Consider the following 72089-nt stretch of genomic DNA (forward strand, 5'->3'; position numbering starts at 1 on the left):
AAGGAAGGTTTCACACCTCCGAAGGATGAAGAAGGTAAGGAACTAGAGTCGTCGAGGTGGTCCGCCGAGCAAACTCGCAAAGGACAAGCCGATGCCAAGGCGGTGGTCACACTACAATGTGGAATAGCCAAAGATCAGCTTGTCAAGGTAGGTCCATTCGTGAGTGCAAAGGATTTATGGAACAAGCTCATCGAGCTCCAAGAAGGAACTCGAGACTCTCGGATCGCCAAGAGAGACTTGTTCCTAAACCAACTACAAAATCTCACCATGAAGGAGAACGAAACGGTAAGTGAACTACACAGAAGGTTCAAGGAGATCATCAATGGTCTTCATTCCGTGGATGAACGCGTAGAAAATCGCGATCTCGTAAGGTACGCTCTCAAAGCTTTTCCAAGGAATGCCTTGTGGTCATCTATGGTAGATGCCTACAAGGTCTCCAAGGACCTCTCAATTGTTAAGTTAGATGAATTCTTTTGTGAAATGGAACTTCATGAGCTTGCTAACAAGGGTCAAAAAGAGAAAGGTATTACTTTAGTTGCAGGAGAAAAGAGCAATGATGGAAGGAGGAAGAAAGAAAAGAAGAAGGAGAAAGAAATTCCTACATCCTCATCCTCCTCCGAGTCCGATGATGAAGGAGGATCATCATCAAGCGAGATGGCCAACTTCGTGAGAAGAATCATGAGAAGGAGCCGAAGATACAAAGGGAAAGGTAAGTCTATTGATCAAAATATTGATAAGACTAACGTTACTTGTTATGAGTGTAGCAAGAAAGGACACTATCGGAGCGAGTGTCCGAAACTCAAGAAGAAGGAAGAAAGGGCCAAGAAGAAGAAAGCTCTCAAAGCTTCTTGGGATGAATCCTCCTAAAGCTCATCGGAGGAAGAGAAGGAGAAAAGCACTCGTCAATTAGCACTCATGGCAAGGGAGGAATCGGACTCCGGAAGTGATACATCAGCAGCGGCTTCATCATCTTCGGATGATGAAGAGGTAACCTCTCCACATTTAGAAAAATGCTATAAGACTATTGCTCATTTATCTACACTGCTTAAGAAATCAAAAACTGAAATCAAATTATTAAAAGAAGAAGTAGAACACTTGAAGACTCTTAGGGAAGATGAGGTTGATGACCTTCATCAAGAGCTTCTTGAGGATGAAAATAATGCCCTAAAGAGTGAAGTTGAGAAACTCAAGAAAATGCTTGAGAAATTCTCAACTAGCTCTAAGACCTTAGATATGATTCTAAATGCCCAAAGGGCGGTCTACAAAAAGGCTGGATTAGGATACCAACCTAAGGAGTCTAGTTTCATTTCCTTAGTGTCTAGAACCCAATTTCATAGATCACATGCTTTTATGGTTCATGAGACTAGGAAGGGTGTGACCAAGGCATGGGTTCCTAGGTCTTTCATTGTAGATGCATTAGGTCCCAAGATTTGGGTACCTAAAACATCTATCTTTCGTGTCTTGTAGGCATTTGTCAAGGGCGAGCATCTATCAACTTGGTTTGTTGATAGTGGATGCTCCAAGCACATGACCGGGGACAAGTCACTCTTTACTACCCTTCAAAACAAAAATAGAGGTAATGTGTCCTTTGGTAATAATGGTAGCCTTAAGGTTATAGGAGTTGGAGATATTCAAATATCCGAATGTCTCCAAATAAAAAATGTCCTTCTAGTCAAGGGGATGACCTTTAATCTCCTAAGTGTCAGCCAATTGTGTGATACGGGTTACACAATTGAGTTTCATTCAAGTCAATGTCTGGTCAAACACATTGACACACTTGACACGGTACTAGTAGGCACAAGGGTAGATAACATTTACCAAGTATCCTTTAAAAGTGCTACTAATGCCTCTGCTAAGTGTTTCATGTCAAAAGAAGAAGAATCATGGCTGTGGCATAGAAGGTTGGCCCACGTAAACATGAAGAATATTCGAAAGCTGGCCAACAAAGGATTAGTGCGAGACTTACCAAGCATCAAGTATCAAAAGACAAAACTATGTGATGCATGTCAAAAGGGTAAGCAAACAAAAGCAGCTCATAAAGGTAAAAGCGTTGTAAGTACATCTACTGCTTTAGATTTATTGCATATGGATTTGTTTGATTGCAGTAATGTTATTTCATTGAATGGGAGTAGATACTGTTTAGTGATCATTGATGATTTTACTAGATATACATGGACTTTCTTTTTGAAAAATAAGGATCAAACCATAGATGTTTTTGTTTCTTTTTGTAGAAGAACTGAAAATGAAAAATCGACAACAATTAAAATAATTAGAAGTGATCATGGTGGAGAATTTCAAAACCATAGATTTTTATAATTTTGTCAAGAAAAAGGATATAGGCATGAGTTCTCTACTCCAAGGACCCCACAACAAAATGGGGTTGTGGAGAGAAAGAACCGAGTCTTACAAGAGGCTGCACGAAGCATGCTCAATGAGTACTCATTACCGAGCTACTTATAGGCTGAAACGGTAAATACCGCTTGCTATGTGCAAAACCGAGTCTTGATACATAGGTTTTTAGGAAAGACTCCCCATGAACTTTGGTTTGGGAAACCCCCTACAATTAAACATCTTAGGGTGTTTGGTTGTAAGGTGTTTATCTTGAACACCAAGGATCATCTTGGAAAGTTCACGGCTAAGGCTGACGAAGGGATACTAGTCGGGTACTCTCTAACCAGCAAAGTCTATCGAGTCTACAACATTAGGACTAAGTTGATTGAAGAGTCCTCGGATGTAGCATTTGAAGAAATCCCTAAATCGAATGATCAATCAAAGGATGTAGGAGAAATTCAATTTGAACTTAGAAATCTAAGTTTAAATGATCAAAACATAGAAAGAGTCGAAGTTGACTCCGATGACGATAAGCAAAGGCAAGAGAGGACTCAGTCTGATCCTTTACCTGATACTGAGCCCTTGCCTGTGTCTAGTGAGACCATTCATGAGACACCGCCAACACCAAGGCAATCTAGAATAGCCTCTAGTCATCCCCAAGACCAGATTGTGGGAGACATTCAACAAGGGGTTAGGACTAGGTCATTCTTTAGAAATGAGTCTAATGAGGTCGCCTTGATCTCATAAATCGAACCAAAATTAGTTGATGAGGCATTGCACGGTCCTGATTGGATCATAGCTATGCAAGATGAGTTAGGTCAATTTGAAAGGAGCCAAGTGTGGGACTTAGTTCCTAGACCTAAGAAGACCACCATTATTGGAACCAAATGGGTCTTCAAAAATAAGTTAAACCAAAAGGGAGAAGTAGTAAGAAACAAGGCAAGACTTGTAGCCAAGGGCTATAGTCAAGTCGAAGGCCTCGATTATGATGAGACTTATGCTCCCGTGGCTCGATTAGAATCCATCCGCTTAATGCTAGCTTTTGCTGCACATAGAGGCTTCAAGCTCTATTAAATGGACGTCAAATCAGCCTTCTTAAATGGTTTCATTAAAGAAGAGGTCTATGTTGAATAACCACCGGGGTTTGTGAATACCGAAGCTCCAAACCACGTGTACAATCTCAAGAAAGCTCTTTATGGGCTTAAACAAGCACCTCGAGCTTGGTACGAAAAGTTGTCAACTTACCTATTAGAAAAGTGTTTTGTGAGAGGTCAAATAGACCCAACACTATTTCTGCGTAGAGATGGTGAAAACATATTTGTAGCCCAGGTGTATGTCGATGACATAATTTGTGGCTCAAATAACAAGGGTTATTTGAATGAATTTATCACTCACATGGAAAGTGAGTTTGAAATGAGTCTGGTGGGAGAATTGACATTCTTCCTTGGACTTGAAATCAAACAAACTCGAGATGACATTTATGTCCATCAAACAAAATATACTCAAGAGATGCTCAAGAAATTCAAAATGAGTGACTCTAAGGAAGTATCCACTCCAATGGCGACAAACACTCGCCTTGACAATGATGAGAGTGGAAAACCAGTTGATCTAACGCAATATAGAAGCATGATTGGCAGTCTTCTATATCTCACAGCTAGTAGGCCGGACATACTTTTTGCTGTGGGCATGTGCATTAGATATCAAGTCTGTGCCAAGGAATCTCATTTAATTGCAGTTAAGAGAATTCTGAGATACCTTAAGGGCACAATTCGAGTAGGTCTATGGTACCCTCGCACGGAGTCTTTTGACTTGATAGGTTATACCGACTCCGATTACGCTGGGTGCAAATTGGATCAGAAAAGCACTAGTGAGGGTTGCCAATTTTTAGGTTCATCATTAGTTAGTTGGTCAAGTCGGAAGCAACATTGTGTTGCTCTCTCCACGACCGAGGCTGAATACATTGCCATGGGAGAGAGTGTATCACAATTGTTGTGGATGATCCACACTCTAGAAGATTATGGACTTTCGTATAAGGGAGTGCAAGTGTTGTGTGACAACATCAGCACAATAAACCTAACAAAAAACCCAGTCCATCATTCAAGGACCAAACATATTGAAGTGCGTCACCACTTCATTAGAGATCACGTAGCTAGGGGAGACATTGCACTCACCTATGTTGAGTCAAAGTCAAACCTAGCCGATATTTTCACCAAACTTCTTCCGGAAAATGAATTTAGTCATTTGAGGAGAGAATTGGGAATATGTTTGGCTCAATAGGCCATTAGGACTTCATCATGATCAATAAGGACAATTAAAACAACAAGAGAAATAGGGAAATTAATTTGGGCAACTTGGGAACATCTCACACAAACTATAAGGTTTAACAAATGATTTTTGTTTGCTAGAAATGGGGTGAGATGCTAGGATCAGCCGAATTATTCAAAATGTATCATACATCCCTTGAATAATTAGGTTGAAGAGACATAAATTGAGTATGGGGAAGACCATTACATAATTCATGTGTATTTGGTTCCTAGATCTTACTCATATATTCCAACCAAGGAAACTTGGTTGGACCTTTACCTAGAAATTATGAAACTTTGGTTGATGGACTGTTTGATACACTTGAACGATGTTTTTCATGACTTTGATTGATACTAGGACGAATGATAGCAAGTTGGTTATATTTTGACAAACTTGAAACTGAACATAACAAAGGTCAAAAATTTCAATTTTCAGCCTTAAGTTGTTTGTTTTCTAAATGTCTGCAACTTTAGGGCTATAAACAAGTTCAGACCATAATTTTTAGGTAATCGTTATGCTTGTAGATCCTCCAGGTTCTAGGTTCTGAACTTGGAAGTTTTCCTAGAGAAACTTCCACGAACTATCGAACATCTCTATGAATTTCAGTTACTGAAATTACTAATTTCAGTTACTGAAATTACTGGAGAGATCTAAGTATCAGACACTGATCGGTCTACGGACCGATCAGGTCAGCCTGGCACGCTACTGATCACTTTCTGATCGGTCAACAGACCGATCAGAGAGTTCCCTGATCGGTCCGGAGACCGATCAGATCAATCCGGTCGCAAGGCCACTGATCACTTTCTGATCGGTCAATAGACCGATCAGGAAGTTCCCTGATCGGTCCGGAGACCGATCAGATCGATCCGGTACGCAAGGCCACTGATCATGTTCTGATCGGTCTACCGACCGATCAGTACTCGCTGATCGGTCCGGACAGCTGTCCGATCATTTCATCAACTGTACACCCATCAGAAAACCCTTAAAACTTCCCGATCCTTTCTTTTCCCTCTTCACGCGGAAGCCCTAGCCGACTCTTCCCTACACCTCACCTCTTCTCTTCTCTTTGCACGCCGGAACCCTAGCCAAAGCTCTAGCCAAAACTTCAATGGCACCAAGGTAACTCCTTACTTCTCTAGAACTTGGCATCTCGGTCTCATTTCTCACCATATCTGTGTTTTTTTGTTTCGGGTGGCTCCGGTGCTCACTTACTTGCCCCATTATATCACTTTGTTAACTCTTAGAAAGAAACCAGTGGGTGAGGGGACCTCTAAGTCACCTGAGAAGTCGAAGTCTAAGGCTCCTTCCCGACCTCAACCATCTGTTTCCGGGAGATTCCCAAACCACAATTTTGAGGAAGCCTTTAGACAAAGAACCTTTAAATTACTCCCTTGTAGGTCTGTAGATCGTAAATTCATGGACGAATTTTGTCCAACTGTGTCTGAAATCATTGCCTACTACAAACTTGACTCACTTGTCTACTTAGAACGGGATATCAACTATGACTTGGTCTCTGAGTTTTATAACAACCTTCATCAGACTAATGATGCAAGTTATAAAACAAGAGTTGCCAAGCGGACTCTTGATTTCAGTTTCTCATCCTTCTTTGACTATCTCGGTTGTCGGAGGTGTTCCGGTAATGTCTTTTCGATATTTCCTGATTTACCAGACCCTTTACCTCCACCCTTTGATATCTCATCTGACGATATTTATGAGTACTTCTTCAGACATCCTAGACCGGGTGGCCTTGATGAGCTAGATGTTGACTTTCCTACTTTTGCAGCCTTGAGATTATCTCCTCAAGACTACATTCTTTTTAAAATTGTCACAAACTGCCTTCTGCCTATCACATCTAAGTCATTGTCTGAGATCCGACCATATCATTGTCTGATGCTTTATGGATTGCGTCGGCGTCTCGACTTTGACATCATATCTAGCATCTACTCTTCGATCATCTCCTATAATGAGCCGAGCGGCTACACTGTTTATATGCCTTATGGGCATATAATTACAGATTGGCTCGAGACCCTTCAGATTGATGTCTCTAAGGGTAGAATAGTCAAGATGGTCAGACAGGATTGCAGACTTGGGAAGCGGGCATTTTCCAAGTCTGGAATCATAGGACAAAATGGGGATGTTTGGTGGAAGGATGGGAGAGCTCTAGGTGAGTTACCACGGGGACCTCCACGATAGGTTGCAGCTGCTCCTGTTGCTGCTCCTCCTGCTGCTGATGATGGAGAGGCCGATCCTGATCTGCGCTGGCAGATCACCGAGCTGGAGAGTCGCTTTGATCGACACGATGAGCTGCTGGTTGCTGAGCTTCACGGGCTGCGCGTCCGGATTGACCAGCGCTACGATGATTTACGCAGTCAGCAGCTGGCGACACATCAGGTGATTATGGATTGGATGGCCAGATACCCACCTTCGCAGGATTTCCCGGGCTATCCATCCTCGAGTAGCGGCATGCCACCTCAGGGATCCATTCCTCCCGTTGATGATGCTGATGCTCCTCATGATGAGGAGGTTGATTGATATACATTGTTCTATGATGTCATTTTGACTGTCTATGTTTTGGATGTTGGTTGTTGGATATGTATGTCTGTCCTGGATACTTACTGATTTCTTCTATTTATGCTGTTTATTTTCTTTCTTTATGTTTCACTCCTTATTGGTTTTTAATATGCTGTTCATATGTCATGTCTTGTATGTCTCTTATTTCTTTATCACTGTCTTATAATACATTTAGAGGGTGTTCTAGGTGAATTAAGAAAAAGACAGTATGGGTTAAGGGGGAGTTTTTTTAAAATTTTCTTACCTAATTCGCACGTTTTCGGTGTTTGACAAAGGGGGAGAGAATAACTAAGTTTAGAGATAAATGAAAGTTTGGCTTTAGGGGGACGACCTTGATTCCCCTATCCTTACATGGTGTTGTATCTGTCTTAGGGGGAGGATCTTGATTCCCCTAAAATTAGGGAAATATGGAAATATGAACATTTCTGATCTAAACTTAAATCGTGTTGTCAAACAACAAAAAGGGGGAGATTGTTGATACAGTCTGACCTGGCTGTTGTTTTGATGTTGACACTGATTTAAGTTTGTATCAGATATTAATTAAACTCAGACTGATTGATGATCAAGGATGATCATGAGGAGAGGAAAAGTCCAAGTACGGATACTTGGCACGTAAAGTCAGAGAGGGCTCGGTAACTCGTTCTCCGGACTAGGTCAAAGAGAGCTCGGTAGCTCGTTCTCTGGACCGGACGAAGTCGGAGAGGGCTGGACAGCTCGTTCTCCGGACTAGGTCAGAGAGGGCTCGGTAGCTCGTTCTATGGACGGGACAAAGTTGGAGAGGGCTCGGCAGCTCGTTCTCCGGACTAGGTCAGAGAGGGCTCGGTAGCTCGTTCTCTGAACCGGACAAAGTCGGAGAGGGCTCGGCAGCTCGTTCTCCGAACTAGGTCAGAGAGGGCTTGGTAGCTCGTTCTCTGGACCAGGAAGACGTTAGGGTTTAGGGCTGGGAGGCTCTAAAACTAACACAAGGACATTGGATCGGTCTGTTGACCGATCCAGTGATACTCTGGTTGTCTGCATCGGTCGACAGACCGATCCAGTGATACATGAGTCACCTGATCGGTCTCGTGACCGATCAGTGACCACACAGAAGCATTCTGTGGGTTATCTGATCGGTCTACAGACCGATCAGAAAGAAGCGATCAGAAAGACGCTGGGACTCAAAGCGATAGGGGGATCGGTCTGTGGACCGATCCACCCATAGGCTGATCGGTCCACAGACCGATCAGACTCTTCCCAGACCGATCAGGATGAGTCCTGATCGGTCCAGAGAGCTATGGATCGGTCTGTTGACCGATCCACAACATGTCGTTTGTTTCTGCTGCTTCTCTGATATTTCTGATTCACTTCTGATTCACCTGATCAAATCATCTGCTGTGAGATTTTTAAGTTACAGGTTGCAGGTATCGTGCCATTGGTTAATTTCAAATGAAGCTCCATCAGAAGAATAAGAACAAGTGCCCTTTATGCTGTATTTCACTGCAAGTGATGCAATTCGGGCTTCAACGTTCACTGGCCGCGATCAGTTGGACTCTTGCTCATTGGTTCGAGCTCAGAGACACCAGTGAAAACCATGGATGGTATTGGTGTGAGTTCAGAGAACCAGATGAGAAGGAAGAGTGATTGGCGACGCCTGAGTTGGTTGCAGCGATTCGACACAGGTGACAGTGATTCGGGACAGTGAGAAAGCAGAATAAGAAGAAGGAAGAAGAGAGGTTTGCTAAGGTTCTGGAAAAACTCTCTGTCGATCAAGAGGCTGTGTTGTTGAGCTCTTGACTGAAGACTTCCTTCTGTCTTTGCATGCGTTTTGCTTCGTGGCTGTAAGTTTCATTTGTTCATTCCATTAGCCATAAAACTCTGTAAGTCATTGTGCTTTGTTTTCAAATCTATTCTGTGACTTTTGTGGAGAGGTTACTCCACCGAGAAGGAGAAACACTTAGCCGGATTTTGTCCGGGGTGTGATCTACCGAAAGATCAAGGGATCGTCCACCTTACGAACACGCCGAGGAGTAGGGGCAAGTTATCCCTGAACCTCGTACATCGTTTTGTTAGTGGTGGTTTGTTCTTTTCCTTGCATCAGTTTTCATTTTACTTATTTCCGCTGTGCTAACAAACTCTTGTGAGGAAATTGATTGGATTTTTAAAGAAGGCTATTCACACCCCCCCCCTTCTCTAGCCATCCGAAAGTCCTAACACTAACAATCTTGGTGTTAGAGTGTATACTAAAAGCCTAGCTTTTGGTATAAACATTTATCTAGAAATAAGAATCACATTGGTCAAATGTCTACATTTATGATAAATGTAGTTGTTCAATTAATTTATATTGTAGATAACATGGTGTGTGGTGTCACACACAGAGGATCATGTTATCAGTACCTTATAAATTATAAACAGTAGCTCACGACCATAATGGAAAGGAACAAACCATTGGAAGGTCGTAGTGTAATTAGGTATCAGTTTATCTTAACTGTATAATTACACTAGTATACTCAGAGTGTATTGAGTAGGACCATTTGAGGTCGTTTCTTTTATACTGACTTTATAAAGAAACAAAGACCTCTGTTATTATGGAAGTGTGTGCTCTTAATCCTAATATAATAACAAGCACATATATTTGATATTTATTTCTTTAATTTATCAATGGGTGAAATTTAGTTCGATGAATCAATAAGCCCGATAAGTTGGGAAATGTTATCACTTATAGTGTGTGTTGTTGATTATAGAAGGAAACTGTGTCCTAGAGATACTAGGTTGATAATGTCCCCAAGAGGAGCTCATAAAGATTGTCATGTTAAACCCTGCAGGTGGACTTAGTCCGACATGACGATAAGGTTGAGTGGTACTACTCTTGGACTAAGATATTAATTAAATGAGTTGTCAGTAAGTCACTTAATTAGTGGACATTCGATATCTTAAACACAGGGAGACTAACACACTCATAATAAGAAGGAGCCCAAAAATGTAATTTGGGATTGGTGCGGTAGTTCAATAATAGTTCTCTAGTGGAATGAATTATTATTGATAAAATTAAGTTGTGTGTTCGGGGCGAACACGGGATGCTTAATTTTATCGGGAGACCAAAACCAATTCCTCCTCTCGGTCTCTATCGTAGCCTCTTATTTATAGAGTACTATACCCACCTATACCCACCTTCTATACCCACCAATAGGGGGCCGGCCAAGCTAGCTTGGGAACCAAGCTAGGGCCGACCTAGGTATAAGATTGGGTGGCCGGCCCTAGCTTGAACCCAAGCTAGTGGGGGCCGGCCAAATTAAATTAAAAAGGGATTTTAATTTTAATTTTTATTATGTGGAAGAAATAATTTATTAAAGAGAATTAAAATTAAAATATCTCTCTTGTAAAAGATCTACAAAAGATTAAAGAAAGAGATTAAATCTCTTTCCTTATTTGTAGATTGATGAGATATTTTATTTTCTCTTTAAAATTATCCACATGTTGATAAAATTAAAATTATAGAAATTTCCTTTTATCAACCATGAAGAGATTTTTAAAGAAAAATTTTATTTTTAAAATTTCTGGAAACAAATTAGGAAGTTTTAATTTGTTGATTAAAACTTGTCTAATTTATTTCCTCTTGATGTGGCCGGCCATTAGAGATTAATTGGGGAAATATTATTTTATTTTTCTCAATTAAATCATGTCAAGGGAATTAAGGAAATTTTATTGTAATTAAATTTCCTAATTTGCCTAGGCCAAGGAATATAAAAGAAGGGGTGAGGGTGCCTTCACAAGGAACAACCTCTATTGTTTTCTCTTCCTCTTTTGTTCCTTGGTGTGGCCAGTCATCCTCCCTTTCTCTTCCTCTTGTGGTGGCCGAATCTCCTTCTTCCATTGGAGCTCTTGTGGTGGCCGGATACTACTCGGAGAAGAAGAAGAAGAAGGAGAGAAAGCTAGCATCTCTTAGAGCTTGGTTAGTATTTTGGTTTTTCTCCTTGGTGAAGTTTTCCTTTGTGGCCGAACCTTGCTTGGAGGAGAAGAAGGTGGTTGGTGGTTTCTCATCTCGGTAGATCGTTGTCCACACAACGTCCGAGGTTAGAAGAGGAATACGGTAGAAGATCAAGAGGTTTTTCTACAAGGTATAACTAGTAATTTTTCCTTTCCGCATCATGCTAGTTATTTATGGAAATAATACCAAATACAAGAGGCTTACGTTCTAGAATTTCGAATATGTTTTTCGATGTTGTGTTCTTTTGATTTTTCTTTTCCTTGTGATTTGATTGTTCTTTTCGGTTAACCTAAAGTTATTTTAGGAAATTAAATATTATATTTCTATAAAAGGTTTTGTCTAGTCGGTGGTGGTTGCTCCCATATCCAAGAAGGCTGTGTGCCTCGCCACGTCAGTACTGAGAACCAATTATGGAAATTAATATTTAATGGAATTAATAACTTAAGGTGATTTGGGTCGAACGTGTTAAGTTTCACAGGAGATCCAAGTCTAAACCTAAAAGAACATATAGATTAAGTTTTGGATCAAAAGTGTTAAGTTCCGCAGGCGATCCAAAATTTAATTTAAAAGAACACATGGTAGCTAGGAAAATGTTCAGACCTTTGTACAAAATTTTTGTACAGTGGAACCTCTAGGTTTTCCGAGTAGCAACCAACACTTGGTTACGTTAAAATACATATCAATGCATCAGGGCCCTCCGGTACTCTGGGTCCTTCTTATATCAACCAATTGTGGTGATGGATCTAGTAAGTCTACTTGCGAGCCAGTTGGGAAAGTAAAGGGATTTGGTGGTTTTAGATAGAAAAACTGATTCTTCTACCCCTTGTGAGACTAAGAAAACCCATTTAGGAAGTGGCAACCCATCCGAGCCATAAAGTGAAATGCACCCAGCTTTGTTCGCTTGGGATGATAAAAATAATGGAAGAAAACTGGGGCCAGGGGTATTTGATACAGCTTGAAGATTACCGTCACTCCACTCAAAATCCTAAAAGTATTAGGGGCTAATTGATGAAGAGATATGGGAAATATTTGGACACCTCCCGAAAAAACTCGGGGACTAGAAATTGGAGCCCACTCTTAAGTTGGTTACAGAAAAACATAAGGTAACCTGGAGGAGGCATGTATGACACTTGATCTACCCTAGGCATACGAATCTAATAATCGGGTGAGATGCCAAAATTTAGCCACATCTCGACGTGGCGTTCTCTGGTTAGTGAAGAACGACTCCACTCATACCAGGGAGAGAGAAAAAGGCTACCGACCATAGAGGAAAGACAGGACAATAATCGAGGCCTCTCAAAAGACTTACAGGCAAACCGCTGAACCCTAATGCAGTTGACAGTTGGATACAATAGCGGCAGCTGAAGTGCAGACGAAGGTTGAAGATGAAGGCATAGGGAAAATGGCGCTTGCTCCTCATCACCTTAATTTATAACCTCACTCGTCTACCACAATCTCTGGATCGAGGATCCTTGAGGGGCAGGGTCGTCTCTCAACCATCGAATTAGGTGTAAAAACTAGGGTAAATCCTCAGTCATCATTACCGTAGTCAAAGATGATCGTCCCATCTCATCACATAGTTTGACACAACCTCAAGCCCCAAACCCAACCCTACACCTATGACATCATGCTGCATTAATTTCGCACCATGCCTCATTAATACACATTCTCTCTAAATCTCTTGAGACATACCCCTCATTAATGCATGAGATTCGACTCGACCGCGTGGTGAGCCACCTTTCACTTATCTAGTCAATCAGGTTTATATCTCTTTCGGCTGGACTTGATTGGAAGACTTATGATATATTAGAATGGTGGGGCTCCATGTGTCCGGAATGGTGGGGATCCATGTGTTCCCTAAAAGGTCAAGATATATGTTTATGTGGATAGAAGTCAGGGTAAAGATAACTTATGATTAGTAGGGGTTATTGTCCCATTTGGATTGGCCAAGAGACGTAGGTTATGACCCCCTGGGTGTGACCGCTCCGGCATTATTTGAGCCGAGCATCACTCCTAGTTGTGGGCAATACTATGCCCGATCGACTATCTTTGGTAAGGACATGTGCCTTGGCCTACCCGACCGACCATACCAAAGTTGTATGCTTTGGTTCTCCCAATCGATTATGCAACATTTATGGGACTTTTTTTTTTATCTTAATCCCAACTAAAAAGCCTCCCAAATTCATATTTATAATTAATATCTCTTAACACCAACCATCTGTACATTGAAGATGAAGAGTCGATGTGGGAAAACCATCAATATGCTAGAAATCAGGCCCGGACCTGAGGTAAAGCCCAGGAGGCGATCACCTCAGGCCCATTTCTTAAAGAGGCCCAAAAATTAAAAATTTATTAAGCCATTTAATATTAGAATTTTAATTTGAACAAAAAATGCTCTTCTCCTAATTTCGCCATGATTCCTCATCGCTCTAATTGCACTGATCCTCATCTCTTTCTTGCGACTTCGCTCCTCTTCCAGCCAATCGCCACTGGGGGCCGACTGTCGTTGCCCACTCTCTCTCACCTCGTTGTCCTCGTAACGTCGTCAAGGTGATCCCTTCGCCTCCCATGACAGGAGCCAATGCTCCGTCACCGTTTGGTGATCAACAACTTACAGCAGTTCATCCCCTTTTCCTTGCCTAAAGCGTCTCTCCTTTTTGTGATTTATCTTGGCATCCTCATCTTTCTTGGAATCGATTAGGTTTCTTTGTTTCTTCATTGATTTTACTACTATCTGATTCTGAATTTGTGTCACTCATTTATCCTTGAACAGTGAACACTCGTGCCTTCGTCAACGCCACTAGCTCCTCATCTGGTCTTGGGATTCTTTTTGGTATGTTCTTGTTTCCGCAGGAAATGCTTGCGTTTGGTTCCATTTTACCATAAAGTTGTTTGTTTTCCTTGATGTGTAGTACTACAGTCATGATTTGTAGAATCTTTTATGTATCATAATGGCATAATGCATTTCTGTAATATGCACAATGATAATCTATCATCAATCTACTCCGCAAGAATTGTAGTTAGTAAAAGAAGTGGGCATGTTCAGCCTTTAACCATTGGAAGTAAGCATGAAAGTTTTTGGGTAGAAAATGTTGGGAGGAGATTTTCTTCAAGGAAGACCTGTTGTTGTCTTGATTTTTGCACAGTAAAAACCTCTAGGAAATTTTCTTGAATATAACGTTTTTGGTAGTCTCTGATTACAATAATCTGCTTTGATTGTCTCCTGAAAACACAATGACTGATTTTTCGAAAAAAACAAAAATCTTTTTCTTAAATTGTTTCTTGTTACAGTAGAGTCTCACATCATCTGGAAGCCTTCAACCTTCGCTAGCTCTCCCTTTCATTTCCTGATATTAATAAATCATATTAAATACCAGGAAAAAAGTGTGGAGAATGATAACGGGAGCTTGAAAATGCTTAGTTGTAGTCAATAAAATAGAACAATCATGCTTAGCAGCTCAGTATTCTGGATATGATTTTATTGTTTTTTCATTTCTCTTAGAAGACTAGTATTTGCATTTTACTTTAGGTGCGAGATTTGGAGAGTCACTGGAAGATCATGGCCATGATTTTAACTGCTTTTGTTCCTCAAGTTATTCATCAATTGTTGGTTGCTACTCGGAAAATCCAATGATTCCACTGTATAAAAATTTTGTACGTGATCTGAACCTTTCCTAGCTACCATGTGTTCTTTTAAGTTAAACTTGTATCTCCTGCGGAACTTAACACGTTTGATTCCAAGTTTAACTTATATGTTCTTTTAAGTTTAGATTTGGATCTCCTGCGGAACTTAACACGTTTGATCCAAATCATCTAGGTTATAACTTCAATTAAATATTAGTTTCCAAAATTGGCTTCCAGTGCTGCATGGCGAGGCACTTGGCCTTCTTGGATATGAGAGCAACCACCACCGACTAGACAAAGCCTTTTAAGGAAAGTTAATATTTAATTTCCTTATATAACTCTAGCTTAATCAAAAGGAACAATCAAATCACAAGGAAAAAAGAAAAAGAACACAATATCGAAATTAAATTCGAAAAATAAGAATCGAATGTCTCTTGTATTTGGTATTTATACAAAGAAAAATTAACTAGTATGATGCGGAAATTAAATACTAGTTATACCTCTTCCTTGTATGCTAAAAACCTCGAGATCTTCTGTCGTATCCCTCACCTCCTCTTAGACGTCGTGTGGGTGACGATCCTCCAAGACGAACACCACCCGGAAAGCTTCTCCTCCTTCTCTAGAATTCGGCCACCACCACCACAAAGGAGCAAAAGAGAGCAAAGGGAAGAGAGGGAGAGGGGACGGCCACTTGATGATCTCCAACAACACAATATCAATTATTATGTTTTCAAGGCCTCCCCTTCCCCCCTTTTTATATTAGTTTCCCAACGGAAAATTATGGAAAGAGTTTTATAAAAATTAGACTCATTCCTATTTCCTTTTAATTTTTTCTTTTTCTTTCCTTTTAATTAATCAATCCTAGATTGATTTATTAATTAAACAACTATTTGTTTTAATTATTTGATTGACCCCTTGCTTGGGCACCAAGCAAGGTGGCCGGCCACTTATTAAAAGGGAAAGAAAGAAAAAATTTTTTATAAAATTTTAAAAGAAGAAAACTTCTAATAAAATTTTACAAACTCTTTTTTTTTTCTAATGTGGATATTAAAAGGAAAGTTTTAAAATTTAAAACCAAGTTTTAAAATTTAAAACATCTCTAATAATATTTCTTTTTAAAAAAAATTTTTATAAATTTTACAACTTTCTTTTAAAACCTTGTAGCCTAATTTAAATTAGGAAGGTTGTTTTTGAATTTTTGAATTTCCTCAGATATTTACAATTTAAATTATACAATTTCCCCAAACTTAGCAGCTAAACAGCAACTACAATTACGATATAATTGTAAGCATCGGCAATTCGCCTCTTTGAACTGCTGCAAATAGGAAGAATATGATGGCATTCATTTTTATTTTGTCACTCTTTTAGTAACTTTTTTCTTGCAGATTTATCAACATGATTGATGATTGATGAATTTACTATGAAATCATTCTCACGGTAACTTAGATTTGGATGTCTTTATTTTGCAAATGCTTATAGTCCTTATATTGTCTAGGACCTGTAGAGGAAGTGAAGTGGACCAATCCGGCATAGCCAAAGACACATAGTTCTTCCCAAATTGCACATGATGACCCTCAAGTAAAATTCCTTTATTTTCTACCCTGAACATGTTTTTTCTTAATTTCTTGTCTTTCTTTAGCTCTCTTTTCTTTTGCTTTTTATCCTTTAAACTTTGTCTCTTTTCTATTATTATTATTAATTTATTTCTTAGTTCTTACACATTGTTTTTTTAATATTTTTTAGGTATATTATATAATCATGTCTCCAAAATATTTATTTGGATCTAAAAAAGAAAAAGAAGACAAAGAGAAGAGACATTTATTCAAAGTCAAACAAGAGATATTAATACTTTAATATCAATAACAAAATGGTTATGGAAAAGAAGATTGAAAATATTATGGGAGTTGGACAAGAAATTGTGAATGACTTGGATGAAGAAGATAATGATAATATTTTTGATGTTCAGCCTGAAACTATAGACCAAGAGATTCTTTCACATATGAATATTGATGATCGTAGAAATAGGAAATAATTGATCAAAATTTAAGAGATTTTTAGTTGAGAAGGGTCCAACTAGAATTGATGGTATCTTGTTTTCTAAAGATAAAGCTGGTAGACATTTTGATGCATTGCATTATGAACGGATACTGCAAAATAGAGAAAAAATGATAGAAAATGGCTAGTTTATTCATCTTTCTTGGATAGAATATTTTGTTTTTGTTATAAGTTGTTCATAAATCACAACAACATGAATACAATTAATTAGTTAATTGGCTACTGAAGGCTATAAGGATTGGCATAATTTGACTCGATGTATTACAAAGCATGAAGGAAATAAGGAACATATCAGTTATATGACAATATGGAATGAATTGGAAAAAAAAAGGCTGAAAAAAATAAAGCAATTGATGAAAGCATTCAGATAAAATTAATAAAGTAAAAGAGCATTGGAGATTAGTGTTAAAGAGGTTAATTGTTGCTGCCTATAGACTTGCAAAAAATAATCTAGCGTATCGAGGAAATTGTGAAAAGCTTTATGTTGAGAATAGTGATTTTTTTTGCAAATGATTGAAATAATTGCTGAGTACGATCCAATAATGCAACAGCATATACGACGTATTCAAGCACATGAGACACATTACACATATCTTGGTCCAAAAATTCAAAATGAATTGATTCAAATGTTGGCAAATGAAGTAAAAACTGCAATTCTTAGAAAAATCAAAGAAACAAAATATTATTCAGTTATACTAGATTGCACTCCAGACATAAGTCATGAGGAACAAATGTCTCTTGTAATTCGTTGTGTGGATAATTCAACAAACTCTATTATGGTTGAAGAATACTGGGTAGCTTTTTTGAAAGTGGATGGCACTTCTGGATTTGGACTGTTTACTGAACTAAAAAATGTGTTGCATGATCTCGAGTTGAACATTAATGATATAAGAGGACAGGGATATGACAATGGATCCAATATAAAAGGAAAGCATAATGGGGTGCAAAAAAGATTACTTGAAATAAATCATAGAGCATTTTATACACCTTGTGGATGTCATAGTCTGAATTTGACATTATGTGATATGGCTAATTGTTGTTCTAAAGCTATGTCTATGTTTGGAGTGATACAACATATTTATACATTATTTTCCTCTTCTACCAAGCATTGGAAAGTTTTTAAAGATCATGTAGAATGCCTGACAATTAAGCCATTGTCACAAACTCGTTGGGAAATTAATGTTGAAAGCGTGAGAGCTATAAAAGATAAAACATAAAAAATTAGAGATGCTTTACTTGATTTGGCACAAACGAGTAAAGATCCAAAAACAAAGAGTGAAGCTAAATCATTGGCAACATATGACCTTGAAAATTTTGAATTCTTGCTTGGCATAGTAATTTGGTACAAGTTGTTACATATTAATACCGTGAGTAAATTTCTTCAAGGTAAAACTATGGATATTGATATTGCAATTAAACAATTAAAAGGACTTATTCTTATTTTTGAGGAGTATCAAGAGTTTGGATTTGATAAGGCTATGATAGAAGCAAAGCAAATGATAGAAGAAATGGAGATTAAAGCTACGTTTAAAGAAAAATGCATTATCCGGAGAAAGAAATAATTTGATGAAAGTAATAGTAAAGATTTGATATAAACTTTTAGAGTTAATTATTTTATCTTTTTAATGGATCAAGCTATTTCTTCACTAAAAACTTGATTCGAACAATTTCAGAAGTATGAAAAAACATTTGGATTTTTGTTCAATCCAAAGAGATTAAAGTTTGCTAATGATGATAGCCTAATGAAATCTTGTAAAAATCTCGAAGAAACATTGAGATATAATGACAAGTTAGATATTGATGGAGATGATTTATATATAGAGTTATCAATCTTGAAAGAGTCTTTACCGGTGGAAGCAAAAAGAGCAATAGATGTTTTGAATTATCTGAAAAATATGGATGATTGTTATCCAAATACTCATGTTGCGTACAGAATTTTATTGACCATACCAGTTACAGTGGGATCTGCAGAAAGGAGTTTTTCCAAGTTGAAGTTGATTAAAACATATCTCCGATCAACCATGTCACAAGAAAGATTAAATGGATTAGCGATGTTATGTATTGAAAAGAAAATAGTTGAACATCTTGATTATACAGGCTTAATTGATATTTTTGCAGCTAAAATAACAAGACATGTTGTATTCAAATGATTATTAGTAATATTTATCTTTTTATCTGATTATATTTTGTAATGTTAAGTTTTACTTAACTTCATATTTTACTTTACATATTGTAGCCTCACTAAAATGCGACAGCAATATATATTGTACTTTTATAGCTAGAACGAAAGCAAAACATATTGTATTAAATCATTATCAGTAATATTTATTTTTTATTATATTTTGAAATATATTGTATATTTTGTAACCTCACTAAAAAAATTTTGATCGCATGTTGAAAGGAGGATTATATTTTAAAGTGTAAATGATTTTTTAAATTAATATAGTAATAAGACGATATAAGAGGGTCTTTTTATTAAAATTTAATTTAGACCATCAAAATCTCAGATATGGCACTGACCAGAAAGATATAAACTCCAATGAAAGTAATGAATGATTATTAATACATGAAAAGGGAAAGAGCTACTGAAAATAGCGTAAAGATCATTAATACATAGAAGGTGAATTCAGTTGCCAAGAGACACAGACTCACAACGAGCTCAATAGAAGATAAGATTCATACTGCCGGTCCCAATAGATTGTGCAACCTTTGGAGCTATGGAATATGTTGTATTCAGTTGTCGCTATTACTTCAGTTTAACCTCACAAGTCACAATCACTGTAACTTAACATGGTAATCTCGGCAATTGGCAGCGAGGACTGCGACAAGGTCCACTACATCGTTGCAATGGAAGTCACAGAGGTGCTACAGCAATGGCCGGAAATGAATAACCGAGAGCGCAAATGGGTGAGTGAGTCAGTCAAGTGGAAATCCTGCAACTCCAAACGTACATATGCATCAAACAGATCAAGAAAAGTAAATCAAACCTGCAAATTTCTGAATTTCGTTTTTTTTTTTTTTTTTGCTACATTGATTTGATGATGAACCAGGTGAGCCTGGCAGAAGCAAAACAAGTGTGTAAGCATTCATGGATGGCAGTGGATAAATTCGAAGAGCTTCTATCAGCATCAAACACAATAAACTCACATTGGCGGGACTGACAGAAAAATAATCCTTTCTTGTAAACACAGAAACTTCGTTTATTTAATTTTTTTATTTTATATCCTTTGTAATTCACACAGACAATGCTGGACAAATAATGTTTACTTTGGTCGGAATATCAATGAAATTATTATTCTTATTTAATTGCTTTTTTCAATATAGAACATATATAATAATAAATATAAAGGGTGTTGCTTTATGGGTGTGTTTAGAAGAATTAAAGTTTGAATTTTAAAAGAGATAAATATCTTAAAATTAGTTTTTTTTATAAAAGTTACGTTTTGAATTTATTTAATGTGTGAAAACGGGCATTTTTTTCCTTCAATTATTTAGGAGTTCACATGATACAAGAATAACAAAAATTAATAAATGGAGACCATTAATTTTAATATTTTAAAAAATAATTTTATCAATATCAAAATGTATTTTAAAAGTTTTTATTTTATTGTAAAAATCTTATAAGTATTTTTGGAATTTAGTAAAAAAAAACTCAAAAAAAAAAAAATCTTTGTTATAAAAATCTTACATGTATTTCTAAAATTTAGTATATATTAAGGAGTATTTTAAAAATTATCAAATATCTTGGGATTTAGAGCAGGAGGACTGGCGATTGACAACAAACCTCGAGCTCCTCTTCTTTTTCTCTGAATCGAGCTCTCCGCCGGCGACGGATGCCACAATCTTCTTTGAATCACGCCCGGCCGCCATCTGAAGCATGCGATGGATGTCCGAACCCTAACCCTGTGGCCGCCTCCCCGGCCGTCGATGTATCCGGCGCGCTGCTCCTGGTCCTTGGCTATCTCCGCCTGCCGGAGTTGTTGGCCTTCCAGGGCGTATCGCGCCTCTTCAGGGACTCGGTCTCGCTGGACATCTTTCTTTGGCGGCGCGTCGCGATCGAGCGCCTTTGAGCTCGCGGCTTACTGACGAAGCCCTCTCCGTATCACGTCGAGGGCCGATGGGAAATTGGAGGCTTTAGCTCTCCTGGATTGCTGGAAGGTCACCGACGATGGGCTCATGCAGGTTGTGAATCGAAATCGAGGCATCACCAAGGTGTTTATTTGATCTAATGCTCTCTCGATTTAAGAACTATTAATTTCGTTTTGATTCGAAAAATTGAAGTTTTTTCCTCGTTGTTGTGATGAGATAAACTTAATTTCTGTAGCATATGCAAGGATTTATTTTGCTGGCAATATGGATTTATATAGTTCTTCCTTAATTCAAAATATCGCTTTCTATATTTATCAAAGACAATCAAAGTTACAATCTTTTACTTGTATAGTTCAATATACCTAGCTAAGACTCACCAAAATGAATGCTTATATTGTTTTCTTTGGCCATTTTGTTTTCATGAATTGGTGTGTATATATATAAGAACTGGAACAACTTTTGACTTTGTGTGATTAGATTCCATTATTTGTCAATGAGAGGAACTCGAGATTTTCTTGTTAAAGAAAAATCCCATCAGAGAATTTTTCTTCTTAATTATGTAATATACGTTTTTGGTAAAAACCCAACGAAATGAGCAGGAAAGACATGTAGGAGATTTCTAAATACAATCATGGCTGAAAATGAATTAATCAAGGCTACGAAATCAGATAAATAAATACTAATCTAGAATGTAAAGGTTAGAGAACCGAAACAATGTAGATACATGATTTTGAATAATTGTTTATATGACAAGTATTATTATTTTAAGATTAAAAGATTCTGAAGTGTTGGATACTTCAATTGCATAGAAATTGATACTTTGCAAATGTGTCTAGGCAGAATTGTGTTTCAATTTTTAGCCAATAGGCTGAATTCTGTATCATTAGCTTAGCTAAAAGATCCAACCAAACTTGTTGAATAATATATCAGTTTTGGAAAACATTCTAATGGCAGGGATACAGGTGCTTGGATCAGACCATTAGTTCATCAGATGATGAAAAAATTTAATTTTTCGGTTCATGCACTGTATTCATATCAGAAATTAATGCACCTACCACATAATCATGGCTGATAAAGCACATTGTTTCATTTGTGTGATATCTTTCCAAGTATTTGGACTGAAAGTTTGTATTCTGCTTTGGGAATATTTGCTGGTTTGGAAATAGTTGTCATTTGCAATGTCTCCTCGTAAACACTTTCTTGTTTGGAATCACATTCCACCAAGTTCTGAGCTAAGCCCATGGTTTCTCATGTCTGTTACACCTAATCCTCCAGTTACCTTGTAATAAGTCCCTTTATTCCAAGGAACAAGATTTAAAAATCTGTTTCTTTGGTCTATTCTGACTTTTTTTAATTTTTTTTGTCTATTACTTTAATGACCCAGGGTGAAACCTTCAGGATTGATGATTGGTATGCATGAAATGAAGTTTAAACTGTATTAACCAGAAAAATATGTCCACTCAGTATTTGACAATATTATTCCACATATTTAAGATAAACTCCCTGGCCAAATTTTCATGGCACTTTTAACTTTAGCTTCAGAGAAAGGTTTCACTCTTCTAAATTGTGTCAGACTTCAAATATCTGAGTATCAATTGATATTAGTGTTCAACATATACATCATACTAACTTGCTAAATGTTTGCAGCTTCATGTACCTGGATGCATGCAACTAAGTGCTGATGGTGTAGTGAGAATACTAAAGTGGCATTATGAGCTAAAAGGCCGGTTGAAGATACTAAAATAGGATCGCTTTTTAGGAATTTGAAATGAAAATCTGAGCTAGTGCTTGGAGTCTTATTTCCCTCTAGAAAGATTATAAACTTAAGCTTAAGAGCTGAGACAGACTAGAAATAAACAACTTGATGTTGCTCAAGTGTGTCTAAACCTCGAACTCGCTCTTGCTTATATAGGCAGAGGAAAGTTGTAGATAAGATCAAAACGAGTGTTCATTGGGCCCCATCGTCCTTTGATTCTCTACCTTTTGTCTGTCATTTATAAACTTTACAACTATTAGAAAGGACGGCTTATAAATTTTACAGCTAATAATATTTGAAAAGGAAGGCTCCCCGAGGCTCAATCCTTTCTTCTTTATTAAAGCACTTTTACACATGTCTTCTTTGGATGCTTTTGGGCTCACCACTTGCTTTCTGATTAGGGTGGAGTTTCTTGTATTATTCGAAACTCCGCCCTAATCAGAAAGCAAGTGGTGAGCCCAAAAGCATCCAAAGAAGACATATGTAAAAGTGTTTTTAATAAAGAAGAAAAGATTGAGTCTCGGGGAGCCTTCCTTTTCGAATATTATTAACTGTAAAGTTTGTAAGCCGTCCTTTCGAATAGCTGTAAAGTTTGTAAATGGCAGACAAAAGGTAGAGAATCAAAGGACGATGGGGCCCAATGAGCACCCGCTTTGATCTTATTTACAATTTTTCTCTGCCTATATAAGAAAAAAACGAGTAAGAGGTTTAGACACACTTGAGCAACACTAAGTTGTTTATTCCTAGTCTATCTCAGCTCTTAAGTTTGTAATCTTTCTAGAGGGAATTAAGACTCCGAACACTAGCTCATGTTTTCATTTCAAATTCCTAAAAAGCGATCCTATTTTGCTCTCCATATTCATGGAATCCCTAACCTAACAATCTATCATCTTGACGCTCTGAAGTTATTGTTTAAAAATGATGTTCTGCAAGTTTCATATCCCATCAACTATAACAACCGGCCGTCTAACATCTTCAACGGTGACCGACTGATAGATGTTGATATTTGCCCAAAGTGCAGTAATGTTCGAATAGTTTTTGATTGTACGAGGGAGAACTGCAGGTTGCTGGATGTTTCAATACTGCACATTTTTAGCATCATAATGTGAAAATTCATTAAAATTGAGTAAATTCTAATCTACTTCCAAAAGTTTTCCTACTTGCGTTTCAACACTCCATAAGTTGACAAATTACAGTGTACCCTCAACCTTTGCAAAACTAACCATTTTTTCTCCCCTCAACTTGAGAAGTTATGTCAAGATGACAGGTAACGTCAAGACCATATGATTTTTACCTCGTTGTGGCAGCAACCCTTCAATAACAATTTGTTGTTGGCTATTATATTGGCCTAACAGTGTTGAGATGTGGTGGGAAAGGGTATGATGATTTTGCAAAGGTTAGAAGTTATAAGCTATAATTCATCAAATTGTATGGGGGTGAAATAAAAATTTTAATGATCTTTGTAGTTGAAAGTGTTTTTTTTCTTCTATTTCTATGGGACATCTTTTTATAATGTCAACTGTCCCACTTTTCATATTTGTAAATGAAACTTTTGTTGGGATATATACTATAAGTTTAGCTTTTGTATGAACATCTGTTTTGAAATATTTTGAAATGAGAATTACTTTGGTCAGGACCGTTTGAGGTTGTTTGATTTGTATTGATTACATAAAAGAATAAAACCTTTGTTATTATGGATGTGCGCCCTCTTAATCCTATATAATAATAAGCACGTATACTTAGTATTTATTTCTTTAACTTATCAATGGGTGAGATTTATTCGTTAAATCAATAGGGTCGATTAGTTGAAATATAGTACTGTTTATATGGTGTGTTGTTAATTATAGAAGGAATCTGTGTCCTAATTATTTAGGTTGATGATGTCCCCTTGAGAAGCTCATAAAGATTATCATGTAAACCCTACAGGTGGACTTAGTCCGACATGATAATAAAGTTGAGTGGTACTACTCTTGAATCAAATGTTAATTAATTGAGTTGTCAGTAACTCATTTAATTAACGGACATATGATATCTTAAATACAGGGAGATTAACACACTCATGATAAGAAGGAACCCATATTGTAATATGAGATTGGTGCGGTAGTTCAATAATAACCCTTTAGTGGTATGGATTATTATTGATGGACTTGAGTTGAGTGTTCAGGTCGAACACAAGAAGCCCAAGCCCATCAGGACGCCTAAAACAATTCCTCCTCTAGGTCTCTGTTGTAGCCTCTATATAAAGCGTCGCATCCACCCATCCACAATTTGGTTAATCTCACCTTCCTAGGGCCGACGACAAGGGTTATAAAAGGGAGTAGGTGGCTCCCCCTAAAACCTATTTTTTTTCCCACAATTCTCTTCTCCTCCTTGCTAGGGTCGGCGCCTCCTCTTGCTTAGAATCCTTTGTGGGTGGCGGCTTGGAAAAGAAGAAGAAGAGGAGAATGCGCCACATCCTAGATCTTCTCTTGGCGGTCGGCGGTTTGGAAACAAAGAGGGGAAGGGTGTTTGTTATTTTGGTAGATCGTCGTCCACACGACGTCCAAGAAGAGGAGAGGAATACAACAAAAGATCAAGAGGTCTTTGGCTACAAAGAAAAGGTACAACTAGTTTTTTGATTCCGCTGTGTAATTATTTAGTTCTCTTTGTATCAATCCTAAATACCAACACAAGAGACCAGCGATCTTGTACTTCGATCAAGGCATGCTTTGATCCGTCAAGAACTCACTTGATTGATCAAACACATGTCTGATCGAACATGCGGGTTGCTAGGAAAAGTTCTGTACTTGTACAATTTTTGTACAGGGGAAATTGAAACAAAACGGAATTCCAACGCCTTCAAGTGGTATCAAAGCAAAGTTTCTGGCTCTGTGTGATTGGTTTTCGATTAAATTATGCACTGCTCATATATAAGTTTAGGCAGGATAATAGTAGGATCTGCAAGAAAGATTAACTCTGTGGTTGCAGACGTCCTAAGTCCAACTAATATGGTTTTTGTGTTTATGTATGATTTGAACCCTCGGGCATGTCGAGGTTGTTTTGTGTTGTGCATGATTATAATAATTAAGTACTGGTTGCTGTATTATTTTTTACATTTTGTTCGATCTGGATTACATGTAAATTCCTTTGTGGAATATAGGATCGATAAATGTAAATTTTTATTTCTTTTAATTGCAGCTTGTATCCTTGCTATGCGTTGTGCTATTTTGAGGACCGGAGGCGCTGCGAAGAAGGAAGCAAGATAGACGCAACGGCTTGATCCATTGGCGGCATATTGGAGGACAACGATGGATGAGGCCATAATAGTTAAAAAATTTATTTTCATATTTATTGCCTTTATATGATGTTTTTATGTGATGTGATGTGTGTGCATGTTAAAATTCCTTAATTTAAATAACTAAGTAGGAGAGGGATTATTTAAATAAATTCAACGGTCTCCATTACTGGTTTGTAAGTGATGCATTAAAACTTGCGTGTTGACTTTAAATGTCTTTCTCCATATCGGATGAGTTTGTTTGCGGATCACTAGATCAAACTTCCTTTATGGATGATTATAGGAAATTATTTAGGTATGTGTGATCTTCTCCATCTAAAGGGGCGTAATCCTAATTACTGGACTAAGTATCAAGTAATGCTATATACTTAGACGCATTTAATAGTATCCTCTCCATCGGAGTCACTACTATTATTTGTGTGGCCGAAGATGAACCAACTATTAATTTTATTTGTCATAAAGTTAGGTTGACAAGATAATAAAATTAATGGGTAAAACCTCTTATAAGTGTTTGAATTAGTATACGTCCACACTATCGCGGCATATGAAATTCATGGTGTTTTGAGATGTTGGTGAATTTAAATTATATTGTTTGAAGAATCAATATTATTTTTAAATTCTAAAGTTCTGACCAAATATTTTATTTTGTGATTCTCAGGATTTCAAAATGGATTTCAATTCTCTTGCTGTTATTTTAAAAGAAAACAAACTTACTGGTCCAAATTATATTGATTGGAAATGGAACTTAGACATTGTCTTAACTGCTGAAAAATACAAGTTCGTACTTTTTGAGGTCTGTCCTAGCGTGCCTGATAAGGATTCTAGTGAAGAGGAGATAGAGAGACACAGGAAATGGGTCAAGGCGGATGAGATGACACGGTGTTATATTTTGGCTTCTATATCAAATGTGCGGCAACATCAGCATCAGGTCATACCCACTGCCTATGACATGATGCTCAATCTCAAGGAACTCTTCGGACACCAGAATCGGGCTGTCAGATAGGAGACTATGAGAAACTTAATGACGCCCACCATTACTGAGGGGACACCCGTAAGAGATCATATCCTCAAGATGATGGCTCATTTGAATGAGATGGAAGCCCTTGGAGCTGAAATCGATGGGGAACCCCAGGTCGATATCATTCTGCAATGCTGCCCAAGAGTTTTGAGCAGTTCCGCCTGGACTACAACATGAACAAAAGGGTTTATTAGTTGATGGAATTTCTGACAGAACTCCAAACGACAGAAGGGTTATTTCGTCAAAGTTCTCAAGTTCACATTGCTGAAAACGTTTCTACCTCTAAGCCGAAAGGCGGAAAGAAGAAGAAGAAATAAGTTGGTTCAGCAAAGAAAGTGATTTGACCTCAAGGGACTGGGTCGCAAGCAGGTGTGAAGATGTCGAAGGGCAAGTGCTTCACATGCAAGCAGGACATTGGAAGGTGGACTGCCCTCGCAGAAAGAAGAACAATAAAGGTATATCTTATTCATTAGTTGTTGAAACATGTTTAGTGATGTTATCTACCGGTACCTGGTGTATAGATACGGGAGCCACTGATCATGTCTGCAATTCATTGCAGGGTTCCAGGAAACCAGACGACTACATGAAGGGGAGATCATCGTTTACATGGGTAATGCTACGAGAGTGACGGCGGTTGTAGTGGGAGATGTTTATTTATCTTTTGATAAGAATAAAACTTTGATTTTGAAAATTATCTTTACATACCATGTTTTATAAAGAACTTGATTTTAGTTTCTAAACTATTTATGGATTGATATTCTGTTTCTTTTGATGACAAAGTGGTTGTCAAGAAAAATAGGGTGGTTATCTGTTCTGGTGTGTTGGTTGGCAATTTGTATACTCTTAATCCAATAACTCCTACGATGTAACAAATGGAAATTAATAACACATCTTCTAATTCTAATAAGAGAAAGCAACCTTCGGAAATGAACCAAACATCTTTGGCATCTAAGGTTGGGTCATATTAACTTGAATAGGATTCAAAGGTTAATAGCTGATGAACCTTTGGGTTCATTGGTAGTGGAAAACTTTCCGACCTACGAGTCTTGCTTGGAAGAAAAAATGACCAAGAGGTCTTTTAAGGCAAAGGGGCATAGAGCCAAAGAAGTGTTGGAATTGGTTCATTCTGATTTGTTTGAGTCTATGACTATCCAGGCAAGAGGTGGTTTCGAATAGTTTGTCTCTTTTATAGATGACTATTCGAGATATGGGTACATTTACTTGATGCGCCGCAAGTCTGAGTACTTTCATAAGTTCAAATAGTATAAGGCTGATATGAAGAAACGTCATAGTAAAAGTATCAAGACACTATGGTCTGATCGTGGTGGAGAGTACCTCTTAGGAGAGTTTAGGAGTTACTTATCAGAGGTCGGGATTCAATCCCAATTGTCGACACCTGGTACATCCCAACAGAATGGTGTGGCGGAACGAAGGAATAGGACTCTTATGGAAATGGTTAGATCAATGATAAGTTATTCAGAATTACCAAATTCGTTTTGGGAATATGCTCTGGAAACGCGGCGTACATTTTGAACTTGGTACCTTCTAAGTCAGTACCCTCTATTTCCATAGAATTATGGAATGAGCGTAAGCCTAGTTTGACACATTCGAATTTGGGGTAGTCCAGCACATGTGCTGAAGGGAGACACTGATAAGTTGGAATCATGTACAGAAGTTCACTTGTTCGTGGGATATCCTAGAGGAACGAAAGGTGGTTTGTTTTATAGTCCTAAAGATCATAAGGTCATTGTTAGCACCGATGCTCGATTTTTAGAAGAGGACTATGTAATGCACCACAAGTCCATGAATAAAATAGTTCTTGAGGAAATAAGAGAGGACACTTCTACTTTAGTACCAACGATACAAGATGAGATACCACAAGTAACTGCAACACGTGTCACAAATGATGCACAATTACATGTAGTGCCTCGTCGTAGTGGGAGGGTTGTTAGACAACCTGAAAGATTCATGTTTTTGGAAGAATCTTCGGACTTGACCCCTGGTGAACATGAAGCTGATCCCTGGACATATGATGAAGCACTCCAAGATAAAAATACAGCATCTTGGCAAAGTGCAATGAACTCTGAAATAGAATCTATGCATTCTAATCAGGTCTGGGAGCTTGTAGAACCACCAAATGGTGTAAAAGTCATTAGATGTAAATGGGTCTATAAAAGGAAAAGAGGAACAGACGGGAAGGTGGAAATATTTAAAGCGAGGCTTCTTGCGAAGGGGTATACTCAGAAAGAGGGAATCGATTATGAGGAAACTTTTTCGCCGGTAGTCATGCTTAAGTCTATCCAGATTCTTTTATCTATTGCTACTCATATGGATTATGAGATTTGACAAATGGATGTCAAGGTAGCTTTCCTTAACGGAAATCTTGAAGAAAACATCTATATTCATTGTGAAGGACAAAGAGCATCTTGTATGTAAGCTCAATCGGTCCATTTATGGATTGAAGCAAGCTTCGAGATCTTGGAACATTCAGTTTGATGAAGTGATCCGGTCTCATGGATTCATTCAGTGTCCGGATGAGTCTTGTGTATACAAGAAAAGTGACGAAAACGTGATGGTATTTCTTGTACTATACGTAGATGACATTTTGCTCATTGGCAACAATGTCAAAGTGTTGTTAGACGTAAATGTATGAATGTCCAAGCAGTTTGATATGAAGAACTTGGGAGAATGTAGACATATTCTTGGGATCAAAGTAATAAGGAATCGTAAGAAAAGGATGTTGTGCTTATCTCAAGCTTCATACATCGATATTATCCTAGCTCGTTTTAGCATGCAAAACTTCAAGAAAGATTTTTTACCTTTTCAGCATGGAGTATCTTTATCTAAAGAGATGTGTCCTAAGGCACCAAAGGAGATAGAGGAGATGAAGACAGTTCTTTATGCTTTGACTGTAGGAAGCCTAATGTATGCAATGCTATGTACGAGACCGGATATCTGTTTTACCATGGACATGGTTAGCAGATATTAAAGTAAGCTAGGACAGGGACATTGGATTGTCGTAAAACATATATTAAAGTACCTAAAAATGACTAGAGATTATATGTTGGTTTACCAGGAAGATTATTTGCTCCCTAGGGTTACACGGATTTGGACTTCCAATCAGATATGGACAATAGTAAATCAACCTCGGGGTATGTGTTTACTTTGGGAGGTGGAGCTATAGCATGGAGGAGTGTTAAGCAGAAATGTGTTTCAGACTCCACCATGGAAGCTGAGTATGTGGCAGCCTCTGAGGCAGCCAAAGAAGTTGTATGACTCAGAAACTTCTTGATGGACTTAAATGTGATTCCTGGTTTGCCCAAAATTATCACAATTTATTGTGATAACAGTGGTGCAGTAGTAAACTCAAAGGAACCACGAGCCTATAAGGCAAGTAAATACATTGAACGCAAGTACCACCTGATACGAGGCATCGTAAAACGAGGAGAGGTTGTTGTCGTCAAGATTACATCAGCAGATAACCTAGCAGATCCTTTCACTAAGGCCCTTTCGGCGAGAGCTTTTGATAGGTATGTTGAGGGGATGATAATCAGATGTATGGCAGCTTTTACGGCAGCATAGTCTTTTAGTATAAGTGGAAAATTGTTAGAATGTATACTATAAGCCTAGCTTTTGTATGAACATCTGTTTTGAAATATTTTGAAATGAGAATCACTTTGGTCAAATGTTTGCATTTTATATTTATATATATGTCAATGCAGTTGTCCATTTAATTTATATTGTAGATAACATGATGTGTGGTGCCATACAGAAAATCATGTTATCAGTTCCTTATAAATTATAAATAGTAGCTAACAACCAAGAAGGATTGGGACAAACCGTTAGAACGGTTGTAGTATAATTTGGTATTAGTTTATCTTGACTATAAAATTACACTAGTACACTATGTGTGTATTGAGCATGACCGTTTGAGGTTGTTTGATTTGTACTGACTACATAAAAGAACAAAACCTCTGTTATTATGGATATGCGTCCTCTTAATCCCTATATAATAACAAGCACGTATACTTAGTATTTATTTCTTTAACTTATCAATGGGTGAGATTTATTCGTTAAATCAATCGGCCCGATTAGTTGGGAAATAGTACTGTTTATATGGTGTGTTGTTGATTATAGAAGGAATCTGTGTCCTAATTATTTAGGCTGATGATGTCCCCCTGAGAAGCTCATAAAAATTATCATGTAAACCCTGTAGGTGGACTTAGTCCGACATGATAATAAAGTTGAGTAGTACTACTCTTGAATCAAATGTTAATTAATTGAGTTGTCAGTAACTCATTTAATTAACGAACATACGATATCTTAAACACAGGGAGATTAACGCACTCATGATAAGAAGGAACTCATATTGTAATTTGGAATTGGTGCGGTAGTTCAATAATAACCCTTTAGTGGTATGGATTATTATTGATGGACTTGAGTTGAGTGTTCGAGTCGAACACAGGAAGCTCAAGCCCATCAGGACGCCTAAAACAATTCCTTCTCTAGGTCTTTGTTGTAGCCTCTATATAAAGCGTCGCATCCACCCATCCACAATTTGGTTAATCTCACCTTCCTAGGGTCGGCGACAAGGGTTATAAAAGAGAGTAGATGACGTCCCCTAAAACCTAATTTTTTTTTCCCACAATTCTCTTCTCCTCCTTGCTAGGGCCGGCGCCTCCTCTTGCTTAGAATCCTTTGTGGGCGGCGACTTGGAAAAGAAGAAGAAGAGGAGAAGGTGCCCCATCCTAGAGCTTCTCTTGGTGGTCGGCGGTTTGGAAACAAAGAGGGGAAGGGTGTTTGTTGTCTTGATAGATCGTCACTCACACGACGTCCAAGAAGAGGGGAGGAATATAACAGAAGATCAAGATGTCTTTGGCTACAAAGAAAAGGTACAACTAATTCTTTGATTCTGCTGTGTAATTAGTTTAGTTCTCTTTGTATCGATCCTGAATACCAACACAAGAGGCCGGCAATCTTGTACTTCGATCAAGGCATGTTTTGATCCGTCAAGAACTCACTTGATTGATCAAACACATGTCTGATCGAACATGTGGGCTACTAGGAAAAGTTCTGTACTTGTACAATTTTTATACAGGGGAAATTGAAATAGAACAGAATTCCAGCGCCTTCAACTTTGATCTATTAGTATACTTGAATTAGATTATATTTTCATTCCTGTTCTATTGAAGGTAATTCCTATATGGAATGGTGATTGTTTTTCTGTTACGGTCATCAGAGTTCATCTCTTTTTATGACCTCAATGAAATGATTACAGGTCTGGGAAGTCACAATGGAGAGAATGCAGAGGTTGTTTCTTTTGCATTGCAAGGTGCGAAGACTGTGGAGGTTGTTTTGATTTTTCAGAACTCAGTGAAGAAGCTATCTGCTCTCACCTTCTCTGCCAGACGTGTTGTTGGCTTCATCTGCCAAAATGCAACGTCTGCAATCGTCCATATTGCAATAGGGATTCGAATATCCTTGAAGGTTCTTCCAAGTTTCTTGGTTTCCTGTGTTTGCAATGTATGGAGTCCACTAGCTCATCGTATCAATCTTAGTGGTAAGCTGTTGATCCCCATTGCTTTTCTCTATTTACAGTTGATTGAATAGCTATAGGAATTGGTCTATGTTGAAATGTTCTTTAATTTACTTTGCCTTTTTGTTTCAGGATAAATTCCTTAAACTTCTGTTATATTGACCTGCTTCAAGTAAGACTCGATGAATAACTTGGCAGAATTTGGGGTTAGAAGAAATGTGTACTGTCCCAAATAATGTAATTTCATCCTTGATCACAAATTGAAACCTAAGGCAAGTTTTGGTACTTGACCTTTCCTTTGTGGTTTGCTACTACACAATCCAAATTATTTCATCAGTAAAGCTTTAATTACTGATTATTTACTGTATTATTATATTATTCTTTCCGCTTTCCATTTTCTTAAATTAGTGTTAATAACAATTTATAGGGACCAATTTGCTTTTGTTGTCCTACAAATCAAACTATGAGCAAATTTGTTTCTTCACTTAGCTTCTGGAAGAGAGAAGGCAGCTTTAATGGTGATAAGGTCACACCTCTGACTCAGTAAAGTGATGAGCAAACTCGAATCAGGTAGAAAGGTTTTGCTCATCTATTTGTAGATCCTGCTGAGAAGACCTAACCATCTTGATTGAGAAATATCTTTCGACAAAGTCTTGACCAACTTGGTATTACCACGCAGTGATAAGACACACATAATGATACCATTATTTGTAACTAATCAGACAATGCATCAAATTTTGGAGATGATCAAGCACTCCTATCGTATCACAGAGTGCATACTTAATAGCAAATGGAATGCACTTTGACTTCTGAACTCTCAAAGCTCAATCATCGACCCCACTGACTCAATTCTCAGCACATTGTGTTTGGTTCTCTTCTGAATCTTTGCTGCATGAATATCATCAATGTGTGGTTTAATCCAGCATTCTCCCGATAACTCTTATCTTAATGTCATAAAATTGTCAAGACCTATCTGTAATTTACCTCGGAATCACTTATTCTGATTAAATATTGTGGTCCTGGAGAGCTGGTGGTCTCAAAGTGTCAGTACCAATAACAATCAAGCCTTTATCCTACTAAATGGGATTGACTATATGGATCCTCCAACGTCATTGGGCTCAATCCCCTACCCTCTACTACTAGCTTAGGCTTCTGAAATGTCTTCTAATTTTTCTACATGGTCCATATGCCAAATGACTTTCTTCTAGAAAAATGCATTATATCACTAGTCTACTTCACGTTTTAGCAACTGAAGATTTGTATTTTGTTCTCCCTCTACTATATAGTAATGCAAATACCAAATATTATTATTCCAAAGTATATTATATATAATGAGAGCTTTTCGGGAGTACCTTATCGAGGAGGTTCAGCATGTACCAGTGAGTTATCAATCCATTCTGTAAGTCCACAAGACTGGTTCTTGTGTTTATAGAAGTTGTTCCTCTCGGTTAGAATTTTAGAATGAAAAAGAAACATCAATCAGATATGAGTGCTTGTGTGTAAGTCATCTCTGGCGATGAATCAATAATTCGCTCTTATGGCTAGGAAAGTTTAAGGGTTTTTTTTCCTGGATTGTGTCTCCTCGTGGGCTCGGGAAGGTACTTTCACTTTTTAATGTAGGTTCCTCATTGGAGGTGGTAGCTTGTGTTTGAGTGAGGTTTCCGAAAGAGTCCATCTTGTATCTCCCAAGGGGATGAGGTTCTAACATAAGTAAGCCAAAGGGGTCAACACAACACTCTCCTTCCTAGGGCTTAGGCAAACCACAACCACTTTTGAGCGAGTGACGTATGATTGAACGAATGAAGAAAAACGTTGAGATAACATGAACATGTTCAAAGACAAACAACAACTTACATAGCTAGATTAGTTTGAATCAATTAGTGGAAGGGGCAACGGAAGAAAGTGACCAAAGAACTCTTAATTTAAAGATGATTGATTTGAATAGTAGTCATATAACCTTGAATGTAGAGAGTTCATGAAAGAATAGAATTCATGTAGTCGATCCAAATTTGACAATGATAATGGTATATAGTAAAGGAAAATTGAAGTATTTAAAAGTACGAAAGTCTAATTAATGATTGCAAAACTACATAGCATATTACCAAGTTGATAAATAAAGTTATTGGTAATGTCCTAAATCAGTTATGCATTTGTAATCTATGACCTTGAAATCAGCACAATAAATAGCTCATCCAGGGTTGTTTCCAACATATATTGTTAACTTGGTACTAACAGACCCCATCTTTTGGTGTGCTCCGAACGGTAGTCCTTTCAATAGTTTGGCAGTGTGCTTGACAAATTACAACCGAATCCACTGCCATGCTCTTTTGATATCTTGGAGGAAGAAGAAATAAGGCATGCCATTGTTCATCCTGAAAAATCAGACATCTGAAAGTTTAGGATGATAAGTTTCACTACCCTTGTAAGCGAAAGATTACAACAAACATGAAGGCCTACCTCCTCTGCGGAGAGGCCACGGTGGCTGCGGAGACATTGCCACTGGTTTGCCATTTGTTGGATGGCTATATTTTTTTCACTCGTGGATTTTTTTTCTTCCTTTTCCGCAAATATTTCACAATAAGATTCATTCCACTTATGGTCCCCTTCGACCAAAAGAAAAAACAAAGATAGAAAAAACTGATCTATACTAAAGTTGAGTTTGGCCTTATGATAGATGATATTCGGCATGTGAGCATGCCTTTAGTAGCAAATATTTCTTAATAAGATTCATTCCACTTATGGTCCCCTTTGACCAAAAGAAAAAACAAAAATGGAATAAACAGATCTATACTTGAGTTGACTATGGCCTTATGACAGATGCTATTCGGCATGTGAGCATGCCTTTAATAGCAAATATTTCTTAATAAGATTAATTCCACTTTTGGTCCACCAAAAGAAAAAAATAAAAATGGAAAAAACACAGATCTATACTTTTACTTTGGCCTTATGATTCGGCAAGGGAACATATGCCTTTAATGGCAAATCTTTTATTGCACTCTCCAGCGTCAAAATGGCAATAAAATATTATATTTTTGGAAAATAAAACCGCATGATATTAATCATTTTCTACTGTGAAAAAATTATTATAGCATCATTTGTTATTTATATATTTTAAAAAAAAATCAAGACATTTAATTTAATTTAACATATTTACCATCTAAAACTATTATTACAACTCATTTGTTGCTTTAAAGTACTTCTTAATAGTGAACGACCAGTAGAAGTACTTTAGTCTGGAGCTTCTGTAACAAATATAGCTACAACATAATACCTTAGATTAGTTTAGTTAACATTATTTAAAGTTTATTAAAATATTCATGTTAAAATTAAATTAGTTAAAATAATTTTGATAAATTTAAATAATTTTATCAAAGTTAATAAAAAAAATTTGACATAAGAATTATCCGGTCCAAAAATCAAATGGGCATCCATAATTTACACATTTTTGTCAGATGAGCATTTCATTTTTTTTATTAGTCAAATGAGTTCGTCTCTGTGCCTCTTTTAAAGTGATATATCCAAAATATCCTTATATTATATGTAAAAACTAATTACTAGCTTATATAATATATTATCTGATCATATAGAAGCTAGGTTGCTAGCTTCTATAATACATTATTTAATCATTCATGTAGAAGTTAAGTTACTAGCTCTTACAATTGTAGAAGCTAGTGCTAGCTTCTACACGTTGTAGAAGCTAGATGCTAATTTTTATAATTGTAGAAGGTAGTTAATACTTTCTACCAGGATGATTTAATATCATTTTGATTTTATATCATAAGTAGGAGGGTTTGAAGGCTGTCGATTCCACTTCGTTTATTTGCTAATTGAGATGTTCAGCATGATGGCTTTTGTATCAAAAAAGAAGCATGAGTTAGTTTTCACAAATAAAGGGGGTAGTGTGAGAATTACCGAGTAACATTTCCAGGTCGACGGCATTTGGACTCAGTCAAGCTCGATATGTAAGTCTTCATTCTTGACAATCTTGGTTACGTTAAAACACATCGGTCAGCAGCTCGAGGGCCCTTAGGTACTCTGGGTCCTTATATCGAGTATCGACCGAGCGATGACAGATCTAGTAAGTCTATTTGCCAGTCAGTCGAGAAAATAAAAGGGTTTGGTGGTTTTAGATAGAAGAATTGATTCTTCCACCCCTTGTGAGATGAAGGAAATCCATCTAGGAAGTGGCAGCCCATTCAGGCCATAAAGTGAAATGCACCGATCTCTGTTCGCTTGGGATGATAAAAAAATGAGGGAAGAAAATTGGGATCAAGGATATTTGATACAGTCTGAAGATTACCATCACTCCGCTTAGAATCCTAAAAGCATTAGGGGCTAATTGATGAAGAGGTATGGGAAATATTCGGACAGCTTCCAAAAAAACTCGGGGATTGGAAATTGGAGCCCATTCTCAAGTTGGTGATAGAAAAATGTAAAGTAACCTAGAGGAGGCATGTACGACACCTAATATATCCTAGGCATACGGATCCGATAATCAGGTAAGATGTCAAAATTTAGCCGCATCTCGATGTGGTGTTCTCTGGGTAGCAAAGAACAACTCCACTCATACCATAGGGAGAGAAAAAGGCTACCGGCATTAGAGGAAGGAAAGGACAATAATCGAGGCACCTCAAAAGACTTACAAGCGAACGGCTAAATTCTAACTCAAGTGACAGGTGGACACTATAATGGTGGCTGAAGCGTAGATGAAAGTTGAAGATGAAGGCGTAGGGAAAATGACTCTTGCTCCTCATCTCCTTAATTTATAGCCTCACTCGTCTACCACAGCCACTGGATCGAGGATCCTTGAGGTGCAGGGTCATCTCTCAACCATCAGATCAGGTGCAAAAACTAGGATAAATCCTCAGTCATCATTATGCTTGTGAAAGATGATCATCCCATCTCATCGCATCGTTTGACGCAACCTCAAGGCTCGTACCCAACCCTACGCCTATGACATCAAGTTGCATGAAGTTTGCGCGGGTGTAACCAATCAATAGGGTGTATACCTCCTTCGACTGGACTTGATGGAAAGACTTGTGATGTATTGGAATGATGGGGCTCCACGTGTCCCCCCAAAAGGTTAAGATATATGCTTATGTGGGCAAAAGTAAGGGTAAAGATATCTTATGACTAGTAGGGGTTATTGCCCCCATTCGGACTGGCCAAGAGATGTAGGTTATGACCGCCTGGACGTGACCGCTTGGGCATTATTTCAACCAAGCATCACTCCTAGTCGTGGGAAATACCATGCTTGATCAACCGACTTTGGTAAGGACATGTGCCTTAGCCCACCCGATCGACCATAGTAAAACCGTATGCCATGGTTCTCCCGATCGGTTATGCGACATTTATGAGATCTGTTTTCGGGATCTTAATCCCATCTAGTCAAGGCAACCAAAAAGCCTCCCAAATTCATATTTATAATTAATATGCCTTAACACCGGTCATTTGTACATTGAAGATGAAGAATCAATGTGGGAAAATCATCAATGCGCCAAGAAGATATGAACTCCAGTGAAAGTAATGAATAATTATTAATAAGGGGAAGGGAAAGAGCCACTAAAGGTAGCGTAAAGATCATTAATACATAGAAGGTGAGGAAGAAGGAATATTAGTTCATATTTTCCTCCATCTTCTCTGCTGGTTCTGACTTAAGCATCGGTGGCAACACTGGGACATCTCGGCACCATTCCCTTTTCCTTGATCTTTAATCTTCTCCATATTTTCCTCCATCTTCCCGCTGGTTCTGACTTAACATCTCAGCACCATTCTAACCCTTTTCTTTGATCTTTAATCTTCTCCTGACTTTTCAGGCGACAGCAATCCCACCTCCTAAAACTCCTCTATACAGTTCCTGTGATAGCAATTGACACGTCCACAACCTTCTTGTTGGATCTCCTTCTAAAAGTCTTGGCGCAAGATCAATGAATATAATTTATAAACTTTATTCGCAAATATAATTCATAGACCGTTAATCTTTTCTCAAAGGAGAACAAAAATAAGAATTAAAAACATCTGTTGGAAAAAGTTATCTGGAAATAGGAGATTATGATCAAACCTCAAAAGTTTTAGAAGGGCTCAATGTTCCAAACAACAGAAGATCCCACTCTACGAAACACACATGTATGGAACTGTTTGATGACTCCCCCCACCAAAGCCATTGCTGCAAGACTGGGAAACTGCTTCATGGTTTCATGGCTTTTAGTGAGGTGTGAATTTGCTGCCTCACATGAAGCTGGAGTACCATCAACGACAGCTTCATTCCTTAGAGTGTTTTTGCAGCACCATCTCTGCATCCAAGTGCAGAAATTCTCCATCGATATGCCGGAAGAGAACCTTGAATTTGTCATTCGTTTCTTCAAGTTCACTGCCTCTTTCTCCTTAGGACTGATGGGTATCTCGTAGCATGTTTGTCCACTTGGTGGACCATCTCCAGTTTTGAACTTGTTGCTGCCAATGGCTGGAGAAGCTACGGGTTTGGATTGGAGGCGCTTAAGCCATCTGCTGCAGGCTTCTGAATCTAATAATACTCCAGGATCACAGCTTTCAGCATGTATTTCCTTGTAGACTGGATGTGATAACTTTGTGTCAGTTTCCATATAAATGCTAGTTGATGGCTCTTTTGGTGAAGTCGATCGTGATTGATCTTTCGTCAATTCAAAAACCTGAAGATCCTGCACAATCTGGAATTAGTATGATGATTTGGCAATGAATTCAAGCTTGCATACTGCTGCTTCAGCATATAAGCATTCTATCTGAAACAATAAACTCATGCATGTGTACCTTTTGTAGCCCCTCAGAACTGCAGCCTGCAAAGTAAAAGCAAAACAAAGTTCAGAAAAATGTGTGGAAACATCTTAATTGTATAACTCTTATTAGAAACAAAATGGTTGGATTGTGTTCCTATTATTGTTGTCGATACAAACGGTTAAGAACATATCCTCCTGTGAGAACTGTGTAAAAATAATGATCTTGCAATATTCTAAATATTTATTTTGCTTACCATCTGGTCTTTTAGGTACAGTTAGCATCTCATAAACAGCAATTCTTTGGCCTTTGGTGGAGTTTGAAGAATCCATATTTATTTGTTTCCCAGGAGACAATCTCACACTCGTATTCTTGGCCATTAAAAATGCTTTTCCTGCATCAGATAACCTTGGTTGTCCTTCCCTTGTGTTTTTCATAGTGCTGGAGGAAGAAGGAATTTTCAGCATTTGGAGATCACATGACGAATTATGCCCAAGATCATCAAATCTCTTTAAACTAACAGAATCTTTCCAAGTCAGCAATAGACTACTACTAGAAAAGTTTACACGATTTACTTCACTTCCTTCAAGTCGAGATGAGGATGGACAACGTCCTCCTTCTAGATTAAGTGTACTGAAAAAAGGTCTTGTGCTTGATCTTTGTTTTTCACATTGGCCAATTTGCCATTGAGCAGTTGATCCTTCAATATCGTCCACACAACTCAAAGAACCTTTAACAGCAATGTGAGGCTGCATATCTTGATTCAGACACTTCATGTTTGTCTGTGGTTCAAATTGATGTTCTTCTGATGCAAATTGAACAACATGAGATATTTGACTAGTTCTATAGCTAGATTCAGCTGATTGTTGAACTTCAACAGGTAGGGCTACTTTACTGAAACCAAATCTGTATATTTTTTTGTATTCGGAGACACTTCCCTGATTCATAACACTTTTCAGCGTTTTGAATTTTCCAGATTCCAGAGTATCGACTTGCAAGCGCTTGACTTTTTCATGAACTTCTGCTTTGCTTGAACTAGAAACAGCGAAACACTGATGGTTACGAGGAACTGATTTAGTTGCTTCTCTTGTCCAGCGTTTGATCCACTGTGAATGATATTGAACATTGGGTGCTCTAACGGTTTCATCACCCATATTATTCTCCTTATGTTGATAGGTACACTCAGCCATCATATTTATTCAAATATCGGTTGCTGCACGATCTTCCACCACCGACACCTGAGGTAATTCATTAGTTGAGGAATCATGACCACGTTCAAAAGTCAGAACAATAAATCCATGCACCAAAAGTAGGCTGAAGTGTTTTTTTCTTGATAAGTTAAGAAACAAGAAAGAACTCTCATGTTTAACATTCTGTAAAAGTGTTTGCTCAGCACTTTGTATGACTAAAAATCCGATAAAAACTGAAAGAAGTAAACAAAGAAAAACATTAACCTCAAGTATGCTAGTGATAATGAGATTATAGTTAATCTAAGTCTGATAGAGAGTTCATACACAATTGAAGGCATAGATATTCGGAATTGTTTCTAGCTGATACTGTAGAATCGTTGCGCTAGAGGGGGGTGAATAGTGCTCGTGACTTTCACGTTCATTTTTAAAAACAATCGAAAAGAGTAAAGGCAGTGGAATGAAGACACAACAAAACAATCACAAACACCAAGAGTTACTTGTTTCGGAGCCTATAGCGATTCCTACTCCAAGGACTGCACGTGAAAGTGCTTTCGATGGACAATCACTAATCAATCGAACGAAGTACAAGTACAATGATTACAAGTAATTATAAAAATTAAAGAATACCAACTGTTAGAATCCGGGGTAGTTTTGATGTGGTCAACCAAATTTTGTTAGGTCCTGTTGTATTTGATCCTTGTGTCTAAGTGTGTAAGAGCTTAAGAACACAAGAAGTCGAGCGAAAGACGCACCTAACGAGAAGGACGGCACAGGAGAGAGTCAACGGACTCGGTGCGTCCGAGGGACGAGGTACTACGGAAGAGTACACCGGTGGACGAGGACGTGCGCGACGTTCGAGGGATGAGAAATCGGGGAAGAAGCCTGCTCGAGGAAAAGGTCGGAAAATGAGTTCGGGTGAGCCCTATTCCGGATGTCTGAAATCATCCAAGTGATCGAAGCGACGGAAGAGGCAAAAGAGAAGTTTGGAGCTCGGTGCTGAAGGCGCCTTTCAATGGTATTGAAGGCGTCCTCGCGCCTTTCGGGAGGAAGGCGTCTTCAACCCTTGAAGGCGCCTTCGAGCCTCTATGGAAGACACCTTCAACCCCTTGAAGATGCCTTCAAACAATGACAGTTGCGAAAATAAACTTTATCTTCGAACAAATAGGATTTGCCACGCTGAAGGCGCCTTTCAGCATCGGATAAGTTTTTCCAAGGACTATAAAAAGACCCCTAGACCTAGGAAAAATATAACAACTTCTGTATTAACTTCCTAGCAACTTTCTGAACTTGTCAAAGAGTGTAAGAGTCTTCTCCGCCTTCATCAAAGGAGACATTTTTAGTAGAGCTTTGCAACCGCCTTGGATTAACAACCACCTATATTGTAACCAAGTAAAAAATCGTAGTCTCTTAATTATTTTCATTTTAAGTTGTTATTTCGTCTAATGTTGTTGCTTAATTAGAATTGTGCTACTAATACAAGTCAAAGAAAAGGAAGGGGTTTTGTTTTCTTTTTACAAGCAATTCACCCCCATCTTGTCGGCCCCGCTGCACCAACAAGTGGTATCAGAGGCAAAACGGCTCGGAAGGACTAACCGCCGACTAAAGCACTAAAACGATGGTCAGACCGAGCATCTACCCGCCGAAGTTCGAGGGAGAATTCACAATATAGAAAAGAAAAATGGAGGTATTTTTTAAAACCGATTTTGATTTATTGTTAATATAAAAATATGGACTTGTAGCACCTAAAGATAAAGAGGAGTATCAATGGACCAAGAAGGAGCAAACAGATTTTGTGGCAAATGGACGAGCCAAATTCCATCTACTGATAGTGTTACCTCCGCAAGAAGTCAACAGAATCGGCACCTACGAGACGGAGTATTGGGAGAAGTTCCTGGAACAACACGAAGGTACGTCCGAAGCCAAACTCACGAGATGGAGTATGCTCCGGAACCAAATCAGCAACCTCTGAATGGAAGAAGGTGAATCGGTTGCTCATCTACATGGAAGAATCAAAAAGCTAAAAGCTAATCATCATATTAATAAACCTCAGAGTAACGATGACTAACCGGGACACGTAAAGGTATGCTTTAAATGCGTTCTCGAAAACACCGGAATGGACATCCATAGTAGACTCCTACTATATCTGTAAAGACCTCAAGGTAAGTACATTAGAAAGCTTCTTTTCCACTTTCGAATTACACGAGTCTTGATGTGCAGGACAAAGAAAGGGACTAAGTCAGAACCTAGCACTACAAGCCCAGAAAAGCGGACCAGACTCAGACTCCGAAGCATCCATTGACGCAGATGAAGCAACATTATTAGTAAGGAAATTTAATAGATTTATTAGATCTAACAAATTCAAGTCGTAGATGAAAAAGGACTTAAGAAGCAAAAGGAAGATTCGATGCTACAATTGCCAAGAAGAAGGGCACATCAATGACAACTGCCCTAAACTGAAGAAAGACAAGGGCAAAAGACCAACAAGAGCGAAACTCAAGAATTTAAAGACAACATGGAATGAATCTTCATCCTCCAAATCCGAGATCGAGGCCTACGCCGGACTAGTCCTACTGTCGATCATCAACGAGAAGATGAAAGCGCTCATCGATGAAGGGAGAGGAGGATCATCAGAAGAAAGTTACAAGGAAGAAGAAATATCATAAGACGAGGTACATAAGGTACACGCCTTAACTTCTAAAAAGTCATTTCAATTTATTAAAGTACTTTCCAAAGATTTAGTAAAACTAGATGATAAGTTAAAGGAAGAAAATAAAAAATTGAAGGATCAAATTGAAAAATCTAAAAATTCTGCATGCCTTAATCAAAATGTCTGAAAAAACTATAGAAGTCTAAATTGATATTTTAGATACCATAAGGGTCAAATTAGAAAGTTATCACCAAAATATATTCTTAAAAGACACTTAATCAATCCAGTAGAAAGAAACCTATATTGGGTTTCCAAATCCTGCTTAGAATAAATTAAATTTTTTAAAGTTACAATTTGCAGAAAATTAAATGTTTAATTCCTTTAAAAGGTTTTATCTAGAAGTAGTTGTTGTTCCAATATCCAAGAAGGTCTAATGTCTCGCCACAGCTTGGAAGCCAATTATTAAAATGAATGTTTAATAGACTGATTGTTAAATAGTTAACTGTTATAAATTTATCAAAATAAAAAAAAAATTAAAGTTTTTTTTAAATTAAAGTTTTTTATTTTTTGCTTAAGTTAACTCCTTTGTGCAAAATTTTATCTATCTTATATATATTCAACTCCTATTAAAATTTTCAGAGTTTTTCAATACTCAAAAATATATTTTTATAATTTTTTGATAAACAATGAATTTTCTACGGATTATTTGCCGAATACTTCATCTGAAAAATCTTGAAACTTTATTTTTGAAAAATTTAAATTATGTTGAACCTTAAGAAAAATTTTCTTTAACCCTTAGAAAAGTTTTAAATCTTTATCTAACTTTGTCTTTCTCACTTTATTTTTGATGCGATTAAAGGGAGAGAAATTAGTACAAGTTCAGGGGGAGTTTGGATATTTGCATAAATAAATTTTTTTACAAAATTATTTAATTCATTGTATTGCAATTGTTATTTGCAATTTACTTATGTTATTGTATTTTTTTTAACCCTGACTTGAACTTGGGTTGATGCACATAAAAAGGGGAGATTGTTAGGATCCCGAGGTAGTTTTGATATGGTCAACCAAATTCAGTTAGGTCCTGTTATATTTGATCCTTGTGTCTAAGTGTGCATGAGCTTAGTAACACAAGAAGTCAAGCGAAAGACGCAGTTAGCGAGAAGGACAACAAGGGAGAGAGCCAACAGGCTTGGTGTGTCCAAGGGATGAGGTGCTGCGGAAGATTACACCCATGGACGAGAAAGACGTGTGCGACGTTCGAGGGACAAGAAGCTGGGGAGGAAGCACGCTCGAGGAGAAGATCAGAAAATGGATTCGGGTGAGTCCTATTCTGCATGGCCGAAATCAACCAAGCGAGCGGAGCAGCGGAAAAACCAAAGGAAAAGTTTGGAGCTCGGTAGCAACTGCTAAAGGCACCTTCAACGGTATTGAAGGTGCCCTCGTGCCTTTCGAGAGGAAGGCGTCTTCAACCCTTGAAGGCACCTTCGAGCCTCTATGGAAGGCGCCTTCAACCCCTTGAAGGTGCCTTCAAACAATGACCGTTGCGAAAATAAACTTTATCTTCGTACGGATAGGATTTGTCACGCTGGAGGCGCCTTCCACCCTATTGAAGGCGCCTTCTAATCTCGGATAAGTTTTTCCAAGAACTATAAAAAGTCCCCTGGACCTAGGAAAAACATAACAGCTTCTGCATTAGCTTCCTAGCAACTTTTTGAGCTTGTCAAAGAGTGTAAGAGACTTCTCCGCCTTCATCAAAGGAAACATTTTTAGTAGAGCTATGCAATCGCCTTGGATTAACAACCATCTAGGTTGTAACCAAGTAAAAATCATAGTCTCTTACTTATTTTCCTTTTAAGTTGTTATTTCGTTTATTGTTGTTGCTTAATTAGAATTGTGCTACTAATACAAGTCAAAAGAACAAGAAGGGGTTTTGTTTTCTTCTTACAAGCGATTCTCCCCCTCTTGCCGACCCCACTGCACCAACACCAACGATTCGAAAATTTAGATATTCAGAGCGGTGGTTGTCGGGGCATCTATTGAGCATCAAGGAAGTGTTTTCACAGCAACATAAAGAAGCGAAAGTTGCTTGGAATGTTGTGTTTAGCCTCTAGTTGAATGCTGTTTTTATAGACTGCTCTGGGCGCCTGGATCTCTTCTGGACACTGGACCGTGACGTAGGGTCGTCGAATCAGTGTGCTCCAGCGTGGCGAAGAGATGAAGTTTGCGGTTCCGGGCGCTCGACCAATGAAGGTGCCTTGTCCAAGCGCCTCGCCAGGCGTAATCTCCTCGACAAGGATTCCCGGGCGCACAGACTCAAGGCGCCTGGACCAACTTTCTGCAACCACCTTATTTTCTGCAAAATAAAGTTAGTCCAGGCAATAAACAATATATATAATATGAATTTGACAGCCTCCGACTGTTCGGCTCTGACTTTGAGTTTCACTAAAACTCTAGGTTGAACCAACGTCTACTGTTCCCTCTTCAAGGGAACGCAACCTCACCTACTCCTCTCAGGAGAGTTTACCTTTTTGCCAGACCGGTGCTCCAGACCGTCTGGACTTTTGCTCAGCGTCCGAGACTTCAGGTCTTCATGCTGAACGCCCGCTCCATGATCCGTTCAGACTTCCACCTGGTCCGTGACCACCAAGATTTTCACCTAGAGTTCCCGACTCTAGGATTTCGCTCAAAGTGCTCGACTCGCCAAGACTTCGTTGTCTAACCGCAGCTAGGACTTTCCTTTACCTAAGATTATCTCCCCCTAAGACCTAGAATTACCTCCCCCTAGGATTTTTCACCTGCCTAAAATCTACTAGGTTTTTTGTCTAAGAACACTTAGAACTTTCCTGCAAGCTCAATCACACTTGTTAGACAATAAGTAACCTTAACTTTGGACCCTTTGTCATAATCAAAACTTAGATTTGATCGTCTAGTACTCCCGGCAGCAACAGATACAAATAGCAAAACTAAGACATTCCAAGATTTTGTGAGATTCTATATTTTCTAGTTTATGACTTGTTACGCATTCAAATAAATTTATCAAACAGTCATTTGTTTGACTCAGGAGCCACCAATTTAACAATCCTTCAAAGCATCAAAATATAACATCAACATCACCTATGCTCATCCTCCTCAAGAACTAATGGCAGAAACTACAGCCAACTACTTAGTAAACAGATTGCTATCTCTAATATGTTCAAGCTTTAGGAAAGAATGATATCTACGTGGAAACCTAATAGAGTAGGTACTCTCTGCAAAATTAAGCAAGTGTATTGCAAATATTGGCATACAGATCTACAACCGTCATTTTCGGAAATTTATTCGTACCTCAGTGGCCAGGAACTTTGAATTTTTCAGGAGAAAGAAATTTGAACTGAGAAATTTCTTCCTTTAGGCCTATGAGAGAGAAGGAAAATTGGAAGAAAAGTTAGCGAACTTCAAGTAGCAAAGTAGATGGTATTATGAGGACGCCAAAATGAAATCCAAAAGCCTGGACTTTCCGCACGCAAACAAACAAGCAAGCGAGATCCAGGAAACCTAACGTGATTGCCATCTTCGATCTCTCGCCGAAACCTAGAAGCGATAATAATCAAAGGAAGAACTTCTCACCTCGCCCTATCGTCTAAGAATCACAAAAAACAAAACAAAAAAAAACTTGAAAATCAAGGAAAATAGAAACAGAATCGGCCAGGAATCTCGACGGAGCCGCCGGAAAACATCGCCAAGCTCCGAAGAAGGGACTCAAACCTCTTTCCTCGTGAGATCCAGCTCCATGGCGAAGGAGAGGGTTGAGAGTTTGCACAGGTCGGGAGAAGAAGTGGAGGAGAAGCGAGCGATTTACACAGGAAAAAGGTACCAAATCGTACGAGGTGTCGGACGCTGATTGGCTTCTCGAGATTGAGGAAGTGGGAACCGCAAAAATATCTTTTTGGGTGCAGTTTAACTACGTTGTGACCGACGGTGAACATACCCCAACACGGCGTATCAATTTTGCATTAGGAATAAAAATTAAAAATTAGATATAAATAATATTGATTAATACATTTTTAAGAAAAATGATAAGCACTTCTCTGAATCGATCACTTTATTTGTTTATAATTGTTTAGAATTTTCATAAAAGAATGAAATGAATGTAAAAATTGTTTTTAAAATAATATTTTAAATTATGAGGGGTTAATTAAAAATTTTGAATGCTAAGTTTTTTGAGAAATTATTGAGAAAAATATATAAATTTTATGGATAAATAAAATTAAAATCCACATTTGATCCGACGAGATATTTTGGTAATCGAATTATAAAAATAATATTTTAGAAAAGTATCTATGAGGATTTGGAGGATAAATAAGAAAATAAATGAATTTTAAAAAATAAATAAAATAAAATAAATGAATTTGGAGTATTTATGTGGAAGAGCTTATCCTAGAGGTAGCCATTGCTGTAGTGGCATGTTAATACTGTTCTATCATTTAGATAAAATATGTATATATATCTATATAAGGTGATTATCCTAAGGACAGTCTATAACCGAGTATCAAGTTAGTTAAAGGATATTTGTCTCTTGAGAATATTATAATAAATATATCACCCTATTATAATAAATATATCATTCTCTAGTTACTGTACATCCCTTGAGGAGATATATAGAAATGATATCATGTACATTTTTATATAAACAACCGTGAATAACATCTCTATGTGCCAGGGTTATGGTACCATGGTAGGATATTCAGATTGTCTCCCAGACACTCGCGGTTCGAATCCTAGCTATGACGTATTTGTAGAAATTTTTTTTTCCAAATGGGGGGTGTAATCAAAGGATGCTGGACTTCTGGGTTGGCTGCCACGTGCACTTCCCGATTTACCCTAGTGGCCGGTGGGAAACTTCCGTGGGACCGGACCGGTCACCCCCAGAGATAGTCAATGAGACTAACTGGGATTATAATTTTTTTCTATGTGGGCATCTAACACGGTTTTGAACGAAAATTTTTAATCTATCTCATCTGCATACAATAACCTTTCTCTCTTTTCTCTTAGATTAAAATAAAATTCTTTGTTCTCTCCTTTGATTGTATGTAGCAACCACTATGATGCATATTTTTTAAAATCAGCACCACAACTTAAATACATCAGTCATCGTTGTAATGCTGATTTTTAAAAACCAACACCACAACAGTGGTGTTGCTCATTTTAAAGACCAGCACCACTGATATGATGCTAATCTTTAAAAACTAGCTCCAGGTTAAAAATTAGGTGGTGCTGATTTTTAAAAACTAACACCACAGAAATCTGTTGGAAATGGGGATAGTGGGGAACGTGGCCCATGTTCCCCACTACTCATAATGGAAAAGGTCCATTATGCCCCTGGTTTATTTCCCTATATAAAGGGGATGCGTCCAAGGATCAGAGGGGAGAATCAGGGTGTGTTGGAGACGAGAGTAAGAGGAGAACATCCAAGGTGGCGGGATTTGGTTTGTGAAATTGCGGAGGGCTTTCCGATCCTGTGATCGCTCTTCCGATAGCGAGTTTCGCCATTGCCAATTGCGGATCTACGGGAGATCGTTGTAAGTTTTTACCGTTTTATTTTTAATTCGTCTTTCATGCATTTAGTATAATCTACATTGGTATCAGAGCGCGTAGTTATTTCTAAATGCTTAGAGATGAATTATAAAATCATTGTTCGGATGTTTTCTCGATTTGCCATTTCTTGTCACTGTTTTTTTTTTCACAACTAATGTGTCGTAGCATACAACGTCACTCACCGGTGACAGGGTCGCTGGTAAGAGTCACCATCGCCGTTAACGTCGCTGCTCAACAGCGTACTGTACCAAGTTTAAAAAATCGCGACAGTATAGCGATTTCCATCAGAGTAGGGCTCGGGCCGCAAAGATATACCGGTGAAGGCATTCTGTGGCCTATAATGACGTCTTGGTTGGTCGATGGAGTGCTCATGGTTGCTGCCTCTCACAATTTCTGCGCAAGCAGAGACTGGCTACCTGCGTTCGTCGTGGGTGAGGCAGTGAAGTGGTGGGCGGCGAACAGATCGTGGTGAAGAAAATGCCGGCAGCGTGCTCGAGGCGGCCTCGGCCTCTTGCAGTTTCTGTACCGTGTTTGTCGCTGGTGCGCGGCTGAGACGGCATGTGGCATGCGACGTGTGCAGCGTGCGGAAAAAAATCGACGGAGAAAACGTGATATGACGAAGCACAGTGTTTCGTGAGTAATTTTCATTTAAGGAAAATTTTAAAAAAAATTGAAACCTTCCTGTTTCGAATTGTTTTTCCATGCAAAATTTTTAAGCTTATGTGTTTAAAAATTATTTATATATATTTATTAATATATATATAATTATGCATGTTAAAATTAATTAAAATTATGATTGTTGGTCTAATTTTAATTAATTATGTGGGTTTAAACTGGTTGGTCCAATTAGACCTGGTTTAGATTAAACCATTGGGTTTAATTAAACCAATTTGATTCAACCCCAAATTAATTTGGGTTGATTAATAAGACTTGGACCAAATATGATCAAATGACCAGATTTGTTCTAATTGGTCAGATTTGATCAAAACAATTAGATTAGTTCTAATTAGTCGGACTTAAACCAATGGGCATTGGTTTGATCAAATGAACCTGAGTTTGATCAATAAGTCTGAAATTGGTAGAAATGGACTTAGAGAAAAAGTAACAGAACATAGGTACAAAAATCTCTGTACAATTAGATTAGTTCTAATTATGGACAATGGACCAAGCTTAGGATCTGGATCCCTAGTCAACCAATCCAATGGGTCTGACCAATTAGATTAGTTCTAATTGTCGACTTAAACTCCTGAAAATCGAGAAGATTTGTTTTTCTTGATTTATTATGTTGGTACTATGCCTGTATAACTTGAAATAAGTCGGTTTTGTACTGGTTAGTCGGTTTTGTACTGACTTATTTATTTTCAATTTTTCAGATGGCACGGACGATTACCACATTGACTCGTCGCGAAGTGCGACGAAATCAGCTCAGGGAGGAGATTCAGGAGATAGAGTACGACTCTGCTTATGGAGTCGACGGACACATTGGGCGGCTTGATGATCTATTTTGGAAACTTGAGCGTGAAGAGTTTCCAGTCCTGGACAGTTATAGGATTTGGGCTTTAATGCAATCATTGCCAGAAAATCCTAGGATGATAGCAAACTATATTTGGGGGTGTCATCAAGGACAAGTCACATATTCTGTACTATGTGAGGAGTTGCTTCATCATATGACTGAAGAGGATCCGGAAGAGTTCGAAGAGGACCCGGAAATGATCGAGGAGGAACCAGAAGAGGATCCAATTGTGGATCCAATAGAGAACCTTGAAGTTATCCTGCCTGTGATTATCCCAAATGAGTCCAGGCTGAGAGGGATTATTTTGGCCACTGCACTAGTGTCTGTCCTAGTGGGAGTGGTAGTTTCCTATTTAGTTTATTAGAGTTCTTTTATTTTTATTGTCGTTTTGTATGAACAATAGTTAGTACATTTCATTCATGTCAGTTAGTTATATGTTAATAATTTGCAGCATAATTTTATATTAATGATATGTTCATTTATTTATGTTGTTTGTTTGACATGATGCATGATTAGTTCATGACGTATTAAATGATTAGTTCATTTAATTTTTTTTAAAAAAAACATGATATATTAAATGATTAGTTCATTTAATTAAAAAATTCATGATATGATAAATGATTAGTTCTTTTGTTGGGATGTATGTAATAGAATTGATTAATATTAATTTGATTGGTCATACGGATGATGAGTGAAAACATAGTTGTCACTTGATTTTGTAAACCAACTCAAAGTAATATTAAGTCAATCATAAATTGCATATATATGATTTACACTGAATACTAAATAATGTGTTTATTTATGATAGATTATGGCAACCAAAAACATAATAGCTGAACTCAACAAAGGTGAAAAACTTAATGGGGATTACTACAAGATCTGGCACCTCAGGATACAATATGTACTTGAGGAACAAGAAGTTCTAGAGGCTGTAAATCAGGTTATGAAAGTACCTGTAGATGGTCCCACTGCACAACACAGACGAAATCTTGATGCCTATAAGGCATGGAAGAAAAAGGACTCCACTGCAAAGGGTATATTGATTAGTTCAATGGTAGACGACCTAGATTTTGAGTATGAGTCATATCTTACGGCTCATGCAGTCTAGGTAGCCCTTAAAGAAAAATACAGTGGAGTAAGTCTGAGCAAGCTTCGACAGCTAACAATCAAGTTTGATAGCTACAAAAAGCGTCCGAATGTGTCAATGGTTCAACACCTCAGGGAATGTCGAACATGATTCGGGAGCTTAAAACAGCTGGTCATGAGTTGACTGATGAACAACAAGTTCAAGCAGTTATTCGTTCACTTCCAGATTCTTGGGAGACCATGAAGCAAACCTTAACTCACAGTGAGAGTATCAAGACTTTCACTGATGTCTCACGCCATGTAGAATTGGAGGCGGAGAAAGTTGAATCCGCAAGGATTTCTGGACAAGCCTATGTGGCTGTAGGTTCTGCAAGATCATATGGATCCAAGAAAAAGAAATGGTTCAAGAAAGGGAAGGGAAAGAAGAAGGAAGCTACTGTTGTAGGACAGGGCCCAATCAAGAAGATAGTCAAGAAGACTTGAAAGAAACCTAAAAACAAGTTGACTTGTTTTAACTGTGGCAAAAAGGGCCACTTTGCTCGGGAGTGCACTGAGCCGAAAAAGGTAAATCCAAGTGTGTCTTCTTTTCAAGAGCATTTTGTTGCTAGTCAGTGTTGTTAGCTGATTCTTATCCTTTGTGGATTATAGATTCGGGAGCAACCAACCATGTAGCTCGGGAACGAGTTAAATTTGTTGAGTACCGTCAGGTACCAGCTGGCAACAAGTGGATCTATGTGGGAAATAATGCAAGAGTTGAAGTCAAAGGAGTCGGCACTTACAAACTCAACCTACGTGGTGGTAAAGTTTTGTTTCTACATGATGTCCTGTATGCTCCTGAAATTCGATGGAATCTTGTTTCCGTTACGTGTCTTCTTGATTTAGGGTATTGTATTAATTTTTACAATCGGTCTGTTGAACTTAAGATTGACTCAGTGTCAATCGGATATGATTTTTTAACAAATGGTTTTATGGTTCTTGATGTAGAACCAGATGTCAATTATGCTATTGATGGTTGTTTTTCAAACATTGCTTTAACTAGTGATGCAGATACAACTGAGGAGGTTTGGCATGCTAGATTAGGACACATAGGACAAGAACGTATGAATCGATTAGCTAGAGAGGGTCTATTGGGAACTCGAGCTAAGATTCAATTGTCTATATGTGAGCATTGTCTTGCTGGAAAAGCAACTAGGAAACCATTTGGTAAGGCTATTAGATCTGAATCGACATTGCAGTTAATTCATTCGGACATTTGTGGTCCAATGAATGTGAAGGCTAGACATGGAGCTTCCTATTTCATTACATTTATTGATGATTTCTCTAGGTTCGGTCATGTGTATTTGATTTCTCACAAATCTGAAGCATTTGATTGCTTCATTCGTTATATGAACGAAGTTGAGAATCAAACGGAACGTAAAGTTAAGGATTTACGCACTGACCGTGGAGGGGAGTATTTGTCTGATATGTTCAAGACAATATGTAATGATAGAGGGATTATTAGAGAGCTGACAATCCCTGGAACTCCACAGCAAAATGAGGTAGCTGAAAGAAGAAATAGGACTCTTCTTGAAATGGTTAGGTCTATGATGGCGCAAGCTAATTTGCCAATCTCCTATTGGGGAGATGCATTATTAACTGTAGCATATATACTTAACAAAGTATCTTCAAAGTCAGTTCCATCTACCCCATATGAACGTTGGACAGGCAGAAAATCAAATTTGAGTAATCTGAGACCCTGGGGGTCAGCTGCTTATATTCATGACAGTTCTCACAAGTATGGAAAACTAGGGCCTAGGGGTAAGAAATGTATCTTTATAAGATATCATGAGACCTCCAAAGGTTATGCTTTCATAGGTGAGCAACTAGATGGAACCATCTCCGAAATAGACTCGAGAGATGCAACTTTTCTCGAAACAGAGTTCCCAATCAGAGGTGATGTTCATAAAAATGTTCCTCTATTTGAGGAGGATGAGATATTATCAACGAGAGTGGTGTCAAAAGGGATACCTGAGTCTAGTCAACCAAGTGGGAGTGATATGCCGAGTCATGAGTTGACTTCTCAACAGCCCAACTTACGGAGAAGTGTTCGTAAGATCAAACCTAAGAAGAGGTTTGATATTGAGAATGAGGCATTGGTAACACTTCCAATTGACGATGACGAACCTCAATCCATTGAGGAAGCATTGGGATGTAGAGTTAGAGAAAAATGGAAAGCTGTAATGGTGTTTAGTTGCAAAAGAATATACCCAATTGGAGGGTATTGACTTTGAAGAGACATTTTCTCCTGTAGTGAAATTTGTATCAATAAGAGTTATTTTGACCTTTGTGGCACATTATGACTTGGAATTACATCAAATGGATGTAAAACCGCTTTCCTTAATGGTGATCTTGACGAAGAAATCTATATAGTTCAACCAGAAGGTTTCATTGCTGAAGGCCAAGACTAAAAAGTATGTAGACTTAGAAAGTCAATATATGGGCTAGAGCAAGCGTCAAGACAATGGAACATAAGATTAACGAAGTCGTTTTATCTTATAGTTTCGAGATGATCAATGAGGATCATTGTGTTTTCCTGAAAAGGGAAAAAGGAAAGTATGTCATTTTATCATTATATGTTGATGATATGCTGATAGCTGGAAATGACATAGGATATGTGAATGAAGTCAAGAAGTGGTTGTCATCACAATTTGATACAACAGATATGGGAGAAGCTGAATACATCTTAGGGGTGAAGATCATAAGAGATCGTTCTAAAGGACTTTTGGGTTTGTCACAAGAGTCTTATATAAATAAGATGTTACATCATTTCGGCATGTCTAATTGCAACATAGAACATACACCTATTGTGAAAGGTACTGTGTTGAGCAAGAGTATGTGTCCTAAAACTCCATAGGAAATAGCTGAGATGAATAAAAAACCATATGCCAGTGCTATTGGTAGTTTGATGTACACTATGTTGTGTACAAGTCCCGATATCAGCTATGTTGTGGGCTTAGTCAGTCGCTTCCAGTCAAACCCAGGACCGAGACACTGGAAGGCAGTAAAAAGGATATTCAGATTTCTGAAGGCGACAACAGATTATTGTCTCTATTTTCAAGGATCAGATATGAGTCTGAAAGGTTATTCAGATGCAGATTGGGCTGGAGACCTAGATGATAAAAAATCCACATCAGGGTATGCATTTTGCTGAATGGTGGCGCCATCTCCTGGAACAGCAAGAAACAAGCTTGTGTAGCTTTGTCGACTATGGAAGCTGAATATGTGGCATGTTCAGTAGCTGTGCAAGAAGCAGTCTGGTTGAGAAGGTTTCTGAAGCATCTGAAAATTGCTGAGGATAGTAGGAGTCCAGTAACTGTCTACTGTGACAGTCAAGCTGCAATAACTTTTTCCAAGGATCCCAAATATCATAGCAAAGGCAAGCATATAGAAATTAAATATAATTTTGTAAGGGATATTGTGGCTAAAAGAAAAGTCATTCTTGAGTATGTCCCTACACGTGTTATGCTTACAGATCCTTTTACTAAGCCAATGACTAAAGAGTCATTTAAAGAACATGTAAAGTCTTTGGGACTTCGTAGAAGGTAACAATATTGAAATAACAATCAGACTTTGTGTTATGATTGTGTAATTTGTCATAATTTATTCAGTGTATATGTTGTATTTGTTACATTCATGTAAGATCTCGGTGAGCATGTTGGCAGGTGGAGATTGGTCCACTCACATGGACAATCATCTCTGTTTGTTAAGTATAAATAGGGGTAAAACCGTTACTTATGAAACAGTTTACGTAGCTGAAATTATGAAATTAGAGACAGATTCATAAGTTGAGGTCGCCTTGCTAATTGTGTCAAGATGAGATCATTTATGTGTAAATAATGATCTAAGTAAATGAATCCACCATTTACTGAACCTGTTGAAGGCCAGATTAGAATTCATATGTTGAATTCCGGATTATACGTTAAGTATGTCTAGATCAAAATCTGTACGATGTTAAATTTGAAGACAACATGCGCTCTTTTTAGTAAAGAGAATAACATCGTAGCATGTGATTCATACCACATGTGCTATTGCGACAATAAAGGTAGTAGGAGAATGAATCCCTGTTTCTCTACTATGTGAGACCTTTGAGATTATATGTTAATCTCAATTTTTGCCTTAGTGACTATTTAGCTGTTTACTTGAAGTTTTAATCAGTGGCTGCTACTTTAGCGTGTATCCTATGGCTATGGACGATTCGGTCTATGGAGCATAACTAGGAAAGTGACTGATTAAAATGAATTGATTCTAGCTAAAAAGGAAGATTAAATATATTTACATCTTTTGTTGTTATTCACTGGTCGACCCATTTCTGTTATGTATGGAAATGAATGTGAATATTGGATATGGAACATGCTCATGACATAATGGTCATTATAAGGGATTAGAGATGTTCATATCGATGTAAATGAAAATTATTTAATCTGGGTAAATAGCAAGACATGGATATCTTCAAGATAATGGTTGTGTGTCACTTGAAGATTGGATGGATTCTGGATAAAGGCTATATGCCACCAGGAAAGTGGCTATGTGTCATAAAGAGTGTGTCTCTAATTTATTTGAGTAGCTAAGCAAAGTGTAACAACTTTATTAGCATTGATTGCTCAACGAGCGGCTAAGTCAATGTGTAACAATCTTCTTAGCAACTATCGCTCAGTGTGCTTGCTGTCGCACGAACTATTTTCTCTAAGTATGGATTGGATGTTCTCATATGGTCTATGTGACCAAACTCTCTAATAGTCTATGTGACTTATTAAGTCTTTGTGACTTACCTGAATGAATTAGTCTTAGTTACTTACCTTGGACGAGTGGGAGATGTTGGAAATGGGGATAGTGGGGAACGTGGCCCATGTTCCCCACTACTCATAATGGAAAAGGTCCATTATGCCCCTGGTTTATTTCCCTATATAAAGGGGATGCGTCCAAGGATCAGAGGGGAGAATCAGGGTGTGTTGGAGACGAGAGTAAGAGGAGAACATCCAAGGCGGCGGGATTTGGTTTGTGAAATTGCGGAGGGCTTTCCGATCCTGTGATCGCTCTTCCGATAGCGAGTTTCACCACTGCCGATTGCGGATCTGCGGGAGATCGCTGTAAGTTTTTACCGCTTTATTTTTAATTCGTCTTTCATGCATTTAGTATAATCTACAAAATCAGCACCAAAGGGGTGTTGATTTTTTAAAAAATAACACTATAATGGTAGTTGGTGTATTTAAACTATGGTGTTGGCTTTTAAAAATCAACACTATAGCGGTTGTTGTATGTAGATTAGATGGATTAAAAATTTTTGCTCAAAGTCACGTCAAGTGCCCATGTAGGATGTCGCAACGATCGCTCGATTTTCATGACTAAGACAACTCAGGATGCTTGGAATTATTCAGGGTGCCTCAAGTGATTCCATGCACCCCGAGTAATTCTAAATGCCCCAAGGTATGTCAATCATAGAAATTAGGCACAAAAAATTTTTACTCTATGCGCCTCTAGGGCACGATGCAATGCACGACTAAGGAAGGACGATCGCGTGACAGTGGGTGTGTTTGGTTCAAGGATATCACATATAACCAAGGTTATTCACCTACGGTAATCCAAGATAACCGTGTTTGACGTCATCAATCTCGGCATCAAACCCAGAATCAGAAAACCATGGGTTACCCAAGGTTTTTCTTGATTCCGGAGGTTAAGCAATTTTTTCCCAAAATTACCCTCGGAAAGATCGGAGCACAATAGGGCAGTGCGGTGCAGAGGTTCGCTGCGAAGCTTCATGTGGCGTGCGGTAGAGCGGTGACCAGAGGTGGCAGTGGTGAGCAGTAGCAGTGGTAGTGGGCGGGGGTCGATGCTAGATCAGCAACGGAGGTGATAGCAGGCAACGGCGCTGCATTCCTTCATGCGTGTATATCGTCATGAATCTTCATGGCAGCTAGAGGTGGCAGCAACGACAGTGGGTGACGGGCGACAGTGGGCGGCGGAGGTGGTAGCAGCAACAGTAAAACAGTGGCAGTGAGCAGCGGAGGTGGCAGTAGCGAGCGAGCAATGGTGGGCGAGGGGTGGGCAGCGGCAGCACATGTGACGCCCGAAGGTGGCAGTGGTCGGCGACAAGCAACGGGTGATTGTGGGTGACAAGCGACTGCAGGCAACAAGTGGCGACGACGACGAAGGGGAAGGAAGATGACAATGATATTTTTTTTATTTTTTTATTTTTTTATTTTTTAACATACATATTTGATTAAACCTTTAGTTAATTAAATTAATCAACTCCTAACTACAGTTAGACGACCTGGGATTTATCCCACTATGCGTCTAACGCCTTTGTACCTGCATGTACCTCCCTCCATATCTGTGGGGCCGACACTAGGAGGTCGTTAATGTAGTAGAATAAATTTAATAATCCACTAAAATTATCTAAAAATTCTGAAATAATAAAAAATGTCAAATTTTATTATTTATATATATCACTTTCAATAATAATAATATTATTATTAATCCAAGAATAATAGGGCAAAATATCATACTAAGTTATATACTAAAATATCGAAACAAATAAGGTTTTTTTGTATTACCTAAATTAAACCAAACTTCCTCTGAATATGTTTCATTCTTCATAACTTTGGTTATATGATTATCTTGTATAAGTAATCACAATCACATAACAAGGTTATGCGTGATATTTCATTTCCCATAATGTTAATTATGTGATTAGTATTATAAGATAATCACATAACTCAAGTTATGCGCGATAATTTAAACCAGACACAAAGATTATGCGTGATAACTTAATCAAACACCCTCACCTGATCGCCCCTCTCAGTGCAACATGTTGCACCTAATGTTATTAAAATCGCGAGTTGACTCATAAACTTGTACAAAATCACGAGTTTACTTATGAAAAAATCGAGTAAAATTGTGATAAAATCATGTATTAAAGTAAAATCGGATCAAAATCGTAAAATCATATTTAAACTTGTAAAAATATGATTTTTTAGATAATTTTATTGATTTTGTGTCGTTAATAAAAAGAAATCATTTTGAACAAAATAATATTATTTTGAGATGATTTTAGATTTGCACTTGTATTTCTATTAATTTGTTATATTGTGTTTTATTTATCTTTGGACTTAAGTTTTAGATTTGTATTTATATTTATGTTGTGTTTTCATGATAAATATTTGATTGTTTAAAAGTTTAAAATTATGAATACTTTATAATTATATGAATTAAAATATTTTACATGTAAAATTATGTTATAATTTGGATTAAAATATTTAATAATCAATTAAAAAATATATCAATTTTTTTTAAAATTAATTTAAAGTATGATATAAAATTTTATGATTTTATTTTATAATCTAGTTTTACTACTATTTTAACAACTTTACCTAAACTCTCTATTCAATATGTAACTTAAAATTTCCCATATAAAATAAAATTATATATAAAAAAACCTTTTCCTACAATTTAGGCTTTATAAGTAAGACTCTCGGCGGATTCAATCTCTTCTTCCACGTACAATCACAAGTACCGAAGCGATGCATTGACTTCTTTGCCGGAATTGGAGCAGTGGAGATCTCCGGCACTGTGAACTTCTTCTTGGCTCCGACGCTGGTGGAGACCTGCCTTCTTGTTCGGTGCCGGCAGGGAGATATGGTGGAGGGAGCTGCGTCACCTGCGGTGCCCACCTCGCAAACTTCGCTGCCGTTGCTCCCACCTCGCTGGCGAGCTAATCAGGGCTCGGGAACGGAAGCAACTCGTTCCGCCGAGGAGCAAAAATCGGATCTTTTCCGTCTCCGTTTGAGAAAAATGGTACTTTTGCGCAATCCTGCATCGCAGTGGATTCGTCGTCGACGAGATGGTCCTCGACGCGCCACACCGGGCGCATCTCGATTAGGTACTCTGAATGCTGCTGGCGGCGGCTGCGGCGGCGGCGGCGGCGGCGTTGCTGCTTGTGTAAGCGATGGGGGAGGAAGGGTCTGCAACCGATGCCCTATTCTGTTCCGGTGGCGACGGAATAGGAGAGGAGAGGCGGAATCTGGTGAGGATGAACCTATTGTGCTCGATGGTGAGATAGTTGGCGTCACAGGCCTTGCAAAGAATCGCCCGGTCCTCTTTGCAAAACAGAAACCCTCGCTTCGCCTGCAAATCCCCAAATCCAAAACCGACATCAAAAGCCAAACTTTATCACCGGAACCGCGTCTTGGAGTCAAATCGCACCTGGCAGATGTCGCAGGCAGTGAACGTAGGTGGCCGCGAGCGAGAGGCGGCGGTGCTTGCCGGCGACCTTGTTGGCGCGGTGGACCTGACGGTCGCAGGCGTCGCACACGGCCGATGACTCCTTGCCACCGTCGATGATTATTTATGAGAAAGATTTAAAAAAAAATTGTGAGACAGAATTTTTAATGAAGCTAAAAATTAAAAAAAAAGGAAGAAAAATTAAACCATCGCCCACCGTGGGGCGCGAACCCACGACCACAAGGTTAAGAGCCTTGCGCTCTACCAACTGAGCTAGACGGGCTTGTTGAATCATTTCAACAATAATAAAATCTATTTCTTAACCGTCCCCTTCCGTCCCAGTTCCTCTTTGTCGACAAAAGACACTGTCAGCCTCTGCTATTTCCGAGTCTCATTGCTTCGGAAAGTGGAGGAATTCTCATCTGATCCATTTAAAAAAACATTCAGAAATGCAAAGCTTCTGCTTGTAAATACTTGTAACGAGATAAATTCAATCCAAACGTACTTATAAGCATCACCTTCCATGTTACAGGAAGACAAAAAAAACATGTTACAGGAAGACAAAAAAAACGCCTAGTAATTTGCAGAAGCATCTAAGTCAGTCTCAGTCTCCTATTTCGGACCAGGCGATAAGCATTCACCAACTGCATTTTCCTTCTGGCTAGTGATCTCGAGTCTTTATGGTTTAGTATGATGAACTGGTTGAACTCAGTGATGGCCTCGGCTGCCCTCTGTTGTATCTCGGTGGGTTAGTTTTGGCGACGTCAACAACTATCATCCAGCCGTTGATTATCTGTAGTAAACTCACTGTGTTATCTTCCTTTGCTGAACACATTTACGATTGATGGACAAACATCGAGATGAGCTAATATGGTTACCTTGCCGTTCATATCTTTCAGAGCAGCACTTGCAGCTTCTTCTGTTGTGTATTCTATGAAGGCATATCCTTTTGACCTTTTAGATATCTTGTCCATTATGATTTTAACTGCCGCAACAGATGGTGTGAGATGATACCATGATCGAAAAGCAGACGTTAAAAAGGAAAGACAAGAAAGGTGCATACCTTCAACTAACTGGCCAAAACCTTCAAACGCTGCACGCAGTGTTTTCTCGGAGGTGTAGAAGGATAGTCCTGCAAATAACAATTTGGATGTTGCTAACAAAGTCCCGAGTTTCATCTATTTGGCATTAGCTTTTTGTATCCTCTATATGTGTTGCTAATTTATATATGTGTTGCTAATATTACGATAAGCAGCTTGGCATTTCTAGTTCACATGTACATCAGACCGAGATGTTTGGCACAGCATGGTAAAATGTACTATCCTAGCAAATCACGAACAAGGGTATATGACAAGAACATTGACACACCCAAGGAGCCTACCGATTACAAGAACATTTTTCACGCAAATACTAAATCATTTTTTTCCCCTAATGCAACGTTGTGACAAAAAGTATATGCAATAAGTTAACGAGCTAAATTTGAATAATTTAGAAGCTTACCGGTTACAAAAAGTCTTTTGGTTCTGATATTTGGTACTTGTTTTGCTTCTGCTTCTGATAAGTTGGGATCATTACCTATAATATATTATTCAATTACTCAAACAATAACCACAATAGTAATTGGCTAAATTTCTTAACCATACATGACCAATATGTTCAAGAAAGTAAATCGACAACATAAATAAAAACAAACTGTATGATATCTGCCTAGGCAAAAGCTTAGGACACCCAATTCTCAACGAAGGGGACTAGAATTTATTGTTCTTGTTGAGACTTTAATTCAGTTGGCAAGTTGAGCAACAAGAATTATGTCAATTTTCCTTAAAGAGTATGAAATGAGGTAGATGAGTGAAAATAGATTTAGATTTGAACTTCAATGAATGAAAAAAATCCTGTAACTTCTATGAACAAAAAAAAAATTAAAGAAAATAGCCATAGATAGCTAGTTAATTCACTACTTGTTAATTCGCTACTTGGAAGATGTGAAAATAAGGGCAAATCAATACCATATTGCAGATAAACTTATACTTCAGAATTTAAATTATGCTTACAATATGATTTCGAAACATGATATTTAACCCAATGTTATAAAGAAATGATAAGTTTGTGGGCATTGGAATATAATTTATCTAAAAGGATATATACCTTTGTAGTTTTTGGTCTCTGACTCATGATTGGGATCAGGCCGAACAGACAACACCCCCGGAACATCTGTCATGCAATTGCAAACATCATAACCCTTTTGAAGGCAGATACATAGCTGAGAATAAATATTTCACTTCCAAGCAACATTGAAACTCACCAGCTAGTTCCCGTGCACATTCATAGTCAATTTGGCAACAAAATCCAAAATCTTTCTCCCATGATATATGATAAATGCATACTTGTGCATCCTTTTCGCTGAAATAATTATTAGTGGACTACAATAATGAGATATAGGATGAAAAGAGTAAAAGGACAGCCCAGTGCACGAAGATCCCGCCAATACGGGGAAGGGTCTATTGTACACAGCCTTATCCCGCCTTGCAAGGGGCTGTTTTCGATACTTGAACCCATGATCTCAAGATCACACGACAGCAACTTTACCGTTGCATCAAGGCTTCCCTTCACATAGGATGAAAAGAGTCTAATAATAAAATACTTACTTCCCCATAACCTTTGTTAGAGCTTGGGCATAATAATCTACCATTTGTGCCTTGGAAACAACTTCTACCCCAGGTTTATCCATTCGGACAAGCCAATACTCATTATTTTTTGAAAACAAAGAAAAACTTGAACTACAACCATCGGGTTTCAAATGGTTAACTGGGAAAGGATCTGAATAGCTGTAATCTTTCTTTCCATATCCCTCATCAATGTCAGGCCTAACATACAAAACTCCGGGAACACCTAAGCAGCAATAAGAGCATTTTAGCAGCGCAATAGCAATGGCCCAACAACAACGAGGAAAAAATTTGGATACAAACTAAACAGATAATAACAGATTGAATTCCACCAGAATTATGCTTAAATCTGACAATGTTTATATCAAGGAGAAATCCAGAATTTATCAGTATTTAAAGCAGACAACATTAAACTGACAAGCAGATTATCCAGACTCTATACTGAAAAAGCCTAAAATGTGATTTCGTCATCTCACAAGTAAAGCATTCTAACTAATTTCTCAGATAGGACACAGTGAATGAGATAGGAATTGGGTTTAGCTGGCGACAAATGTTAGTAGACAATTCAGGAGAGTCTTCAATATGTCATCTTCTTGCAGGAAGGCAAAGTAAGTGTTGGACCCTTGGCGGCCGGCCGGCTAGAAGGGGTGAATAGCCCTGCAAAAGAAAAAACAAACCTTTTTTGAACTTTACAGCTTAATTAAATCATATACTTGCATAAAAGAAATAAGAGACTAATTAAAGAAAAAGAGACACAGATATTTTACTTGGTTTGCAATCAGATGATTGCTAATCCAAGGCAGTTGAAGCTCACTATCAAAGTCTCCTTCAAGCGGAAAAACCTCTTACAACGTTGATGGCTCACAAACAAGTAGTAGAACAAAAGATAAGCATTTACAAGTGTTGTATTGACCTTCTGGGACTAGGGCTGTATTTATAGCCCTGGTCGAGACGCCTGGAAGGGTTCCAGGCGTTTGCACGGGATAAATTTTTATCCCCGTTGCAACGGGACGCGCCACTTCGAGTTTGGATAAAATTCCTGGTCCAAGCACCCAGACCAAAAAGTCAACATTTTGTTGACTTTCGGTCCCGGTCTTCTGCTCCGGTTTTGCTCGCATTGGCCTGAATCTTTTGCTCCAGCTCCGCTCGCTTGGGTGATTTCGGCCATTCGGAATAGGGTTCACCCGAACCCCCTTTTCCTGCCTTCGAGCAGACTTCCGCTCCAGCTTCTCATCTCTCAGAAACGTCGCGCGTCTCCTTCTCGTCAGCCAGCGTACTCTTCCGCAGCATCTCGTCCCTCGAACGCACCGAGCCCGTCAGCTCTCTTCCATGTCGTCCTTCTCGCTAGCTGTCTTTTGCTCAACTTTCTTCTAAGTTCCTACACACTTAGACACAGGGGTTAAATACCAACAGGACCTAACCTGACTTAGTTGATCACATCAAAACTACCTTGGGGTACTAACAATCTCCTCCTTTTTGATATGAGCAACCCTAAGTTAAGTTAGGGTAAACCACAAACAAATAACAGTTACAATTTTTGCTAGTACAAAAAAAACTAACTACCCTCTCCTAGACTTAATCTTGAATTCTCCCCCTTTGATCACATTAAAAATAGGGTATTTTAAAGTGCTTTTGAAAATAAATCTAAACCAAAGTCTAAGGGATAATTATTATCCAAAAAAATCATTAAGTTGAAATTTCGAAAATCTGGATTTTTTGTAAGTTATAAACCATTTTTGGAAAAGATAAAAATTAGTTTTAATTGGTCAAAAATTCTGAAAATTTTGACAGCAATAAAGCAAACATAATCAAAGCCAAAAAAAAATGTACTAAATTATCAAGTTGATTTAAGCAGAAATGAATTATTTTCTAAAAAGAATCATAAAAATAGTTTTGGAACAAAAAGATTTGAGAAATTTTCTAAGTATGTATTATGGCAATTAGCAAAAAAAATTAAAAGAAATTATTGTTCAAGGATTTTTGATAAAAAAATTTGCAATTAGATAGATAATAAAAAAATTTACCAACGGGAAAATTTTTTTATTGATTGATAACATGATAATAATTTGCAGAAAAATAAGATTTGTAAAAAAAATTGCACTACAAGATATAATAAAAAAATGATTCAAAGGTAAAAGAAAAAATATTTCTAAGTTTTTCTTACTGATAGATGTTGAACTCCTTTTTCAAAAGAATTTGGATCGAATTAATTTCAAATAGAAATTATACGAAATAATTTTTAAAAACATTGACAATTCTAAGCAAGAAAATTAAATCAATGCAAGAAGAATTTAAGCATGAATGATGATTTTTCACTTTAAAACTGATTTTGAAACCCAATATAAGTTCTACCTACTGGATTAATCAAAAGTTTCTTAAGGATATCTATCAACTTTTGCAATCTGGCCCTTATGGTATTTAAAATACCAGTTAAGCCTTCGATGATTGTCATAATTTCTTTCTGCAGCATGCGAAAAAAAATTGAACATGAATTTTCCTTAAATGTTTTTATCTTTTAATTTTGCATTTTCATCTATTAATTTTTGAAATTCTTCTTTTAAGCATGCATATTCTTTCTTTGATTTTACATACTTTGTTCTCTTTCTATATGATGATTTACTTAGCATTTGTACAATTTTAAATAATTGCTCTAGAGGAAGCTTACTTACTTGACTTACCATATATTTGTCGGTAAACGCTCCCCCTTCATTGTTGTTTTCTTCTACAATGTCTCCCCCTTCATCGATGATCTTGATACTCATTTCCGAGGTGCTTTCGTCATTTTCGGATAGGTATTCGGCAATTAGCACTGTTCCGGTAATCTCCTCGGATCCGGATGCTTTTGAAGCCGAGTCAGTATCCGTAGCATAATCAAATTCTTCTTTCATTGATTGATCGTAGAGTTCCAAGATTTTCCCAAAGTTCTTTTATGCATTGGTAGTTGTCGATTTTGTTGAGTTCTTGAGTGGGAAGAACACTCAGTAGGTGGAACTCAGTCTTACCATTTGCTATGAATTTATCACGCCACGTCTAGGTCCAAAGATGCTCCTCGAGTTCTTTTCCATCTTTTCTTTTGGGGACATCAAAATCAAATTTCATAGAAAGCATTATATCAAAATCAATTCAAAAAAATAACTCCATTTTTCGTTTCCAGAATGAGAACTCCTCCTCAAACGTTGACGGGCATATGCTAGTTCCGGCCATTTCTTTTCTTCAATCGGCGATTAATCCTCCTGAAGCATCCTAGTTCTGATACCACTTGTTGGACCCTCGACGGCCAGATAGAGGGGGTGAATAGCCCTACAAAAAAAAAACCAACCTTTCTCGAACTTTACAGCTTAATTAAATCATATACTTGCATAAAAGAAATAAGAGACTAATTAAAGAAAAAGAAACACAGATATTTTACTTAATTTGCAATCAGATGATTGCTAATCCAAGACAATTGAAGCTCACGATCAAAGTCTCCTTCAGGCGGAGAACCCTCTTACAGTGTTGATGACTCACAAATAAGTAGTAGAACAAAAGATAAGCATTTACAAGTGTTGTATTGACTTTCTGGACCAGGGTTGTATTTATAGCCCTAGTCGGGGCGCCTGGAAGGGTTTCAGACGTCTAGAGAGGGATAAAGTTTTATCTCCATCACAACGGGACGCGTCATATCGAGTTTGGATAAAATTCCTAGCCCGAGCGCCCGGAAGGGTTCCAGGCGCCCAGACCAAGAAAGTCGACATTTTGTTGACTTTCAATCCCGGTCTTCTACTCCGGTTCTGCTCATATTGGTCCGAGTCTTCCACTCCAGCTCCGCTCACTTGAGTGATTTCGGCCATCCGGAATAGGGCTCAGCCGAACCCCTTTTCCGGCCTTCGAGCAGTCTTCCACTCCGGCTTCTCGTCCCTCGGAAACTCCAAGCACCTCCTTCTCGTCTGCCAACATACTCTTCCGCACCACCTCGTCCCTCGGACGCACCGAGTCCGTCGGCTCTCTCCCGTGCTGTCCTTCTCGCTAGCTGCGTCTTTCACTCTCTTAAGTTCCTGCACACTTAGACACAGAGATTAAATACCAACAGGACGTAACCTAATTTGGTTGATCACATCAAAACTACCTTAGGGTACTAACAGTAAGCTCTTCTAGTTTCTTACCTTCTTTCTTTTTATGCAATTTGTGTTTGCTGTGGCATAAGAAATTAAGAATCAAGTACAATTCATTATTAACTTCCTTAGTGCGACTACTGGGCTAAAATGCATACGCCTAAGTTAATACTAGCCACCTATCTAATCTTATCAAGCTTCGTTACTAACCCAAAACGCACCATATGCGACTAAATTAACATGTAAGAATCTCCATTGTTTAAGATTTCACGTAGGTATAAGCCCAAAGATCATAGCCCAAAATACCTAATCAACAACATGTGAGACCCAATGATGGCTACATCATACACAGGCAGCACAATCTTATCCAGTATAAATGAGAAAACTGAAATAGTTGGCGCACTAAATGCTTAAAGGTAAGTTAATGATAGCTCATCTAAGCTTACAGAGCTTCATTATCAGAACACAACTCATGTCATACGGCAATTTGGTTATTGCCGCAAGATTCTACCGAGCTTTCTGTTCTCTCCTACTACTTTCACTTCAAGCAAACACTCAAAAGGGAAGAAAAAAACAGTGAACTTACGGGCTAGTTCATGAGATGATTCTTCGTTGATGTCACAGCAAAAACCAAATTGGTTTTGCCAAGAAGCATCGTATATGCACATCTGAGCGTCCTCCTCGCTGCCAAAAAGACCACATTTAAGCACACAGGAAAATAAGCAGGTAGAAATCAAAAACGCAAAAGAGAAGCAGAGGCCACGCCTACTTTCCCAAAACCCTAGAAAGGGTTTCGACGTAGTAATCGATCACTTCCGCTTTGGAGGAACGGCCGCCTGGGGGCTTCTCCATCACCACAATCCATCCCGCAGGAGGAGAAATAGTAGCAAGAGAGGACGACGGTGCCGCATTCTCCGCAGGATGAGACGGATGCGAAGCACGGGTGGAGATAGAAGCGCGAGAGTTGATGCCATGGCGGGCAAAGACGGGATTTTTGGTGGATATGGAGAAGGAAAGGGCGAGCTTAGTGGAGGCCAGCTGAGCCCCAGTAGGAAAGCGTGAAAGAGAATAGGCGGCGACGGCCACGGCGGCAGGCCTAGTGGACGGGAGAGAGAGGAGGTCCATTTGGGGAAGCCGCCGCCGCCGCGTGCGGCGATCGTCGAGAACTTATCTGGTCGCGGGGGCAGCAGCTCGTAGATTTTTAGGGAAATATTTCATTCTAACCCTCACATTTTACCAACCGTGCTAAATATGTCCCATAGTTATAAATTATAAATGAGTTATATCATTTTATTGATTATACTTTTTGTAGGGAACGTTTGGTTAAATGATGGAAATGGCTATGGATATGAGTTTGATAGTAAGGTGGAATGAAAATATGAATGGAAATGAAACCCATCAAGTTATATGGGTTTGGTTGATTCCTATAAATCTGATAATCATTCTCAAAATATGATTCTCAAACCCACAATCCAAACACTATCTTTTATTATCATTCTATTCCCTCATTCCCAAACTCATCAACCAAACACCCCCTTAGTATAATTTTAAAAGAGTTAAGATTAATTTGGTTAAAGAACCCCTCTTATCTTAAAAAATATTTTTATTTAAAAATATTAAATATAAAATATTAATATATTAAAATATTTTTTATTAATTCAATTAAAATCACTCAAATTTAATTATTCTTTTTTAAACGGTCATACTACAAACTACTGTAACATAGAAAGTAAATTCTAGTAATTATAATTATAATAAAATTATTTTAATTTAATTAAAATTATAATAAATAGAGGGGTAAAGATGGATGCCGCAGATTAACAAAAATACCAGATTAACTTCCTTTTAAAAAAAAAGAAAAGAAAAAAAAAAAAAGAAGAAGAAGAAGAAGAAGAAGTTAAGTTAACACCCCTCTTTGAAAATGAGCGCCCTTATTTCAAAAATACTTTTAAATTCAGGGTTATTGATGCTAGGCGATAGATACTATAAAAGTTAAATAATGACTTTTACATATTCATATTTTGATTATGTTTATTTGAAATATAATGAAGGTCACAAAACTCTTATCATTTAGTTTGCTGATTGAAATATTATTTTAATTAAATTATCATTCAAACATTAAAATTAAAATGATATAAAATTATAGTTGTATTTAGTTGCTAGCTTCTACAATTATAAAAATTAGCATCTAACTTCTATAATATGTAAAAACTAACAATTAGCTTCTATAATTATAAAAGTTAGCAACCTAGTTTCTACATGATAGGATAATCAAATTACAGAAGCTAACAATTAGCTTCTACACAATCGAAGGATCTTATAATATAAAATTTTAAAAGAAGCACAGACGAGAATTCATCTGACTTTACTAAATGTAAGATGCGACAAAAACATAAATTATGGATATCCATTTGATTTTTACACTAGAGAATTCTTATATCAAATTCTTTTTATTACCTTTGTTAAAATTATTGAAATTTATCAAAATTATTTTAACTAATTTAATTTTAATATGAATATTTTAATTAACTTTAAATAATGTTGACTAAACTAATCTAAAGTATCATGTTATAGCTATATTTGTTACAGGAGCTTCCGGATAAAGTATTTCTATTGGTCATTCATTTTTAAATGGACGTTGAATTAAGGGATGTTAGACTTCTGCATTATTTATCAAGAATATTTTCTAATTTATTTTAATGATCGATAAAAATATTTTATGAAACAAGACCGGTAGTTAGAGACGGAGTCACTCAGGGGTTATCCTGGGTGGTAGCCCATCCCTGAATGGCTCCATGCATATAGGGGTGAGTATTCGGTTAAAACCGAATCGAACCGAACCGAATTAACCGAACCGAACCGAACCGATTTGTTTTCGAATAAACCGAACCGAACCGATTTTCGATAAAAACCGAACCGAACCGAACCGAATTTCCAAGAAAACCGAACAAACCGAACCGAACAAACCGAATAAACCGATTTTTTCTGAAAATTTGGTTTAGATTAATAAAAATTTGGTTTGGTCTAAAATTTATGGTTAAAAAACTGATTTGGTTTAAAAATTCGGTCTATTCGGTTTATTCGGTTTAACCGAATAAAAAAAATCAAAACCGAACCCGAACCGAATTAACCGATTTTTTAGAAATAAAAAACCGAATTTCCGAATAAACCGAACCGAATTTTTAAATTCGATCGATTTAATCGGTTTATTCGGTTTAACCGAACTTTTGCTCACCCCTACATGCATATATCATGTTAAGAGGGAAAAAAACAATACCAAGTAGAAAAAAATTAAACACAAGTTAGATAGCTTTGTTTTCAAATTTTTTTATTAATTCCAAAAATTTTAATTTACACATAAAGTGGGAAACATGTTTCACACATTTATTATTGACAAATCTTCTTTTTACAACTTTTAATTTTATTTTTAATTCAACTATATATTTGTTTAATTAAAATTTTTTATTATAATTATAAATACGGATTTCTTCTTTCTCCTATCCATTCAGATTAAACTTGTAATATATATGGTTGTTATTTCTTTAACTACTAGCCAATTATAATCATGAAAGGTAGCCCTTATTTCTACCATCCTAATCCTTGACTCTGAAACCACAATCCAATTCTTCGTCTTATTCGCCTCACTCATCCCATCGTTGTCCTCTACTCGTCCTCCCTCGACGATATCATCTCCCTCCTCCCCCTTATTTACTTGTCCCCATGCCCTTTCACTGTCACCATTTGTGGCCAGGCCGTCACTGCCGGAGGCGTAGTCGTCAACATGATCACTCTCGGTTGCAGCTACCATGACTGGATTGGCGTTTCCTCCACGTCGGCATAACCTTACGTCGACACCAAAGGTAAGCAGTTGTAGATAAAGGTCTCGCGTGAGATGCTCAAGCATGGTCTTGCATTGCGCTCATGGACAGACTACCTCTATCTCATCGTCAGCAACACATTCTCTAATACCGACATCAACAATCAGACCTTCTACGATAACCCTTAAATTTTCAATATCTACGAATTAGATATTGCTATCGGTAAATTAACTTAACAATTTCATAAATAATAAAAAAATGATTTAATAAAAATTTAAATCGGTGGAATATAAGAAAAGACGAGATGATAACTTGATCGTACACAGCGAACTCAGACCTCCTCTATGGTATCTTTGACGGACTCACTCAATTTTACATCAGTCCAGTCCCTCTTTGATTTCTAGATCCATCCCTGCTGGTAGCTAACTAGATTTATCATTTTTACTAATCATTCATTATTAGAAGTACCTTAAAGCCACAAATGAGTTTTAACAATAATTTTAGATGGTAAATATGTTTGCTATTAAAGGCATGTTCACATGCCGAAAAACATCTATCATGAGGCCACATTCAACTTAAGTATAGATCAGTTTTTTCCATTTTTGTTTTTTCTTTTGGTCAAGGGGACCATAAGTGGAATGAATTTTATTAAGAAATATTTGCGGAAAAAGGAGGAAAAAAAATCCACGAGTGAAAAAATATAGCCATCCAACAAATGGCAAACCAGTGGCAATGTCTCTGCGGCCACCGTGGCTGATACGGTGCGTATTTTGTGGGGTCGATAAGATGATGTGGCTCAGAGTCAAGGACGTAAGACGGTCAACAGTCCAGCTGACGAGGAGGCTAAAAAGGTCAGAAGTCAGGCCAACGTGGCCGGTCAATAGTCCAGCTGACGAGGAGGTCAAGAAAGTCAGAAGTCAAGCCAACGTGTCTGGTCAGCAGTCAGGCTGATATGAACGACAGGGGGGTCAAAAGTCCAACCTATGTGGTCAAAGTCAAAAGATATAATTATAAGACCCAGCGTGCAGGTCGGGACGTACATGCCTCGGATAACAATAAGCAGAAGGCGGGTCGGGAGTCAGACTCAGCGTGCAGGTCGGAACGTACATACCTTGGATAGCAATAAATAGATGCGGGTCGGGAGTCAGACCCAGCGTGCAGGTCGGGACGTACATGCCTTGGATAGCAATAAACAGATGCGGGTCGGGGATCAGACCAGCGTGCAGGTCGGGACGTACATGCCTTGGATAGCAATAAACAGATGTGGGTCGGGGATCAGACCCAGCATGCAGGTCGGGACGTACATGCCTCGGATAGCAATAAGTAGAAGGCGGGTCGGGAGTCAGACCCAGCGTGTAGGTCGGGACGTACATGCCTTGGATAACAATAAACAAATGCGGGTCGGGGATCAGACCCAGTGTGCAGGTCGGAACGTACATGCCTCGGATAGCAATAAGCAGAAGGCGGGTCGGGAGTCAGACTCAGCGTGCATGTCGGGACTTACATGTCTTGGATAGCAATAAACAGATGCGGGTCGGGAGTCAGACCCAACGTGCAGGTCGGGACGTACATGCCTTGGATAGCAATAAACAGATGCGGGTCGGGGATCAGACCCAGCGTGCAGGTCGGGACGTACAGACCTTGGATAGCAATAAGCAGATACGGGTCGGGAGTCAGACCCAGCGTGCAGGTCGGGACGTACATGCCTTGGATAGCAATAAACAGATGTGGGTCGGGGATCAGACCCAGCGGGCAGGTCGGGACGTACATGCCTTGGATAGCAATAAGCAGAAGGTGGGTCAGGAGGCCATACACTACATGACAAATAGGTCTGCAAGGAATCGTAACCACCTGTCAGAGAACAATCATCACATGTCAGGAAATATTCTAACGATGGGAGGCTCATACTTCCCTTGGTTCCTCCGCCAGCCTATAAGAGAAAGCCACGTGTCGACTACCGCTAGACAAAGCCTGACATC

At 38.1% G+C, this 72089-nt stretch overlaps 2 protein-coding genes, 1 non-coding gene and 2 pseudogenes across 6 annotated transcripts; 1 reads left to right on the forward strand and 4 right to left on the reverse strand.

The window, feature by feature from the left end:
- Positions 1 to 20612: 20612 nt before the first annotated feature.
- Positions 20613 to 32858, forward strand: LOC122019117 (annotated as a pseudogene).
- Positions 32859 to 38030: 5172 nt separating this feature from the next.
- On the reverse strand, positions 38031 to 46965 carry LOC122019916. 4 transcript variants are annotated; one of them, XM_042577543.1, is made up of 6 exons: positions 46854 to 46959; positions 46434 to 46502; positions 39529 to 40510; positions 39309 to 39334; positions 38584 to 39190; positions 38031 to 38434 (listed from the first exon to the last, which is right to left on the reverse strand). In XM_042577543.1, the coding sequence occupies exons 3-5, from the start codon at positions 40463 to 40465 to the stop codon at positions 38594 to 38596; spliced, it is 1560 nt and encodes a 519-aa protein (XP_042433477.1). In that variant the 5' UTR covers positions 40466 to 40510; positions 46434 to 46502; positions 46854 to 46959; the 3' UTR covers positions 38031 to 38434; positions 38584 to 38593. The 4 variants fall into 4 exon arrangements, with proteins under 4 accessions (XP_042433477.1, XP_042433478.1, XP_042433475.1 ...); XM_042577544.1 differs by having other exon boundaries at positions 38232 to 38434; positions 38584 to 39199; positions 46854 to 46957; XM_042577541.1 differs by having other exon boundaries at positions 38232 to 38379; positions 38584 to 39199; positions 46854 to 46956.
- An 11736-nt stretch (positions 46966 to 58701) lies between these two features.
- LOC122019118 lies at positions 58702 to 59833 on the reverse strand (annotated as a pseudogene).
- Positions 59749 to 59821, reverse strand: TRNAK-CUU. Its single transcript has one exon. It is a non-coding gene; the product is annotated as a tRNA-Lys (tRNA).
- Positions 59834 to 59975: 142 nt separating the features above from the next.
- Positions 59976 to 67519, reverse strand: LOC122019834 (organelle RRM domain-containing protein 1, chloroplastic-like). The gene is made up of 9 exons (XM_042577394.1): positions 67062 to 67519; positions 66879 to 66976; positions 62184 to 62427; positions 61841 to 61938; positions 61684 to 61749; positions 61039 to 61113; positions 60602 to 60670; positions 60417 to 60523; positions 59976 to 60331 (listed from the first exon to the last, which is right to left on the reverse strand). Exons 1-9 carry the CDS (start codon positions 67415 to 67417, stop codon positions 60224 to 60226), a joined length of 1221 nt encoding a protein of 406 aa, XP_042433328.1. The 5' UTR covers positions 67418 to 67519; the 3' UTR covers positions 59976 to 60223.
- Positions 67520 to 72089: the final 4570 nt, after the last annotated feature.

This window comes from Zingiber officinale, chromosome 9A, assembly GCF_018446385.1.
Source record: "Zingiber officinale cultivar Zhangliang chromosome 9A, Zo_v1.1, whole genome shotgun sequence".
Lineage (NCBI taxonomy): Eukaryota > Viridiplantae > Streptophyta > Magnoliopsida > Zingiberales > Zingiberaceae > Zingiber > Zingiber officinale.

Bases quoted from the DNA above. Each gene is read 5' to 3' on its own strand.
- LOC122019916 (XM_042577540.1), bottom strand. From the start codon at position 40,465: ATGATGGCTGAGTGTACCTATCAACATAAGGAGAATAATATGGGTGAT. The intron at 39,335-39,528 runs GTAAGCAAAATA...TTTACTTTGCAG, and splicing joins TGTACCTAAAAGACCAGATG to GCTGCAGTTCTGAGGGGCTA. The intron at 39,200-39,308 runs GTACACATGCAT...CAGATTGTGCAG, and splicing joins GTTCTGAGGGGCTACAAAAG to GATCTTCAGGTTTTTGAATT.
- LOC122019834 (XM_042577394.1), bottom strand. From the start codon at position 67,417: ATGGACCTCCTCTCTCTCCCGTCCACTAGGCCTGCCGCCGTGGCCGTC. The intron at 66,977-67,061 runs GTAGGCGTGGCC...TCTTTTTGGCAG, and splicing joins CTTTCTAGGGTTTTGGGAAA to CGAGGAGGACGCTCAGATGT. The intron at 62,428-66,878 runs GTAAGTTCACTG...ATTGCTGCTTAG, and splicing joins ATCATCTCATGAACTAGCCC to GTGTTCCCGGAGTTTTGTAT.